The sequence below is a fragment of the Nomascus leucogenys genome, chromosome 13 (genome assembly GCF_006542625.1).
Source record: "Nomascus leucogenys isolate Asia chromosome 13, Asia_NLE_v1, whole genome shotgun sequence".
Taxonomy (NCBI): Eukaryota; Metazoa; Chordata; class Mammalia; order Primates; family Hylobatidae; genus Nomascus; species Nomascus leucogenys.
The window spans coordinates 55,130,544-55,202,632 of NC_044393.1; the positions used below are offsets into that span (position 1 = coordinate 55,130,544).

The window sequence follows — 72,089 nt, forward strand, 5'->3', positions numbered from 1 at the left end:
GGACTCAAATATAGGAGTCTTCTCAGGCCATATTTAGTTCACTAAAACAGCTGTATGATACAGATAAACCTCTATTTAAACCAAATTTTTCTGTTATTTGCAACCAAATGCATTCCTCACTGATTTATAAGTTTATAGAATCTTTTAAAAAAATCCCAACCAAATCCCAGCACTTTGGGAGGCTGAGGTGGGCAGATCATGAGGTCAGGAGATAAAGACTATCCTGGCTAACACGGTGAAACGTGGTCTCTACTAAAAATACAAAAAATTAGCCAGGCATGATGGCACGTGCCTATAGTCCCAGCTACACAGGAGGCTGAGGCAGGAGAATCGCTTGAACCCGGGAGGTAGAGGTTGCAGTGAGCTGAGATTGTGCCACTGCACTCAAGCTTGGACAACAAAGTGAGACTGTCTCAAAAAAAAAAAAAAAAAAAAACCCAACCAAAAAACATCTATTATAAGAAGCAACATGGTACAGTGAGGGGGGAAACTGAATTTAGAGTCCAGATGTACTTCTCCTTTGGGACTAGCGTGGATTTTACTCCCACTCTCAAATTTACTACACTTCAGATCCTACAGCTACTACACTTCAGATCCATTGTGCTAAGAAGGAAGAAAACAATGGCTGAGACTGAGGTGACAGTGCCATTTTCTCTACTAAGTCTTCCCTCCACTTGGCTGACTAAAAATGTAGTTTGGCAACTGAAAAAATAAAAGGGAGCTTCAACTTCAGCTTCCCAAAGTTTGGATTAGATGCACTTTCCTTATTTTTCCTATTAAGTGCAACTAAAAACTTAATAGAAAACAAACCTAAGATGTCTCTGAAAGGCGGAGATGAAGGGAGACTGGCTAGGGACCTTGGAACCCAAGAAACAACATGGTGGCGAATTGTCTGGATATTCCTTTTGCCTTATAAATCCCAGACTTGGAGCTGAAGAAACTGGCAACATGTGAACAGCAATAATGCAGACAGAAAAAACAAAAGTCCCAACAAAAGTTGGCTCTTCCTAGCTAAAGGACAAGGAAAAGGGCAACCTAGCAAGACAGAAAACTTTAAGGCAATAACTACTCTACCCTAGCCCAGCACCATGGGAAAAAACTATGGTTCCACCCACCCCACACCAGCAAAGGCCAAATGAACACCTCCACCCATGGAGGCTCTAATGAGGTGGCCCTCCCTCTTTCTCTCTGCTGGAGTGGTGTCAGAGAAAGCCTGCAAAACAGAAGGCATAAGAAAGACCCAGAGTCTCAAAACATAGTACCCAAAATGCTCAGGTTCCTATCGAAAATCACTCTTCATACCAAGAACCAGTTAGATCTCCAACAAAGGAAAAAAGACAGTGGATGACAACACTGAGATGACAGAGATGTTAGAATCATCTGATAAAGCTTCTGAAGCAGTCATATAAAAATGCTCCAACAATGGGCTCACGCCTGTAATCCCAGCAGTTTGGGAGGCCAAGGCAGGTGGATCACAAGGTCAAGAGATGGAGACCATCCTGGCCAACATGGTGAAACCCCGTCTCTACTAAAAATGCACAAATTAGCTGGGCATGGTGGCATGCGCCTGTAGTCCCAGCTACTTGGGAGGCTGAGGCAGAATTGCTTGAACCTGGGAGGTGGAGGTTGCAGTGAGCCAAGATTGCACCACTGCACTCCAGCGTGGAGACAGAGTGAGACTCCATCTCAAAACAAAACAAAACAAAAATGCTCCAACAAGCAATTATAAACAGGCTGGAAGCAAATGAAAAAATAGTCTCAGTGAATAAAAAGTCTCAGTAAATAAAAGGAGAACCAAATTTTAGAAATGAAAAATACAAAAACCCAAAATTCAAAGGATAGTCTCAACAGCAGAACAGAAGACACTGACGACAGCTCAGTAAATTGGAAGACAGAGAAGAAAAATTATTCAGTTTTGGCCAGGCACGCTGGCTCACACCTGTAATCCCAACACTTTGGGAGGCTGAGGTGGGCAGATCACTTGAAGCCAGGAGTTTGAAACCAGCCTGGCCAACCCAGTGAAACCCCCTTTCTACTAAAAATACAAAAATTAGCTGGGCATGCTGGTGCGTCCCTGTAGTCCCTAGAGCTACTTGGGATGCTGAGACATAAGAACTGTTTGAACCTGGGAGGCAGAGGTTGCAGTGAGCCGAGATTGCACCACTGCACTGCAGCACTCCAGCCTGGGCAACAGAGCGAGGCTCTGTTTCAAAAAAAAAGAAAAAAAAATCTTCCTAGCTTTGGCCTGTGGGGGAAAAAAATAAATTACCCAATTTCTAGAGATAAAATAGACTGTTAAAACTGTATTACTATAACAACAACAACAAAAATCTAACTTTCACATCATTTGAGTCTTAGAGAGGAGAAATAGGGTAGGGTGGGGCCAAAAAAGTACTGGAAGAAATAATGGCTGAAAACTCCTTAAATTTGGCAAAAGACATAAACCTACAGATTCAAGAACTGAGCAAATCCCAAACAGGTAAACCTGTTTTGCTTAATGTCTCTTTTTTTTTTCATTTTCAATATATTGTTTCCTTATTTTACATGTGCTTTGGTTAACATATAAATTTAAAGGATAGAATAAGCTGATATACAAGGCAAACATAGTATATCACACTCAACAGATACATATTTTTAGGCACATGGAAAAGTTAAAACTTTTGACCATCAACTAGGTCAGAAAGCAAGTCTCAGCAAATTTCAAGGGCCTGATTATTGCAGAAACCACAATGTGATTACCTCAGTAGTCAATAAAAGAAAAAGAAAATTCCTTATGTTTGGAAACATATTACTACATAACTAATACATCAAAGAAGAATTATGGGAAATTTGAATGTATTTAAACTATGATCAAAATACTGCGTATCAAAAACTTGTGGGATAAAGCTAAAGTAGTAGTTCGTAGAAAATTTAAAATCTCAAATGTGTATATTAGAGGAAAAGTAGGCTTGAAGCCAATGAAAAAATTAATGAGCTAAGTACCATCTTGAGTTAGCAAAAAAGGCAGCAAAACAGACCCAAAGAAAGTAGAAGAAAACAGCTAATGATGACAAGAGTAGAAATTAAGAGAAATAAAACAAACATAAAAGAGCAAGGATCAATAGTCAGACTTGATCATTTGAAAAGAGATCAAACTGACAAACTTCTGACAATATGGATGGAAAAAAGGAAGGCACAAAAATAATAGGAATGAAAGAAGGAACATAAATACAGATGGCATAGACATTAGAAATACAATCAACAGGCTATAATCAACTTCATATTAATAAATTTGGAAATTCAGATGAAATGGAAAAATTCCTGGTAAAATATAACTGAATGAAGGCGAATAAAAAACTTGAATAGTTCTATAATCAAAAGCAAGACTGAATCAGTAATTTTTTTTTTTTTGAGACAGCGCCTCACTTTGTCACCCAGGCTGGAGTGCAGTGCTGTGATCATAGCTCACTGCAGTTTCAACCTTTTGTGCTCACGTGATCCTCCCACTTCAGTCTCCTGAGTAGCTAGGACTAGAGTCGTGTGCCACCATGCCTGGCTAATTTATTTTATTTTTTTTTTGTAGAGATGGAGTCTTGCTTTGTTACTCAGACTGGTCTTGAACCCCTAACCTCAAGTGATCCTCTTGCCTCAACCTCCCAAAATGTTGGGATTACAGGTGTGAGTCGTGGTACCTGGCTGAATCAGTAATTTAAAAATAATCTTCCCACAGGGAATTCTAGGCCCCAATAGTATTACTGGTGAGTTCCATGAAATATTCAAGAAATGAAAAATTCCAATTATTTCAGAGTATGGAATAAGAGAAAACACTACTCCAACTTATTATATGGGCTTGGGAGAAGAATATATGTTACTTTGTATAAGAGCCGAAAAAGCTACAAAACAGATGTGCATCTTAAATCTTTATGTTGACAATTACAAAACTTTATTGAAGGGCATAAAAGATATAAATGGAGAGATATACCATGTTCATAAATACAAAATACAGAAGGCTTTGTATTTATTGGTATTATTGGTATTATAAATATGACCATTCTCCTCAAATTATCTTATAAATTCAATGCAGTTAATTTCAAATGAAATCCTATGGAGGTTTTTAGGAACTTCACAAGCTGATCCAAAAATTCATAGGAGAGTATAGGGCTTCAAGGTAGCCAAGACAATTGTGAATAACCTGAATAATGATGGTGCTCTGGTGCTCATCCTATCAGAGAGTCATTCTTACTGTAAAGCTATATTTAATAAAGAGTGGAGCTAGATATGGTAGTGGTGAAGAGCATACAGAAAGAACTACAAATAATATGGAAATCTGATATATGACAGAGGTGAATAAACTTATTTTTTTTTTTTTTTTTGAGCTCTGTCACCCAAGTTGGAGTGCCGTGGTGTGATCTTAGCTCACTGCAACCTTCACCTCCTAGGTTCAAGTGATTCTTCTGCCTTAGTCTCCTGAGTAGCCGGGATTACAGGTGCCTACCACCACACCTGGCTAATTTTTGTATTTTTAGTAGAGACGGGGTTTCCCATGTTGGTTAGGCTGGTATCAAACCCCTGGCCTCAAGTGATCCACCTGTCTCAGCCTCCCAAAGTGCTGGGATTACAGATGAGAGCCACTGTGCATGGCAAGATAAACTTTTAAATAAAGGTGGTACTATGAAAATTGGACAGGAGTACTGAAAATTATAAAAATTGAGGTAGACACCATGAACGTACAAAAATATAATCCCAAACTGCTTAATGACTAAAAAGTGAAAAACCATATTCAGAAGAAAAAAGGTTAATGTCTTTATGACATTGAGGATTTCTTAATACAGCAAAATGCACTGACGGTGAAGAAGATACATTAATATTAAAATAAAGTTTTTATTTTATTTTATTTTATTTTTGGAGACAGAGTCTCGCTCTGCCGCCAGGCTGGAGTGCAGTGGCACCATCTCGGCTCACTGCAACCTCTGCCTCCTGGGTTCAAGCGATTCTCCTGCCTCAGCCTCCCAAGTAGCTGGGACTACAGGCACGCACCACCACGCTCAGCTAATTTTTGTATTTTTGGTAGAGACGGGGTTTCACCATGTTGGCCAGGATGGTCTCCATCTCTTGACCTCGTGGTCCACCTGCCTCGGCCTCCCAAAGTGTTGGGATCACAGGCGTGAGCCACCACCCCTGGCCATAAAGAACTTTTATATGACAAAAATCACAAAGTGAAAATGCAAGCCAGGAACAGAGAGAAGACATTTGCAACCTCTATAAATGTCAAGAGGTTAATATCAAGAATACACAAAGGGCACATCAATTCAACAGGAAAAAGCGCCACAACAGAAAAATTTGCAAAGGATAAGAATAGGCAGTACAGGGTAGTGGAAACTAAATGGCCAATAAATACAGGAAAGGACCACCAACCTAAATAGCAATCAGAGTAACATAAATTTTAAAGCATCAAAGACACAATTTCAAACTTATCAGATTGGCAATAGTCCAAAAACATCAAGTTATTGGCAAAATGGAGCAAGAGGAAATCTTACTTATTGCTGGTGGGAGACTAACTTGTTATAGGCATTTTGCTGAACAATTTTGAAATACCTAGGTTACAGCCGGGCGCAGTGGCTCACGCCTGTAATCCCAGCACTTTGGGAGGCCGAGGTGGGTGGATCACGAGGTCAGGAGATTGAGACCACGGTGAAACCCCGTCTCTACTAAAAATACAAAAAATTAGCCGGGCGCGGTGGTGGGTGCCTGTAGTCCCAGCTACTCCGGAGGCTGAGGCAGGAGAATGGCGTGAATCTGGGAGGCGGAGCTTGCAGTGAGCCAAGATCGCGCCACTGCACACCAGCTTGGGTGACAGAGCGAGACTCTGTCTCAAAAAAAAAAAAAAAAAAAAAAAATACCTAGGTTACAATGGAAAACATGAACATCTCACATTCCAATAGTTCCCATTTCTAGTGATAGGTTTTAGAGAAGCCTTCACACACTGCAGAATATTTGTGTGCTATTTTTAATAGTGAAAGGTAGGAAAAATGTAACTGTACCTCAGTAAGGAAAAGGCTTTATCTGTAATGTTTTATTTCCTTTAAAAGAAATCTGATGCAAAGCTAGGTGCGATGGCTCATGCCTGTAATCCCAGCACTTCAGGAGGCCGAGGTGGGTGGATCGCCTGAGGTCAGGAGTTTGAGACCAGCCTGGCCAACATGGTGAAACCCCATCTCCACTAAAAATACAAAAATTAGCCGGGCATGGTGGCGAGCACCTGTAATCCTAGCTACTCAGGAGGCTGAGGCAGGAGAATCCCTTGAACCCGGGAGGTGGGGGTTGCAGTGAGCTGAGATCGCGCCATTGCACTCCAGCCAGGGCAACAAGAGTGAAACTCCATCTCAAAACAAAAACAAAAACAAAAACAAAAAAAAAAAAACACCTGATGCAAGGCTGGGTGAGGTGGCTCACACCTGTAATCCCAGCACTTTGGGAGGCTGAGGCAGGAGGACTGCTTGCACCCATGAGTTTGAGACCAGCCTGGGTAATATAGTGAGAACTCGTCTTTACAAAAAATGTTTTCAATTACCAAGCATGGTGACACGTGCCTGTAGTCCCAGATACTGAGAAGGCCAAGGTGGGAGGATCACTGGAGCCTGGCAGGTGGAGGTTAACAGGGAGCTGAGATGGCACCACTGCATTCTAGCTTGGGTGACAGAGTAAGACCCTGTCTCAACAAACATCTGATGCAAATAAAGCATTTGTTAAATATTATTTTGTATACTTACCTATTAATCTGAAATACTATATGAAAAAATTTTAAATGTGAAACATAAGCAATATTGCCTTTAACATTTACAGTAGGTTAAACATCTATTCAAGTGAACTCTGTTCACAAAAACATTAGTAATGCCCATCTTTTTATAAATAATTCTCTACAACCTAACACCTAGTAAGTAAAGCTTTTATTACTTCTCTCCTGGAAATTATCCTATAAATGGGTTAACCTTGTAATGTTGATTCAAAAGCAGAAAGTGAAAAGGCAATAGAACTCCTTTTAAAATCTACTCTAATCTCAATACTTTTAAGTTTTAAATGTTGATCTCATTAACCTTATGAATGTCAACCAACAGAAAAATAAAACACACCAAAAGATCCAGAACTCTTTAAGGATTGTAAAGGGAGAAGCTTGAAAGCCTGACGCCAATCCTTCCTTTGTCCAAAACCACCACCCTAACGGCTCCAGCCCCATGAATTCCTAGTTTAACAATCTCTGTATCAGATGCTATCAAAAGTTGGTAATCGTAGCTAACATTTATAGAGTGCCTACTAAATGCGGAACACTGTTCTAAGGGCTTTACATTTATTAACTCACTTTTAAATCATAAACACACTGAGATCAGGAAAGTGGTTTAACTATTCTTAGTTTCAGTTCCCCATAGTACAGTACAATAAGATATTTTGAGAGACCATATTCACATAACTTTTACTACAGTATGGTTTTAATTGTGCCACTTTATTATTAATCCTTGTTAATCTCTTACTGTGCCTAATTGATAAACTTTATTATAGATGTATGTATGGATAGGAAAAAAGACAGTTCATATAGGGCTTGGTACTACACTTGGTTTCAGGCATCCCAAGGGGTCTTGAAACATATCCCCAGTAAACAGGAGGGAACTACTTACTTTATTTCCAATTTCCACATAAGCAAACTGAGGCACACAGAGGGCAATTTGCCTACAGTTAAATAGCTAGTAAGTGGCGTAGACAAGATTCAAATCTAGGCAGTTTGGTTGCAGAGCACACACTCTTAATCAGGAATCTTTGCTAGTTAATTAGACAATTAATGAGAAAAGGTGTATCAGGAAAACTTAATCTGAGAGTTACAAATAAGTATTTTCTAAATGAGGTCGGAAGAAAAAAGGATAGAACCAGTCTCCAAAGCATTTCTGTTTTATACCTTGCCAAACATTAAAACTGTGATTCTATTTCCTGCTTCGAAAATCAGTTCTGTTTTGCATTGCTCAATACCTTTAAGATGAAGGTTTCTTTGTAATATTAACAATCAGTGCACTCTTTCAACTCCTTTATTAAATTGGTTGCAAAAAAGATATACATTCTTATATTGACAATTCTCATCATGAATAAAAGCATCAAAAATAAGGCAATAGCAAGATGTGCTTCACATATAAACAATCATGTTTTAAGAATAAGAAACCTGAATACCTGTACAACAAAAAGATTAGGAAGCAAAATGTGAATAAGCTTGTATTCAGAATATACCTATATGTGTGTGCAAAGACAATACACTCATCATATACCTCACTTAGGTTCCTTTATGGTGCATAATTCCTTAATCATTCATTTGTGAAACAAGAATGAATATTAAGAAACATGAAATCCAAATTGCATTTATTTTCACAATATCAATGTGAAACTCAAAATAGCAACTTCATTGACTCTCAATGGTAAATTTCAAACACGGAAAGCAATCTTAATTTTTTTAACGCTGTGACTAGGGTCTGCAAAAAACGGTGGATTATTTTACTCTACTTACAAAGAGGCTGGGTCTCAGCCTGCACTTAAACAGCATGAGCAACACAGGACAGGAAACAAATATCACTAAGAGTAATGCCCATACATATAAAGATATCTAGTTGAGCCATGTTCTACTTACATAGCAAGCCTATTAAGCCACTAGCATAACAGATCATATCTCATGAAACAGAATTACTAAATTAACTACACATCTATCAGAAATTTCCAAATCCCTGCTCCCACCACAATTTTAGTACACCTATTAAGTACCATGGGTCATTTAGAAAAACAGAAAAAAATATACACCTAGTCTTTGCAATTAAAATAAAATCATAACATAAACAATGTTAGATATAAATTTTGAACTCAGTATGTTTTTTCCTACATATTTATGTAATCAAGGCTCTTTAGGCAAAGACAGGTCGTAGGTATATGATCTGTACAAACTTACAGTAGTGTATATTCCAAATGATTTTTCTTCCTACTATGGTATGACAATATAACTGCTTTCTGAATGAAGATACATGTTAAGGCTTAAGGTGTAAACACTTTGGAAGGCAAACAGCTTAGTGAAAAAAATTACGGTTCATTTAAAAATGTGTATCATTTCATAATAGACCCCTGAACTTTCAAATTTACATGTGAGAATACATTTACATCTTAACTTTCTAGGAAAGGCACAGGCTTTACGTAAAAAAGCAGCAAAGTTCTAAACCCACCAATATATTGACAAAGCCATTACTTTTATTAGAAACAAATAATGCTTCTCAAGATGTTGGCAACATGTCATGGTATCAACATATACTTCATACAGTGTATTTCTCCCTTTAATTATATTCCAGTAGGAGGTGGAATACCTCCTTGGCTATGAGGGACAGACGTATTTGATGGACTGTGTAGGCTGGTCTCCTTGTACACAAACCAAGCATTTCCTCCCCAAAGTATCATATTCAGAAAGCCAACTATCTATGAAAGAGAAAAATAAATATGAAAATCAAATACCTACTTATAAAAATTCATGCCCTACTTAAAAATCTCACTTTTTCTTTAAATATTTAACATTTTTAGGCAGTACGCCATTATTTCACTTAAAGTTTAATACTACACACAATGAGAAATAAAGAAGGAAGACTACATTTCAATGTACAAAATGTGGTTATATAATGACTTATTCCCAATGAAATAAGGCTAAATCTCTAAATCTGTAACATAAAATCATGGCTAGAGATTTAGTTATTCTTCCAAATACTTTCACTTTTCTCCTATTTAGAATGATTATCAACTGCTCGTGTAACTTTTCCCATTTACTTCTTATCACCCCCTCCTACCATCTCTTCTACTCCAATCCAACAGTTGTAGCCACAAAAAAAGAGGAGTCACACAACTTTACTTCCCATCCCAATGAGTCAACCTCAAAGAAATTAATCTTCCTGGCTGGGTGTGGTGGCTCACGCCAGTAATCCCAGCACTTTGAGAGGCTGAAGCAGGCAGATCACTTGAGGTCAGGAGTTTGAGACCAGCCTGGCCAACATGGTGAAACTCTGTCTCTACTGAAGATACAAAAGAATTAGCCGGGAGTGGTGGCACATGCCTGTAATCCCAGCTACTTGGGAGGCTGAGGTAGGAGAATCACTTGAGCCCAGGAGGCGGAGGTTGCAGTGTGCTGAGATCATGCCACTGCACTTCAGCCTGAGCAACATAGCGAAACTCCATCTCAAAAAAAAAAAAAAAAAAAGAAATTAATCTTCCCAGATATAAATCTGACTAGATGAAAGAAAGTCTCAGAGATGAATAAAATCATGATCTTGGTTACAGATGATACTTTTTTTAAACAAACTTTTCTTCACTAAACACTATATTGTTACTAGAATTCAGGTAGCTGAGTAAAAATAAAAACCATCCAGAGATTTACTGAAAGCTATTGCTTTCCTGAATTACTAGTACTTTAAACAAATACATGAAATAAAAAAAAATTATAAATAATGCATACATACCACAGATACATTTAGGGATCCCATACTGGTCACAGAGCCAAAGTAACACATTACTGCTTTCTTCTTACAAGGCGAAAGTTCATTAACAATATTGTGACCGGTAGCTATTTTAATATCTGTCAGAGCTTTAGCCCAGGCTGAAGTGCTCACCAACCACAAAAAAGTGGCAACAAGTGTAACAACAAAGTCCTAAAGCAAAAATCAGTAAGAGTTAATAATGAACAATTAATTTTAATACTAAATTTCAAATCCATGAAGGAACTGAGATTATATTCAACCTTATGGTACTGAGAAATGGCCTTCATGATATACTTTATTAAAAAAGTCAGCATAGTAAACATTGCTGTTAGTGTTACAAGCACAGTGCCTGAGTTACAACAGTAAATATGACTCAGTCATCTCCTCAGAAGTCTAAGATTTTCACACTAGAAACCAAAGTTTTATACAGCCTTCAACATAACCTCACCTCAGTCACTTACTCCCAGGATCATACCTTAGACCTTGTCATCACCAATAACTGTATCCTTCCATACTGTTTTGATCATCCCATTTTCCCGTAACACCTCTTTCCGCTCACTCTCTCCGGCACCCCAATCCTAAAACTCCTTTGACCCCACCAAGACCTACAATCTGATCCTACTGCTTTCTTACTGTCTCACCATTTCACTAATGTCCTCACTTATTTTAATCAATTTCTATTGTAAGGGCCTTCGTTATCATCCCTTGCATATACTCTCAACTCCCTTATCCTTCTTCTGCAAAACTCTAACTTTAGTTAAACCGAATTCTCCATGAGACGGATAATAAAATGGTGAAAAGCACACAACAGAATGGTATCTCTTTTAAATTTCCTAATCACAAATCTTAAGAATGCTCATTAAGAAAAAGGCAACAACAAAAATCTCCCAAGACACCTTATCAGTATTAACTCTGTACTAAATCCTTTGCTATTTATTACAAAGAATGGGACGGTTTTAATATTTTAGAATAAATGGTTCTAATGGGTGGTTTTAATATTTTAGATCATAAGTCCAATCTTGTTTGATCTTCCTTCAAATTAATGACCAGGGTAGGAATAATATAAAATTTGTACCTTTTGGATGCTATATATGCTAAACATATGCGTACACTCAAGGATAGGAGCTCTTATACATCTGCAGCAAAAATCTTGCTAACCTCAGAATGGGTTTTGGAGCTTATCACAGAAGCATTTTGTTTTTAAAATAAACCCAATTAGTTTTTAATTATTTTGCCAGCCACCTTTTAGTCATTTATTAGGTTGATGCAAAAGTTATAGCAGTTTTTGCTATTTAATGATAAAAACCACAATTATTTTTGTACCAACCTAATATTTAGGATAAATACCAGTGACCTCTTATGAGATATAGAAGCTATGCTATATAGCTTGCCCACTTGGTCAAGACAACACTGAATGAATACTTAGGATTAGAGAACCAAAAATAATTACTAATTACACAAACACGAAGTACATGCATTTTGTATCTGAGCTCTCTGCTGCTACTTGTCCTTTTAAAAAACCTAGATCAAAGAGAAAAGGCTAGAAATATAGCTTATATTTTCTGCACTGTGGAAGTACTCCCCTTTTTACTGCTGTACATCTGCTATACATTCTGCTGCAGGTAGACATTTTCTAAACACTTGCTAGAAATACAGTGTTTTTTGGAAAACTGATGAGTAACATGAGGTTATATCGCATGTTAAATAATTTCTCTTTATGGAAAAGTTCACAACTTTGATCAATATATATCAAATCCTCCTAATTTTCAGGTATTTTCTTCCCTCCAAAGTCTTTTTTTTTTCTTTTTTCTGGTTATGCTCTTAAATCCACTTTGATGGCTTGAGGCATGACATTCTTATATTTCAAAAGCAGGAACTTTTCTGAAAATGATGTACAAAGTAACCTAGGTTGAAGGAACATGGGGGGAATTCTGGTCCCTTCAGATAGTATTTGCTCTACTCAGGACTCTAGTCACACTGCACTCTAAGCGAATGGTGCCACCTGGAGCTCTGCAATGCACAACCTGCAGCTGCCTAGGGAAGCTCTACTCCTCCCAACAATTCGCAATATGATTCATAGATTTTTAGAATTTGGGATACCCTAATTTTGTTTGGATTCATTTTCTGGTATTCTCAATTTTCCACACTGCCTTGAAACCTTAAACTCCTCCTACTTAACAAAAAAAAAGTGCTATATTTACTTCAAAAGATAATTGAAGTAGATTTAAATTTTCATAACTGAAATACTCCTAGAAACACCTTAGCACAGAATTGAGAATATTGCTAAAAGGGCTTGTCCTCATTAATACTACCTAAAAATTAATGTCATTTTTGGCTATATCTTAAATTTTGGGTATCTCAAAAAAAAAAAAAAACGCTTCTTCCCCCACAAGATGGAGTCTTGCTCTGTCACCTAGGCTGGAATACAGTGGTGTGATCTTGGCTTACTGTAACCTCCACCTTCTGGGTTCAAGCAATTCTCCTGCCTCAGCCTCCCAAGTAGCTGGGATTACAGGTGCCCACCACTATGTCCACCTAATTTTTGTATTTTTAGCAGAGATGGGGTTTCACCATATTGGCCAGGCTGGTCTCGAACTCCTGACCTCCTGGAGTGATCCAGCTACCTTGGCCTCCCAAAGTGCTGGGATTACAGGCATGACCCACTGCACTCAGTCTCTCAAAGAAAATCTTTTAATATTTTTATGGTTAAATTAAAAATAGAACTGAAAATTAAATTCAGAAGCTAGACTTTTATAGACAAGAAGCACCCATTATCTAACAATAAAAACCTACTGAAGGAACCAATTTTGGATTATCTCTTTATATGACCACTAATTGGTCATTCTGAGGTGGAAAATTACTTTTACTTTTCTGAATGATGCAACTAGGTCAGTTTTATAGTTTTATCAGACAAAAACCACCTACAAAAATAGATCTGAATGCTGCTTTAAAAAGTGTAGTATTTTTAAAAGTTTACTAGACAAAATATGAGAAATAAAGGGCACATTGATAGAGTTAGTAAAAAAATTTGTTGGGATGACAAAATGGCAAGAAATAGCTTCTAATTATAAAGAATTTTAACAAAATATAACTATCTATAAGATTATTCTAGTTCCCTTTTAAATAAGATTTGAAAAGTCTGCAGAAGACATAGATTCCTAACACATATGTTAGATAAGCACTGCAAATTAAAACAGTTGACGTCTTATCTTTTTAACAACCGAGAAGTATTTTATGAAAACCTCTAGTTTTCTTATGTCTCCTATGATATAAGAAACAGAATAAATCTGAATGATAAAAGACTGTTGTATTACTTACCATTTCCATTCTTATGATCCAGCAGCAAAATTAAAAATAAATAAGTAAATAAAACTTGTAATCTTATTTAATAATCCTTCATATTTAAATAGCCTTCCCTTTAAAGTAACTTCACAAATAATTAGCAGATGTGTTTTCTCATACATATGAATGACCAGTATCACACATAAAAAACACCCCTGTTTTCCCTTCAAATCACGAATAACTGACTTTGTAGTTACTCTTTTATAGTGGAGGTGTAGCTTAAAACCATGATTTATCTCTGGATGTGCCACCAATAATCCAGGGCAGATTCTACTAACTAAATCTCAGAGAGTATTTCTAGCTCAGTAGGCTCTGAAGCCAAAAGTATCAGGACTTCAAATCTAAGTCCTTTGTTGATACCTCAAAGATTCAAAATTAGTTCATGATTGCCATTAATGCTGAGTATAAGAATTATCTGGGTCTTATTTTAAATTAAGGAGTTTAAGGACCAAGAATCAACAAACTTCTTTTGAAAAGGGCCAAATGGCAAATATTTTTTATCTCTGTTACAACTACTCAACTTTACCACTGCAGTGTGAAAGCAGCCACAGGCAATGTGTAAATAAATGATTGTGTATGGCTGAGTTCCAAAAAAAAACTTTATTTAAAAAAACAAGGCCAGGCTCGTGGCCACACCTATAACCCCCAGCACTTTGGGAGGCCAAGGCAGGCAGATCACTTGAGCCCAGGAGTTTGAGACCAGCCTGGGCAACATGGTAAAACTTTGTCTTTACAAAAATACATAAAAAGTAACTGAGTATGGTGGCCTGTGCCTATAGTCCCAGCTACTCAGGAGGATCATTTGAGCCCAGGAGGTTGAGGCTGCAGCAAGCCAAGATGGTGCTACTGCACTCCTGCCTGGGCAACAGAGCCAGACCTTGTCTCAAAAAGTAAATACATAAATAAAGAAGTAAAAATAAAAAAATAAGACAGTGACCTCTGGGACACAGTTTGCGAACCCATGATATAATTAAGCTCAGTAAGTTTTGTAGAAGTATAAAGTGGGCCTTTAGAGGAAGAAAAAAAGAAGCAGAAAAAATTATGAGACTATGTTGTGATAAGTAATTCTTCAAATTAAAAGAATTTCGACTTAATTTTTTTGCTATTTGTACCCTGATGTGCTTTATTACATATCTGAGCTTTTTCCAAGTTAAAATAGATTTAAAAAAGAAACAAACTTTCCTTATAGTGCAAATAGGCTAAAAAAATTGAGTTAAACTTAATGGGAGAAAGCTCAACCCGTGGCAAACACAGGCTAAAATATGCTGAACTGGCTTACACCAAGAATTTTTATTTCCAGTATAAGAAAATCTATATTTAGCTTATACAAATTATTTTTGTATTAAAAAAATAAAGTGATTACTTACAATCATAGGAAGTTTACGACTATCCAGATACAGACTCGTGTAGCCAACATAAAGCAGAAGGGCAGCAATGCAGTACAGGAACACAAAGACTGCAAAGGTAACATAGAATTGTGCAGAAGAAGAGTAATCGCCTATGAGAACGTAATCTTTCCAATTTACATCACATATGTTTACACCTGGAGGTGGCTGAAATGATGCCTCATTCAACCTATTAAAATAAATGTATGAATTATTGGACTTTCCCAACAAAGACAGAAACATTTAAGCAAAACAATGAGTGACACTTCAAAAAATACTTCCCAAATATATTAAAAATATTCCTTTGGGGAAAAAGTAAAATTCAAATATTATATTTAAGTAAACAAATTTTCATAATAAATGTATGTAAGTTATACCTGGTATTAGTTTATGATACATTGAATATAGACTGAATTAAATACTTTCATACCCAGATACTATCTTCCTGCAGTAAACAATTAGTCAGGTAGGAAAGATTATACCAAATGGTTTATACTTTGAGACATCATATTTCATTCTGTGTGGCAGAGTATGTGTGACTAGCCCCAAGAGAGCCAATTACAAAAATGATTCACATTTTTAACCCTGGATCAATAGTTGCTAACAATAAATATTGCCTTTCATTTTTCCCAACCATAAATTGTAAAAAACTTGTCACTAAAGATGCTGTAACAGTTCCTTATGTGAGAAGTGTCTAGGAGAAAGGATACAAGATAGAGACGCTTTGATGATTACTAACCACTTATTATCTGACTTATCTTTAATATGGGGATTTTATTTAATCATCAAAACAGCCTTACAAGATAATACTTCCAATTACTGGACCAAAAAATTGAGTCTTGGGTCAAGTAAGTAAAGTTAGTAAGTGAAAGAAGATTCCCACCCTGGCTTAAACATAGGACATATTCAATAAACTTTTCAATGGATACTGATGTCAAACAAGACTTCACAGATGAAATATTCATTTTACTTTAAGAGTAAGAAGTGTGGCTTTATGCTAATGAATGAAACATGGAATCTCTTTTCTTTATATACATATGTCTTAAAACTACATAAAGGCATTAATATTCAGTAATTGCAAAAAACACTGAGAATCTGGATTTTTCTAAGTTATGTTTCCTTCTACATTAGGGCTTCTTATACTAAGGTGATAGAACAATCTCTAGTTTGCTTTATTTTTACATTTCCAGTCCTCTGTTAGAATAAAATTATCAAGGCAACATCATATTGTTATAAAAGTTTCTAAACGCTTACTCTCACTTTCTGTACTATTTTGTCACGGACCAGGAGATGTTTTTAGACAGGCATGGGTCTGTGTACCACAGTTTGGGAGGTAATGATCACTTACAAATGAGCATCCAATCTAAAATTTTCTACACCCCACAATCAATAAATTGCTGGAAATCTTAATGACTCACTGTGAAAGTAAAAAGAGTTGTGAAACCATTAAAATAAGTATAACTCACCTGAATGGATAACCAAAAGTAGCTGTAACAGTTTTATTCTCAGTAATTGTGGTAGGACAATTCACTTGAATTTCTGTTTGGCCCTTAAAACCTCCACAGGTGGCAAAAGCAAAGATAGAAGCAATCTGCACAAAGTAAGATGAAAAAAGACAAAAGAAAAAAAAGATAAGCATTACTACACCCCAAACAAGGGTCACTAAAACTGTAAGCATACTGATTATTAAAAATTGGCTCACTAACAGTTTAGAAATTCTTTTTTTGAGACAGGGTTTCTGTCATCCAGGCTGGGGTACACTGGCACGATCAGGGCTCACTGCAGCCTTGGCCTCCCAGGCTCAAGCGATCCTCCCACCTCAGTCCCCCAAGCAGCTGGATCCCAGGTGTGCATCAGCACACCTGGCTAATTTTGTTTTTAATTTTAGTAGAGAAAAGGCCTCGCTATGTTGCCCAGGTTGGGCTTGAACTCCTGAACTCAAGCAATCCTCCCATCTTGGCCTCCCAAAATGCTGGGATTACAGGTGTGAGTCACTGTGCCCAGCTCCCCACTACACTTTTTTAAAGAGATGAGTCTCACTCTGTTGTACAGACTCAAGTGTAGTGGCACAATCATAGCTTACTGCAGCCCTGAACTCTCAAGTGATCCTCCCAAGTAGCTGGGACTAAGGAGTGTGCCACCATGCCTGGCTACATTCTAGAAATTCTTAAACACAAACTAAGATGGTGAAAGACATTAAAACATTCATTTGCAAACCTTGACAAATGTGATTTTATTTTCCCTGGAGTATAATATAGAAATTAATGTACCAGCCCATATGACAATTCATTTGCTCATACTTGAGTGTATCCACTAAGTATTAGTATAAAATATAGAGAGAGACTCTTTTATTAGTATCAAAATCAAAAGGGGTGAATTGGAGGTATTTTTATTTGGAATGCAAGTTACCAGTAATTTGTAAAGCCAAGAGGTTGTAAGCAGAGAAGAGACACCATTTCATGAGCCTGTTAAGCCTCCCTTGTGGATATTTCCAGGTCTCAAAAAGTTGTTGGAAACTTATTTTCCTAATCATGTATATGCTTAAAAAAATGAATGATGTTCTCTCAAATACAATCTAAAACACCAAAAACCTGGAAGCAACTTAAATGTTGACAGGGAATCAAACTATAATTCATCCATTCATTCATTCATGCAATGAAACATTATATAGCTGTTGGAAATTCACAACATAGAATGTTGGAGATTAACAACATAGAAAGTGTTCATTACATATAAAGTAGATTTAAACAACAAAAACTAGAAAGGTTATGCATCAAAATTTTAACACTGGTCACCTCTCAAAGGAAGATAAAAAATAATTCCTTTTTATTTTTGTACTTGTGAATTTTCTACAAAACAACACAAGTAAGTAAAAAATTCCAGATGCGCTGTTTAAGTCCAAGAGCTCAATCTTTCAGCAAGTGGCGATGGCTCTATTGTCAAAACACATTTGCAATCTGACCACTTGTACTGCCTCCTGATCTGAACTACCATCACCTCTTGCCTGAATTTTGCACTAACAGCCTTCTAAATGATCTGCTTCTGCCCTTGCCCCAGCTTCAGTCTGTTATCAATACAACAGCCAAGACAATCTTTTAAAAAGGTAAGGCAGAAAAGCTGAAAACCCTCCAATGGCTTTTGAGCTCTCTATGAATAAAAACCAAAGTTCATATAAAGGCCTGCAAGATCCTTTCTTCTTTTGTATTTCTGACCTCATGCTGCTACTTTTTCCTTTACCTAATCTGTATACACAAACTGCTTTCCATGCAATACCTTTAATGACACTGGATAAACTCTTCCTTTAGGACCTTTGCACCGGCTATTTCCTCTGCCTGGAATACATGCTTCACTCCCTCACTTCCATAGCTTCCTGTTCCAGTATGACCTTCTCAGAGAGACCTTCCCCTCACCACACTGTATCAAATAACAGCACTCCTACCCCACACTACCTATTCCCTCTACTCTATTTCTCCTCCGTTCTAATTACCACTGCTTGACACAGTACTTAATTTGTCTGTCTTTCCCTAGAATAGAAACTTGAAGAGGTCAGGGGCTTGGTTTTGTTCAAGGTCACACATACTCAGCAACTGGTAGTAGATAAAATTCAATGCAGATTTGATATCAAACCTTCACTGTTGAACACTTGACATAATGCCTCCCATGGATTATTCCAGGGCCTTGAATCTTGTAGGCCATAATCCACGTTATAGTAATTGTCAAGGGTTTGTTTTTTCCCATCACCCCCACAAAGAAGAGATACATGAAAAGAATCTGGTTACAGATAGGAACAGTCTGTGGTAATGTCCAGCACATAGTTTGGGGTCTTAACTGTTAAGAGGTCTTTACAGGATTTCAAAATATGTAAAAGTAACTTTCCTTGGAAAATGTGTCATGAAGTCATTTTTCATTATTTGTACTAAATAGTTTTATGTTAAAAAAAAAAAAAGGTAAAGATAGAAGAACCAATACTCTCTCAGAATAAATATGCATGAATACACAGAGTGAAAAGGCCAGAAAGTGAGTCAGGAAAGTGAGTCCTGAGCATATACCCACGTTTAAATTAAAAAAAAAAAAAAAAAAAAGAAATGAGATACACAAATTGAACCAATGGAGCAGAATAAAAAGGCCAGGAATAGACTAGTGTGTATAAGACAAATTGTATCTAACAGAGTTGATTTGTAGATCATGGAGGAAAGGAATGTGGTGGTTTTAAAGATATGCCCACAAACTCTTTGATACAACTCCCATCAAGAGATGGAGCTTGATTTCCCTTCCCTTGAGTGTGAACTAAATATAGTGACTTGCTTCTACAGAATAGAATGTGGTACTGTAGAAGAAACGGGATGTCTTTTCTGAGACTCAGTTATAAAAAGACTGCAACTTTTTTTTTTTTTTTTTTTGAGACACAGTCTCGCTCTGTCACCCAGGCTGGAGTGCAATGGTGCAATCTCAGCTCACTGCAACCTCCATCTCCCAGGTTCAAGGAATTCTCCTTCCTCAGCCTCCTGAGTAGCAGGGGTAATTACAGGTGCCCGCCACCATGCCCAGCTAATTTTTGTATTTTCAGTAGAGACGGGGTTTCACCATGTTGGTGAGGCCAGTCTCAAACTCCTGACCTCCAGTGATTCACCCGCCTTGGCCTCCCAAAGTGCTGGGATTACAGGCTTAAGCCACCACACCGGGCCAAAGATTGCAACTTCTGTCTTCCTTTCTCACTCTCTTGAACTTTCTGATTCTCTGGGGGAAGCCAGCGGCCATGTTGGGAGGATACTCAGGCAACTTTTAGAAACTCACACGGTGTGGAATTGAGGACTGCCAGTAAGCACATGACTGAGCTTGGAAGGGGATCCTCTGAGGTTTGCCAGCAGTCATGAGAATGAGCTGGAGGCCTTGAGATAACAGCAACCCCAGCCAACAGCTTGACTGCAACATTATGGGAGACCCTATGCCCAAACCACATAGCTAAGCTGCTCCCAGATTCCTGACCCACAGAAGAATGGGTGAGATTTATTATCTCACTTAATAAAAGTCAACGGACCTTTGTTTTAAACTGCTAAGCTCGGCATAATTTGTTATACAGCAATAGATAATACAAGGAAGAGCTGTTCAGTAAATGGTCCAGATGAACTGCACACAAAAGTAAAAAGTCTTTAAAAAATGTAAAGACAATATAAAAGAAAACCTGTGACCACATGAAGAGTTTAAGATTTTTTTTTGTAAAAAAGAACCATAAAAGATTGTTAAATTCAACTACAGAAAAAAAATTTTAATCAAGTCAGCTGTTGAATGTAAAACAAGCTACCAATTAGGTGAACATATTTATAATAAACATAATGTCACAAAGGATTTACTAGTATATAGATCTAAGAGAAACCCTTGCTCACACGTACTAAGAGACATATAAGAATGTTCATAAAAAATGGGGAGGGGAAAAGCAACAGGGAAATGGATAAAGTACCACAGTATATTCTTAAAATGGGAAGTTATATGGCAAAAAAGATGTAAGAATTACAACTGCCTACATCAACACAGATGAATCACAGAAATCCAATGCTGAGTTAAAACAAAAACAAAACAAAAACCATGTTGCATATGACTACCTAGACTATAAAACCATTTTTTAAAAAGCTGTTTACCTGCCTACATTACACCTGCCACTATTTTTGTTCAGGCTCTCACCATTTTTCACTGGGACTAACCCAGCAGACTCTTCCTCTCATTTCCAATTTCATTCCAATTAACACTCATCTTCTATAATGTGGGCACTACAGCTGCAGTACCCAGTAATGCTACTTGTGAGTCTTGAACACTTTACATGTCACTCATCTAAATTGATATATACTCCAACTGCAAAATACACACCAGATTTTGAAGATTTACTATGAAAAAGATGTAAAATACTTCATTAATTTTTATATTGATGACTTGTTCAAGCAATAATCTGGATAGACTGGGTTAAGTAAAATATATTGTTAAAATTAATTTCACCTGTTTCCTCTTATTTTAGTGTGGTTAACAGAACACTGAAAATTACTATGTGGTTTGCATTTTTGATTCCCACTGTATTTTTTTGTACTGGACAAAGCTAGTTTAGAATGATGTCACACTGATCTGAAATAATCTGATCATGTCCTTCCCATTTAAAGGAATTTCCTCAATTGTTTTTCAACCTAAATTAAACAAAAAATGCTGAAACTTCTTAATTTGGTATAAAAAGCATGGTTGATTGATCCTCAACTTTATCTTTCTAGACAGATTTATCTGCAGTGTATTCACTGCCAGGTACTGTATGATTCTGTCACATTATACTGCTTACTGTTCCTGAAACATACCATGTATTTATGTCTTAAATGTATATGCTTCTTCTGGGAATGCCTGTCTCTAATTAGCTCATCTTTTAAGGCCCTACCCAATTCCTTGTGGTAGAACTCACGATTCTTCTCTTGAGCTATCATAGACATTAACTCTATTATATATGAACTCTACTATAGGCATCTTTCTTGTGTAACTTGCTTTACAAAAAATAAAATGGGGCCAGGTGCAGTGGCTTATGCCTGTAATTCCAGCACTTTGGGAGGCCATGGCAGGAGGATCGTTTAAGCCCATAAGTTCAATACCAGCTTGGGCAACACAGTAAGACCCTGTCTTAAAAATAAAATAAAATTAAACTAAAAAATTAAATGGAAAAATGAATTTCCTAATATAACAAGTAGCAAATAAATGGCATACTGCACTACAGTTTGTTGCTTTCAAGACTATCACTTCTACTGCTCGTTTGCCAGACTGTCACGTCTTTGCACCTGCTTTTGTTTAGGATTTTCAGTGACTAGCAGAAAACCTGGCACATAGCAGATGCTCACTAAATAACTACTTAACTAAGGAACAAATAATTTCCAATAACTTATAAATAAAACCATATTTTGAATCTTACATAATTATCATTTTAAAAGCTTTTTGTTATGAAGATAGATAAATATCATGACAGCAATTCTGGTCTTTATCTTAGAGAAAGAAGGGACAAAAGCACATATTTTATATTAAACAAAGTACAAAATTATGAGGGCAAAATATCCAACTATATCACTTCTCCCTATATTCTACTGCTATTTTGATCTAGACTGGAAGTTATATACTGGCAGCCTGTTGGTAAAACCTGACCTGCAAATATATTTGTGTGGCCTTTCCAGTATTACAAAAAAATGTGAATTTGTTGTCATTGTTTTAATATCAGGGTATTACACATAAAAATTTGGATTTCCTGCTTTTCCTGAGTGTGTATGGGAAAGCTGAAGAATGGCAAAATCAGACCCACATTCTCATAAAGCAATGAATCAGAGAGAACTGAGTGACAGATGTCACTTATGGCAGAGTATGTGCTTTCCAGGTTATCCGCTTCTCCATTGTCTTAACAGCCCTCAGGATGTGTGTTAGTTGCCAGTAAGTAATCAATGACATACTATTGTTTTTCTTCCAAACATCTTGCTTCACTCATTTGCTTTAGAGGGTGGTTCCTATTACCATTTCAGTTTCTAACCCTAGTCTAAAATGAAAGAGTACTAGTGTTCTGATTTATATTTTCTGGCCACTTTTGAAACTTATTTTCCCATATACTCCTACCCCATGAAGAATGACTGAAACTACTGACATGGAATTCTATCTGCAGAGTAACTAGTAAGAATCCAGGGGCAGGGTGACAGCAAGTTTCTGTTTGGTCAGAAAAGTTACATGTTCACATACAGCCCCAAGTATCCAGAGAAACAGTCCCACTTACCTCTCTGCCGACCAGACCCATACTAGATGACCACCATGGCAGATCTTATTCAGAGAATTGTAACCTCAGGGTGAATATTACAGCCTAGTTTTCTGGAGCACTAGTCTCCAAAGTAGACTGGAGTACCAGAAGAAAATATGTAAACTTCTATTTAGATCTACTTTCAGACTTAAATAAGGAATTGAAGCAATATTGCCAATTAATATACCACTGAAACCCATGCTGGGCATGCATATCAGAAGGTCACATGTCAGTACAGCATGCTGGGTATCCTGAAGGTAAGAGGAATCTCATACATGGAAGGACAGACAGTGATAACCTCATCTATTCTTTCACTTTTAGTGTTCATGCATTACAATGTGAGCGGGCTGGATTTATGGAATAAATTGTCTAGTTTTAACTAAATCAACCTTCACAAAATTGACCTGTGGCTTTAAAATGTCTTCAAAGAAACTATAGATTGGTAACACACACACTCATGTATAAAAGAGAAAATGGAAGCATTCATACTACTCTATGATTATAATCATCAGCCATATTACAGGGTAAAAACAGACTACTTAATCAGATCACAAGAAGGTGGCAAAACAATAAAAAAATTATCAGAACAGTATCTGAAACAAGGATTTAAAAATATAAACAAAATTTGCACTGAGTATATAATATACCTTAAGATACTAACTGACATAGTAAAACATACATCTTAAGTTGTAGATGCATATTGTGGCTCTGTCCATAAAATTTTGCACTAATATTTTGCACTAATAGGAGTTCATGATAAAAAAGACTCTGGAGGCTGGGCATGGTGGCTCACGCCTATAATCCCAGCACTTTGGGAGACTGAGCCGGGTGGATCACCTGAGGTTAGGTGTTTGAGACCAGCCTGGCCAACATGGTGAAACCCCATCTCTACTAAAATTACCAAAAAAAATTAGCTGGGTGTGGTGGTGGGCACCTGTAATTCCAGCTACTTGGGAGGCTGAAGCAGGAGAATTGCTTGAACCTGGGAGGCAGAAGTTGCAGTGAGCTGAGATCACACCACTGCACTCCAGCCTGGGCGACAGAGTAAGACTCCGTCTCAAAAAAAAAAAAAAATAAAAAAAAGACTCTGGAGGCTGGGTGCAGTGGTTCATCTCAGCATTTTGGGAGGCCAAGGCAGGTGGATCGTTTGAGCCCAGGAGTTCGAGACTGGCCTGGGTGACATGGTGGGACTCTGTCTCTATAAAAAATTATAAAAGTAGCTGGGTGTGGTGGTGTGTACCTGTAGTCCCAGCTACCTAGGAGGCTGAAGTGAGAGAAAAGCTTGAGCCTGGGGAAGTCAAGGCTGTAATTAATTGGGATCATGCCACTGCACTCCAGCCTGGGTGAGAGAGTGAGACCCTGTCTCAAAAAATAGATAAATAACATTTTAAAAAAGTTTGGAGACTTAACTTCTATTGCTAGACCATGCTCATTCTGAGGATTCTACTGGAGAATACTAGTATTCACCTGGTTTATGAGTGTTGTTTACACGTTTCTAGTTGCAGGATCCTCATTGCTATTTAATTTCATCATTAATCTGAAATCATCTACTTAAATTTCTTTCTGTCCAAGGCTTAGTTTATCAAAGTGATCACTGAAATCTTCAAAAATAGATACAAAAGTATATTATGTATGAGTGTTTACATGCAAAACAAATGTATGCTGGTTTTAAGTCAAATGATCATTCGGTACTTAAAATGAAATATTATAGCACGTTTGCCTTTACAATCAAAAGATTAGATGCCTAGAGCCAAGGTATGATTTTTATAAGCCAAAGTCTGAAATGTTTACTAAAGTTATTCATTTAAAAAAAGTATTGTTTTTGATGGTGATATTTCAGTTTATTCCCACTGGGCAATAAAGTCAGTTACAAAGTGCTTCAGTTTCACTCTATCTCCCTTTGCTTCTAATGTACAATAGTAGAAAATTCTAAATAGCCTGCCAAGATAATTCCAGAATCCTTAAAAATTTGGATTATGGCCAGGTGCGGTGGCTCACGCCTGTAATCCCAGCACTTTGGGAGGCCAGGGCGGACGGACTACCTGAGGTCAGGAGTTTGAGACCAGCCTGGTGAAACCAGGTGAAACCCTGTCTCTACTAAAAATACAAAAATTAGCCGGGCAAGGTGGTGCATGCCTGTAGTACCAGCTACTTGGGAGGCTGAGGCAGGAGAATCACTTGAACCTGGGAGATGGAGGCTGCAGTGAGCTGAGATCATGCCACTGCACTCCAGCCTGGGTGACAGAGCAAGACTCCGTCTCCAAAAAAAAAAAAAAAAAAAATTGGATTATGAGAAGTAAACTCTAGAGTTCCTGCTGAAATAAACAGCTAGAAGTTTTTTGCTAACTCCTAATCATTGTATGTTGGAAACACCTTTATGTCACCTTAAATCTCCGAGGAACCTAAGTACATTTATTTAAAAGTCATTTATCAGCCAGGCGCGGTGGCTCACACCTATAATCTCAGCACTTGGGGAGGCCGAGGCGGGTGGATCCCTTGAGGTCAGGAGTTAGAGTCCAGGCTGGCCAGTACGGTGAAACTCCGTCTCTACTAAAAATACAAAACTTAGCCGGGTGTAGTGGCGAGCGCCTGTAATTCCAGCTACTCGGGAGACTAAGGCAGAAGAATCTCTGGAACCTGGAAGGCGAGGTTGCATTGAGCCGAGACCACAGCACTGCACTCCAGCCTGGACAAGACAGAGACTATATTTTTAAAAATTTAAAATATAATTTATATTTTTAAAAATAAAAATCATTTTCTAATTGCTCTACTATTTTCATGTCTTCTGGAGTGTATCAATATCCTGACTGTTGATCTGGCTGGCTGTCTTGAAGTAAGCCTGTCACTTTGTGGAAAACTGACAGCATTTGTAGCCACTAACATAATTTGAGTTTTTAAGTAAAAATTAGTTTTCTTCATGTGTTTTAGCATATTTGATATAGGCTCAACTTGATTGTCCCCTCCTGCTTCTATCCCTGTCTAGCGGCTTTATGGTCATGGTCATTTCCGCTTGGCCTTCTGAGTCCCCTAGTCCACAAACACCACACCTTATGATGGGACCCCCAAACCACCAACACAAGTGAACATACACGTTATCACAAATCCAGACCTTAAGCCTGCAAGTAGATTGGTCCAGGTCTTGAGTGGCTATATATATCTCTTTATTTCTACACTTTTAAGTACTCAGCTCTTTTAAGTCATAAATCCAGACAGTTGGTTGAGCTTTCTCCAGATTTATTAATAATTACCAAATTTGGGAATAGTCTTTCTCCCTGCCATATTTTCTGTTCTGTTTCTGGTCCCCAGTGATGTTTACCTCATCAATTCTCAGTGTGTGGTCTGTGGACCCCTGAAAGCTCCCAAGGCTCTTTCAGGAGTTCATGAAGGTAAAACATTTTCCTAACAATACTAACACATTATTTGCCTTTTACACTGTGTTGACATTTGTCTGATGAAGTAGATAAACTGGTGGGGAAAACTGTCGGGTTTAGTAAGAATCAGGAAGAATACCAAACTCTATTTCACTGCCACATACTTGCAGTTAAAAAACAAAAAAACAAAAATGAACAAAAAAACCCCACCAGTTTTACTTAAGAATGTCTGATGAAGCAGTAAAAACTTTATTAAACCTTGACCCTTGAGTTCTCTTGTCAGTATGATAAAATGGGAAATGCAAATAAAGACTTTTGTTGCATACCAGATACAATGGTTGTCTCCAGAGAATGCATTTAAGCAACTGAGTTGTAAGCTGAACTAGTGGCTTTTTTTTTGTAACCACCAAATTTCTCCCATCTTCACAGTCAAACAGCAGTTTATGCTGTCTTCACTTTCTTACCACACATTCATTCAGCCTACTAAAATCTGGCTTTTTGATTTTACTGAAACTGCTCTTGCTAAAGCCATCAACTAGTCCTTATTTTACTTAACCATTCTATTGCACCTAATGTTTTGGGGTACTCTTTTCTTGAAATTCTAATAGTGATGCCAAGACATTATTTCCCTCAATTTTCCTAACCATTCCTTCTCTCCTTTGCAGGCAGATATCTGCTACATCTGCAGCCCAAACTCATATTTTAAATTCTAGATCCATATATACAATTGTATCCTATAGGATATCTCCAAAAGATCTAAAGAGACCACAAACGCAGTAAATCCGAAACCTTTGGCCTTCCACAAAAATCTGCTCCTCCTCCTCTTAATGACATACCTTGAATATGCTAATTGCAACCAAGTCAGAAAGACAGCAGTCATCTTAGGGTCCTCCCTCTTTGTTACCTTCCATATATATTCTAATTTGTAACCCCCTTTTGTAAACCCCTTCAAGTCCTACTGAAACTAATTTAGGCCCTCATAATTCCTCAATCAACAGATTTCCCTTCCTCCAATTCTGACCTTTCCAATCCATCCTTTTAGAAATTTTCATTTTGTCGGCAGTTAGAGGGATGGATTGGAAAGGTCAGAATTGGAGGAAGAGAAATCGGTTGATTGAAGAATTATGAGTGCCTAAAATTAGTCGTATTATTGACTTGTTTAAAGCCTTTAAGTAAGTTCCCATCCCCTATGGCAGGCATTCTGGGCTTGAGTGGAATAAACACTCCAATATTCTGTACCCTGCACATACGCATTTTCCTAAGGAAAGGGCTCAGATTCCCAAAGATTAACCCTAGAAGCAGCCAACCTGTTTGAAATCTTTTCAGAACAATCTCAAACCGTACCCTCCAACCCAGCATATATTCCACCTAACCCCCAATTACTTTTAAGTTCTCATACAGGGTTATGCTGCTTCAATATTTCCTTCCACTGAACATAAGATTTCTTCTGCCTAGAAAGCCACTCCCCAAGTGAACCAGTACCCATCCTTCAAGTGTTCTTTCCGCTATGAAGTCCTCCCTAGTTCCTCCAAGCAAATGCTCCCTCCCTCATTTCTTCTACTATTCTTTGCATACACCTTTATTACAGTTTATTATATGGCATTTTCGTATTTTTTATGTCCTCCATCCTTAATAGATCATGAGAAAAAGACCCTGTTTTATTCATGTTGGTATGCTAGTGTTTAGTACAGATCTGGTATAAAATAGTCAAATATTTACCACACCATTAACAATGTGTAGTCTTTTCAAAAAAGGCTCTCCTGTGTAATAACAAGCTGTTCAAACTGAAAGTAGTATTTCTGTAAGATGCTTAAAAAGGGGTATTTTTCAAAATACATCAAAACACGAATGAACTTATCACTAGTGCTTGAAATATTAGGGAAAAAGCTAAGCCTACAGTTGTTTAAAAACTTGACAAATAATATAAGCACAGATATAAACAGGTGCCTCTTCATTTAAGTGGAAATCTAAATTATTAGTTATACATTTAATTATAATCCTCAATGAGACTAAATCTAGATACAAGACTTTCTTAACGTTTATATTTGATTAGCCTCATTAATGAGATTTTCCTCTTGCAATTTTTAAATGCTTTAATCATGGTTTTCTTTATACTTAAATCTGGACTTAGGTTTAAAAAAATCAAGTATATTTATTTATGCGTCTTTAAAGTAGTCATTTGTGTGAAGTCAGCACTACTTCAGTTTTCAGAAAACACACAAAATGTTCAGTGAATGGTGAAACCGCCTAACCCCTTGGGCGGTTACAATGGTCCAAGTAGGAAATCACATTAGGTACCCATCAGAGAAACTGAGTTTCTATGCTGCTTTTAAAAACATCCTCGGTAGGTTATTTAGAACAGGAAATTGAAAGTTCTTATTCTTCTTCACCACTCTATCACTAAGGAAAAGGGCGAAAAAGCTACGGATGTAAATGCTGCTGTCTATAAACACAACTTGCCTGCAGAAATACGTAGTGGGCCACGAAGTTTGAAGGAAGCCCGCAGTGCCTGGTATATTCACCAACTCCTCCAAGTGACTGATCATTGCCAAGGTCGAATTAATAAGTGTTCTTTGATGTTAATGATTGTGAGTGTTCTCAGGAAAGGACTAAAAGCTGACTTTCTAAACAGGATGTTGCTTGGAAATACCCAAAACAAACTCGATGTCCATTCCTAACGTGTTATTAAGTGAACCGATCTGACTCGACGCGTTTTGTTAAAAGGCCTTTCTTTCGTTTCCCTGGCCCACAGTTTATTTTTTTACTATTTTTAACTCGGAGCCCATCTTAAAAACAAATTAAGAACGAAATGCTCGCCAAATCACGTCTACAAGACAAAATTGGCTTCCCAGGGAGCTGGACCTCGAGTGGGCACCAGCAGGGACGTATCCGCTGAGCCTCTCCGCAGAGCGCGACGCCGGCCGCCGGGTTTCGGTTAGACCGCAGCAGGAAGTTTTCCCTTCCTCTGCGGGAGGCAGTGGAGCCAAGGGGAAATTTGAACTCCCACTCCACGGGGGCACCCAGAGGGGAGCTCCGGTATGGGAGGGTGGCTCCCCTGGGAGCCAGGAGGCCGAGGAGCTCGTGATTCGATGCCCGCTGCGGCGTCTCCGCCCCGCGCGGCCCAGGCCGCGGCCTCCCTGCCCTCCCAGCCGTCCACTCCCAGTCCCGGGGCGGCGGCCTCAAAGCCCGCGCGGCAGGGCTGCGTCCCGGCTCGCAGGTCCCCGTCTCCCTGCCTAGGGCGCCGCGCCGAGCGGCAGCGGGCTGGCCGGCGCGGGCTGCACTCACCCACTCGAGGACCTTGATGAAGCCGAGTGGCTCCTTGAGCGGGTTGAGGTTGATCTGGAAGCCGGACATCCTCTGAGGGAAGGAGGGAGAGAGAGTCAGGACGACGGGGCGGAGGAGGGGACCGACGAAACCACAGCAGCCCGGTGGCGAGGAAGCGCAGGCGGGGCTGGCGCGCTGGCCGGGCTAGGAGGCGGGCCCGGGCGGCCGTGGGGCGGGGCGGGGCGGAGCGGCGGCGGTTGAGCCGCCGGCTGAGAGGCTGGGGCGGAAACGGAGTGGGGCGGCTGGGGAGCTAGGGGTGGGCCGGGGCGGGGACCGGGAGGCTTCTCCTCAGGCCGCACCTGGCCGAGTCGACTGATCCGCTGGCGAACCATGTAGATGTTGGGCGCCATACTGCGTGCGCCGCGCCCCCTTCCCTGCGGTTCAGCCCCTGGCACTCGGTCTTCCCCTGCGCACGCGTGCGCTCCTCGGGCCCCCGCCGCGCTTCCGGACCCGCGCGACTGCGGAGAGCCCTGACCCGGGGGCGCCCGCGCCTGCGCAGCTGGGGGGCGCTGGCCTCGGAGAAACCCTTATTTGACCCCGAGCTCACCACAGCTGAGCTCACTACACCGAAGCCGTCCTCTCCTTCCCTTTACAGACCTCGACTTTTATATGAATTTATAATGTATTGGCACAGATGAAGTCGCGTTTCAAGGCATGTGTTAGGGGACTTTGATTAAAATTGCAAAAACCAGACTTCTGGCGACCGTGCTGTGGGGTGCCTCGGAAGTGTCAATCACCAAAAATTCCTACGGAAATTAGGCTTATTTTCAAAGTTACCGTCGCAAATGGTTGAAAAAATGAAGAAAGGTTATACCTAAAAGAAAAGGCGTGGCCGGACAGTTCCTCGGTGACCTACACTTTCACCTCCTCTCCCCTGTCGGTCGAGAGTCCTCTTTTTGAGGCATCGTTGGTATCTTTCTTCAAGAAGCTGACTCCTTTACGATTCGGCTTAGGTGATACTTTCCTCTTGGCACCCACTTACAGGAGCCTCAAGGTCGTGTGATCTCCTTGCTGGCTTCCTTAGTACCTGGAAAGTTCCTGGACAGGTGGAATGTGGTCATATTCGTGTATATGAAAAATCAGCTTCCAAGTACTTACCTGAATTTCAAGCACTAATATGATTTAGCAGGCTACTTGCCACTGAGGTTATTCCGTCAGGGTTGACAACTATTATTGAACGTCCTTGTAGTAAGCGAACCCTTTCTCTTTCGAGACCTATTTATCTCCTTGTTTGCTGTCCAGAGAGTGCAAAAAATACATTTCATTTCCTATGCAGACAGAGACAATCTTTATTTTTATCTTGGCTCCCGTTCCTCAGTCCCCAGCACAGTCAGTCCTCAGTGAGCACCTAATGGCATATCTCATTTTGAAATAACATTAAGAGCTGGGCGCGGTGGCTCACGCCTGTAATCCCAGCACTTCGGGAGGCCGAGGCCGGCGGATCATGAGGTCAGGAGTTCAAGACCAACCTGGCCAACATGGTGAAACCCCGTCTCAAATAAAGATACAAAAAAATTAGCCTGACGTGGTGGCACGCGCCTGTAATCCCAGCTACTCCGGAGGCTGAGGCAGGAGAATCGCTTGAACTCGAGGGGTTGCAGCGGGTTCCTAATGGATGGTTGCAGATTTCTCCCACTAAGCAACAAAGCATCATAGATACCCCTTAGGGCTAGGTGAGTGGAAGGTGACCATACACTGCTACCTGGTGCATCTGAGACCACGATAAGCGGTGTTCCAGGTCTTCCAGCTTCCTCTCTCTCCTTTTTTTTTCCACTTTGTTTCTGTATCTTCCTCTCAGTACTTCTCTTTTTGTTCTCTTCAGCCCGTTTTTCTAAGCTTTTACCCTCATTTTGTTGAGGTCTTCTGTGTAGGCACCTGGGGACGGAGTAGTGAATAGTAGGACTATTTAGCTTGTGCTTCATATTCACGAAGATTCAAATTAGACTCCTAATGTTATTTCTTTTTTTTTTTTTGAAACAGAGTCTCACCCTGTCACCCAGGCTGGAGTGCAATGGTGTGATCTCAGCTCAGTGCAACCTCCCCACCCCCGGGTTCAAGCGATTCTCCTGCCTCAGCCTCCCGAGTAGCTGGGATTACAGGCACGCCACCACGTCCGGCTAATTTTTATGTATCTTTATTAGAGACGGGGTTTCACCATGTTGGCCAGGTTGATCTTGAACTCCTGACCTCATGATCCGCCGCCTCGGCCTGCCAAAGTGCTGGGATTACAGGCGTGAGCCACCGCGCCCAGCTCTTAATGTTATTTCAAAATGAGATATGCCTTGACAGATTAGAGATATGTTCACATGCAGCTTTATTAATTAACTTTAAATATCTAAAACATACCATAACTTAGTAAACCAATATTGGCATCTCTTCTTCTGTTTATTGAAGGCCTTAGAAATTGGAATTGGCCAGGCCCTTTCTCAACTTCTGCGCTAAACTTTCTGTTGCTTCTGTCTGCCTGTCCTCACTTTCTCTCCTGCTTCTTGTTCAAGCCCACCAGTGGAAGGCATGGTGGTTACTTTTCCTCAGGAAACCTTCAGTGCTAGAGTAACTCCTTGAACTTTAAGAAGGTTCCTTCCTTGGCCCTGTGGCACTCGGTTTTAAAGATGGAGACCACTGAGGGTGAGCAGAACCACATCTGGTCACTTATCAGAACTCATTCACAGAATCTCTCTGAGCAGAAAAAAACAGAAGTGAGCTGCCACTGCTCACCTTCAGTCACAGCCCAGCACTGCTTCTGCCAGTCAGCCGAGCTCAGGGGCCTACCTTCCTGAGAAGGAACTGGCCGTGACTGGCAGAGCCAGTGAGATCTGATTGGGCAACAAGATAATTGTGATTTTTTTTTTAAATCCTCCCCAAACAAGAGTGTTTAAACAATAGCATCTCATTGAAGGCACAACTGTTCAAAATCTGGGAAGAATGTTCAGATGACTGTATCACATTGACTACAACACTGGTCATTTTCTGCTTTGTTCCTCAAATCTGAGGAGAGAGCCAGATGCTCTGGGAACAACATGTTTCAGGTCTACTCTACCAGGGCTATTTGGAAAATAATCCCTGTAATATAAAATGGTTCTGTCTATCTGAGGTAGTATTATTGAGCGCTATCTGTGGTGGTAAAATTATGGCTAAGTTACCTACATAATTTGTCATTGTTTTACTTTCTCTCTGTGGCTTTGAACACATGTGCCAGACTGTGACACTTGGGATTTAGGAATGCTCAGAAGGCCAGAAAGGAAACTATATTTAGGCAACCATATATTAGCTATATTAGGCAACTATATATAGCTATGTTAGGCAACTCATTGGCTAACTATAATTTTTTTTGTTTTTCTCAATGGGAATACAAAATTTTGGTCATCTTACTGGCAAGATGAGACTTTGTAACTCATTCCCAACCAGTATTTATCTCCTTTTCTGAAAAGATATTGTTTAATACCAAATTCAAAACCTGACTTTTGCTTATAAACACAAATAGGTGTTTTGTTTTCACTAATGAATTCAATAATAATTTTAGAAAAATTTTAAAATAACTAAATTTATTTAAATTGTACAATGGATTGATTCAATAGGCTCAGTAAATTAATCTCAAAATAATTAATCTGAGGCCTCTTAAACTTTTCATTTTAAAACGTATTTTGATTTACAAATGGCAAAGTACAAAGAGTTATGTATACACTTCACCCAGTTTCACCTAATGTTAACATCTTCTATAACCATCACACATTTGTCAAAACAAAAAAATTAGTATTGATGTATTACTACTGACTAAACTAAAGAATTTTTCAAACTTCATCAGTTGTCCACTAATGTCTTTTTTACTCCCCCAGGATCCAATCCAGGAAACCACATTTAATGTAATGAGCGTCACAGGTGATCAGAAACTATCTGGGGCCAGTAGTGCAGGCAGTAAGAAGAATTTACCAAGACAGTTGCGGGTAAAGAAAGGCAGATTTATTTGAGAAAGTAGGAAAATGTATTGCAAGGGTGCAACAGGCAGGTCAGCGAAAGAGGAGCTGACTGCAAAGAGACAAGAGCTTGCTAGGGATTTTATAGGATGGCGCTTGTGCTCTGTGCTTGAAGAAGACTTTGTGCAGTACTGGTAACGCTGAGGTTGCAGTGAGCTAACTTGTGTTTTTCTGTCAGCCAAGAGTCTGGTGATAGCTGGGCACAGGAAGATTGTGAGTGATTTATGCATGAGGGCTATGTGTCCTGGACCATGAAGAAAGGCAGACTTATAGCTTATCTATCTGCTTTCTCGTTTTGCTTTCCCCTGGTCCTGCCAGCCTGACTCCTTTTCCCGAATTAGGACTCTACCTTTCTTCACACCCTGACACAGCAACGACTAATCTTTGGCATGTGGTTGAAGGTCTCATCTTCCAACTGCTTCTTGCTGACCAGGGGTGTATAGTTGGCCCTACCTAGGATTGTTAGTCGGTCAGGAGGTTATGTGGGCCTAAATCCCTGAGTTGGGACTTAAATTGGGCAGGGTTGCTATGAGACTGTGGGGGAACAGCATTTGTAGCCTAAAATTTTGTTCTGCTGCATTCAAAGGAAAGTTATGGAGTCCTCTTAGTAGCTGTTACCTTTGCTGTAGTACTATTTTGGTTTGAAATTGTTGTATCCTAGAAAACACAAAATCAGATGTAGTATTAACAATACAGACGCAAATAAACAAACTAATATGAGCTTTATTATAGGCAGAAGAAGTTGAGCAACCCATGGCCAAATTTAACTGGAGAAGCTTTGAAATAGTTGTGCTAAAAAGGAATCTTGAGGAACTCTGTTTTGAAGGCCTTTTAATATTTTTATGTTCTCTGTTATCTTTTCTAAACTTTCTTCTACCTGACATGAGTTACTGATGTAAAAGCAACAAGTTTTATTTAACAGCATGCAGGTGCCTCCTGCTTCAGCAGGAAGCACGTCCAAAGTGAGTTGGTTCTGCAAAACATACCCTGCCAACGAGTTTAGGGCCTGCCGTTGGGCTTCAATGGCCGTGATTGTAGCTTCCCAAGATTGCTGGACTAGGATGGTGAGATTATGAATACTGCACTTAAGCATGGGTATATCTGCAAACCAAAAGATTGCACTGGCTACAGAATGTCCTAGGTCATTTTTCTCTATGACAGGATTATTACTGGCGAGGATGCCAAATGATGGGAGACTAAGTACTGCTTCTGATGTCCTTTGGAGGGACCAACATAAGAAGGATTTTAAATTTGGAGCTTGGCCAGAGGTTACAAAGTCTGAGGAGTTATATATATGCACTCCAGATATTGCTGCAACTATAGTGTAAGTGCCTCTTCACTTAATAGATAAGGCTAGAAATATGTTAGATCTGTATAAAAAGAAGAACCCAGTTTGTTTTAATGAAACTCCTGAAGAGGAACCTCATAACCAGGCATAGATTCCAGTATGGTTTGCATAAATAGAGGGATCCCATGGTCCCCTGGGATTAAATGTGGCTGGGCAGTGACCGAAAAAGTAGTTATCCATGCATAAGGGGGTAAAAGTTTGACTTGTGGTGTTATGTGAATGTGGGGCCTGACAGGTATGATTTTTGAATATTAATGGGATAAAAGAAAATTGAGGAAAAGACGTAGATGTATTAGTGAAGTTGAGAAGTCGTCCAGTTTTGACTGCTGTTTCTATGTATTCCATCCTGGCTGCTGAACTATTTGTAGGCATAAAGGAATTGTTATAAATCTTTCTGGCATGAACTTTGTTGTTTCCTCACCATAGAGAAAAACTGTGGAGGTACACAGTGAACTTGTTAAGAGTCATTGTATGGCTTCCTTTCTGGTTTGTTTGATTATAGCTGACAGTGTAATTGCAGTGGACTTGTGTGTTAAAGCCCCTGGGAAAGGGCCAGACTCCTTGGAATTTCTAGCCTTATAGGCCATCTCTGGTGCCCTCCGTATTTGCTCGGTCACCATGGATGATTGGCATGAGGGATCGAATGGCCTAGGTTTACCTCATAAACCTGTATTTTTGGTGTGTATCTGGTGTAGTTGAATCCAGAGTATTGGGCTTGTGTGTTAGCAATTTCTTCTATAGATAGTGGAACTGCTAGGAGTGTAATGTCGTTCTCGAGTGACTGCCCACGTGAGCATATCCAGCGGTTAGTGCTGTGTGTTGTGTTAGCAACCTGAGATATTACTGGTTAGAGTGGGTGCTTGGTGCAGCTATGGAAGCAATAGTTAGCCATGATAGACAGAATAAACACAGAAGAATATTTAAGGAAAATGACAATATACAGTAAACTCAGGGAGACAGGAAAGAAGAAAGGCTGTAAAGAGTAAGAAAAAAATCAAACACTTAGTACCTCAGCATATCAATGTTGTGGTATTGGGGCAAATAACATTACTAGGACAAAGATAAAGAAATTTCCCCTGGGCAGTAGTTTTGGAGGTCCCCCTGCAAATAGTAACTATCTCCCTTATAAAAGCATTAATATCAAGAGGGTGAAGCTGCTCAAGAGAGGCAGTTGGATAGTTACTGAGAACTTGCAGTAGAATAAAAGAGTCAGCTTTAAGAATAACATTTAAGAGCCAGGCACAGTGATTCACACCTGTAATCCCAGCACTTTGGGAGCCCGAGGTGGGCAGATCACCCGAGGTCAGGAGTTCGAAACCAGCCTGGTCAAAATGGTGAAACCCCTTCTCTCTTTTTTTTTATTATTATACTTTAAGTTCTAGGGTACATGTGCACAATGTGCAGGTTTGTTGCATATATATACATGTGCCACGATGGTGTGCTGCGCCCATTAACTCGTCATTTACATTAGATATATCTCCTAATGCTATCCCTCCCCCTTCCCCCCACCCCACGACAGGCCCCGGTGTGTGATGTTCCCCTTTCTGTGTCCAAGTGTTCTCATTGTTCAATTCCCACCTATGAGTGAGAACATGTGGTGTTTGGTTTTCTATCCTTGTGATAGTTTGCTGAGAATGATGAGGTGAAACCCCTTCTCTACTAAAAAAACTACAAAAATTAGCTGGGCGTGGTGACACACACCTGTATTCCCAGCTTCTTGGGAGGCTGAGGCAGGAAAATCACCTGAACCCGGGAGGCGGAGGTTGCAGTGAGCCAAGATCAGGCCACTGCACTCCAGCCTGGGTGACAGAGTGAGTCTCTGTCTCAAAAAAAAAAAAAAAAAAAAAAAGAAAAAGAAAAGAAAAAAAAGAGTAAGGTTTAAAGGAGGTGCTGGATTTATTTCCATCAACTTTAAGGGAGATTTAAAAATTCTAGGTTGTTTGGTTTAACAAAACCTCTTTTACCTTTTTTAAAAGTTTAAATGAGTTTCCAATGTGTACCTTCTAGTTAGACTGTAAATAATGAGTATCATCTCAGCACTAGCAGCTGAGTAACAGCAGATTTAAAGCAGGCAGAAAAAAAGAGAGGAAGATAGACAGCTTTAGAAGACTCTACTTCTCTTTAGTGCAGGTTAACCATTTGAGCTATGAATTTTTTTGTTGTAGTTTTTGCATCCGTTCAAAATATGCACAAAATTATAATAGTGAAAGAGATCTGATCTAGCCCACCTGCCCCTCTTGCCTTTAGCTTGTAAGCTGCCTTAATCATTCCAGGGCTTTTGGGCTGAGTTAATTTTAGAAGACATCTGGGTTATAGTTTAATGATAATAGCCCTTCCCCCAAACTCAAACACGTTTTTAAAGCTAATGAGTGGCCATCAGGCTAGGGGGTGGAGAGGAGCCTTATTTCTGCTAAGGAGTAGACATAGATTGCCAGCCATTCCTGTAGATAATACCACTATTGTAGGTTGGCTTTTTGAGGTATCTTTTCAGGTTTTTTGAATGTCTGACACCCATGACTCTACCTGGACCCACAATCCCACTCCTGTGACCTCACCCAAAAGCGATTCAGTGTGCAGGAGGACAGCTTCCACTCCCTATGATTTCATCTCTACCCCAACCAATCAGCAGCAACCCCAGCCACCCCCACCCCTCCCCTAAACTGCCTTTGAAAAACCCCTAAACTACGATCTTTGGAAGAGGCACATGGCATGACTGGCCTCATGTCTATTAAACTTTTTCTGTACTGTAATGCTGTACTCTTTCTTTGTACAGCAGGCAGGAAAAACCCCTCGGGTGGTTACATATCCAACCCAAAACTCAGGACTCAAACCCCTGTATGGCTCTCATTCTACTGGATGGGCCTGGAGCTCAGATGTTTCTCTTATACAAGGAATGAATCTCTGGGTTGGCCACTCCTATATTCCCTCACTGGGAACACACATTCAGGTGCGTCTGTCATACAGGGCCATTCTAAGGGTATGCTCAAGTTATTCCTCTCAGGGGCATTTACCCTACACTTTGACAAGTGGTTTAACCTTTCTAAGTTTCCATTTTCTCATCCCCATTTTGCAGACAGGAAATGAGAGTTGTAGTGGGATTTAAATTTTATAATCATAAGAGATCATTTAGAAGAGTGCCTGGTACAGACTAAGAACTGAGGAAATGTTACCCGTTCTTGCCACTGTGTTCCAGAAACAGTGGAGTGGGTGCATCAATCTTCTGATTGGGTCAGTAAGAAGCAGCTAAGACTTAGTGCTACAACAAAAGTCATTTAAGGAAATCAGACTTTGGCTAGAGCGAATTAGAGTTGTAAGGAAGAATGTTCCATTGATAAAATGAAAGAAATATGAAATGAGAATATAATTCTTGAAAGCAAATAAAATGCAGTTTTTCATTACTGAAAACTATGTGGGGCAGAGGTCATGCTAATCCTCCCTGTGTGGGTCTACTTTTAGTCTATTTGTGTCATCACCATTTCAAGCTTAGCTCACATTTAAGCAATGAATATACAGGGAAAGTCCTCTAATTTGTAGAGGTTAATTTTTTTTTTATTTTTATATTTTTGAGACCGAGTCTCACTCTATCACCCAGGCTGGAGTGCAGTGGCCCAATCTTGGCTCACTGCAACCTCCGCCTCCCGGATTCAAGCGATTCTTGTGCCTCAGCCTCAAAAGTAGCTGGGATTACAGGTGCCCGCCACCATGCCCAGCTAATTTTTATATTTTTAGTAGAGATGGGGTTTCACCATGTTGGCCAGGCTAGTCTCAAACTCCTGGCCTCAAGTGATCCACCCGCCTCGTCCTCCCAAAGTGCTGGGATTACCAGCATGAGCCACCGTGCTGGCCGAGGTTATTTTTATAATAATCATTACAAGTACTGTAATTAAGTTTCTAAAAAAAGGCTTATTGTGTAATAACTATTTTATAATAACATAGCTTGGCCTTTGAATAGTGCTTTGCCTTTTTCAGAGAACTTTCAGTGTCATTTTTTTATGTGACCTTTGAGTTACAGGATGGTGTAGGAATTATAATCCACATTTTACTAATGCAGAAGCTGAAGTTCAGAGGGAAGAAAGTGTATCAGAAAAGGCTTCCTAGGGGAAGTGACACAGCACTGTAGCTTGAGAGATGTGTAGGTGATTCCTCAGGTAGATGGGGGCTGGGGAGTTTTCAGCAGAGGTGCTGCAGAGGGTAGGGCATAGTGATAGAGGAGGGGGAGTTCTATAGTGGGACCAAATACTTTGATATATCTGATGCTTTGGGTTAGGGGAGCAGTGTAGAGTCAGGGCTTTGTATATCAGACTAGGAGTTTGGACTTTATTCTCTGCCAGGGAGGTGCTTTCAGGCAAAGGAGAGTAATATGATCAGATTTCAGTTTAGGAAGATCACTATGTCAGTAGTGTAGAAGCTGAACTGGCAAGATGTTTAGGTGATAGGTTCAAGCTAGCTGATATTTTTTAAACCTATTGGCCATGAGGTCTCAGTTCCCAGGTATGGTGACAATGAGCAAGTGTAGACAGCCAGATAGGCACTAGCAGCATAAACTGCTTGTGAAAAAAGCGCAGCATTTAGACACGGAAACCACTGGCTCCTGTCCTGGATTTGTCAGATCTACAAATTTTCCTGGAGCATTTGCCATTTAATTTCCTTTGGCTTACCTCATCTGTGTAATGAGGGTATTTGTATGGCACCAGCTTTGCATATGTTAACATTGATGAAATACTTCAAATAAAACAAATCAGAACTTGGGAATGAAGACAGATATGAAGATGCCACAGGCTGGTCCCAAAATCATAGCCAAGGATGGATGGAGGGCTTAGCAGGTTGCCTGTGCTATATAAGCAGGGTTGATAAGAGGTTTTAAGATCCAGTTTTGAGCAGCCTCTATCATAAATAATTATTCAAAGGACTTCCATGTTTTATTGTCTCCCTGAAAAGCCGAGTACCCACAAAGATTTATGCAGAGTTTTCAAGTTTAGCATTGTATTATAGCCACCACTCTCTCTTGAAATCAGGTGGGAAGCAAAACAAAATGTCCACTAGTTCTGAATGAATAGTGTATTTATCCTATTTGCAATTGCACAGAGAACTGACTTCCTACGAAGGAGAAAACAGTTGATAGATCTTCTGAGACAATAAACTGGGTGAACGAGGGGCTTTGTTTTAAGCGTGCTAGACAGAATTTTTCCAGGATCTGAACTTCCTGTACCTAGGGTGGGAAGCCCAGAGAAATATACAGTAGCCCTTCCCTCCTAATTCTAACCCTGCAGAATTTGTGTCAGAACCACCGAGATCAGATTCTGAGTGACATCATAGCATTTTATTAGGAGAGAACAGATCACTGAAGGTGACCACTTTCAATGTTAGCTAGTCATATACCCAAGATGTCTATAATCTTATCAACAACAGAAATCAATCTTCTAACATGTTGCAAAGAGGGGAAAGAAAGAAATGCCTGAGTGGAGGCTGGCCAGGAAAATTCTAATGCTGATGAATTGACGGCAATGGAAGTTTGTATATCATTTCTCTAGCAGGCATAGGAAGGTACTTTACACAGTAGGTGGGTTTCTAGAAAGTTAACTATTTTTATTTATTTATTTATTTTTGAATCTCACTCTGTCGCCCAGGTTGGAGTGCAGTGGCACGATCTCAGCTCACTGCAACCTCTGCCTCCCAGGTTCAAGCGATTCTCCTGCCTCAGCCTCCCAAGTAGCTGGGACTACCGGCATGCGCCACTGCACCCAACTAATTTTTGTATTTTTGGTAGAGATGGGGTTTCGCCATTTTGGCCAGGCCAGTCTCGAACTCCTGATCTCAGGTGATCCATCCACCTCAGCCTCCCAAAGTGCTGGTAGAAACTTAACTATAACTGTAATTTTTTCAAATGGAATTTTCTTTTAAATACACTTTAGGAGTTGGTCATTTGAAGTAATTTTTTGGAGAATCTGCTTGTGAACATTCTTTTTTTTTTTTTTCTTTTTGAGAGAGTCTCATTCTGTTGCCCAAACTGGAGTGCAATGGCGTGATCTTGGCTCACTGCAACCTCCACCTGCCAGGTTCAAGTGATTTTCCTGCCTCAGCCTCCTGAGTAGCTGGGATTACAGGTGCATGCCACCACGCCTGGCTAATTTTTGTATTTTTAGTAGAGATGGGGTTTCACTATGTTAGTCAGGCTGGTCTCAAATTCATGACCTCAGGTGATCCATCCACCTCAGCCTCCCAAAGTGTTGGGATTACAGGCGTGAGCCACCACACTCAGCCTGCTTGTGAACATTGTTTATGTTTCATGGGCTTGTATTTTTTATACCTTCCACCCATTCGAATTTTTTAAAGTGATAAACATTTGTCATTAATTGTCTTACAAGCTCAATAAATTGATCTTTGCTTTCTGAAGCAATTTGTTGTTGTTGCTATTTTCCTTGAGGGAAAAGCAAGGTTTCTGTGTTTGTATTTAAACCCCTCTGCTTTCTTATTTTTCTTTGTTGATTTTTTCCTCTCCTAGTATGACCAATGGTGAGAAGCCTGAGTTTATTGACTTTGACTAGGAATTTACTGACTTTGACTTTGTAATCAAGGCAGGTGACCACCTTTTTGATGAGGCCTGAGAGAATAAGAAAAGTCCCAATCACTCCACCACCCACCTACGGAAATATATATACACCGCATGCCACTGTCACACTGACCCTGAAGTGCCATCATAATACATTCTCTATCTTAGGCTAACGGCTTCATGTTCTAAAATACAAATACCCTGGAGAATTATTGGATTAAATGGTCTATTACAGCATAATGCTTTAATGAGAAATTATCTGAATATGTTTCTCCGGGCAGTAAAAAATAAAATAATGTGAGTTTTAATGGGAGTATAGCAAGAAAGAGATAGTCTTGGAATCTGGGCACCATCCCAGGAAGACAGACCTAACTAAAGGGAAAAGTTCTAGGCTGCCAAGGAGCTGTAAAAGGGATACTGAATGCCTGGGAAGTATGATGGAGAAGCTGCTCAGTATTGAAAAAAAGGAAAATGCAAAGCAGAGCTAAGGCAAACTTGGATTTATGATACAAGTTAGCTTAGGGAAGACTGAACTCTTAGTATCTTTAATTTCATTGTTTGCCAATCATTTGAGAAGAAAAACCTGAACATTTCATACATTCCTTATAGTATTTACTGATCACTCATATGTACTGGACACTTTGTTAAGTGCTGATCATACAAAGTAGAACAAGATATTCTTGTCCTCAAAGAGTTTATATTTTAAAGGGAGAGATAGGGCTGGATGCAGTGGCTCATGCCTGTAATCCCGACACTTTGGAAGGCCAAGGCAGGTGGATTGCTTGAGCTCTGTAGTTTGAGACCAGCCTGGGCAACATGGTGAAACCCCATCTCTACAAAAAATACAAAAATTAGTTCGGCGTGGTGGCCTGAGCTTGTAGTCCTAGCTACTTGGGAGGCTGAGGTGGGAGGATGGCTTGAGCCCAGGAGGCGGAGGTTGCAGTGAGCCAAAATCACACCACTGCACTCCAGCCTGCATGACAGACCCAGGCCCTGTCTCAATAAAATAAAATAAAGCGAAAGATAGGACAAAAACTATATATATTTTCAAGTTGTGATAAGTGCAGTGAAGAACACAAAACATGTGCTTTTTATATATTTTTTTTGTTTTCTGCTTTACAATTAGATTGCCCTGCAAAATCTATGGTAAAACAGAGATAAATTGGTAAGGGCTGCAGTCTTCATAATCTACATAAAAACTATGATTGCCTCAGGTCCTATAGGAGGAAATTTCTGGGGATAATCCTGTGACACTCTCAGTACTCTTTGAAATTCTGTAGAGCGAAGGAAGAGCTTGTGGAGTCTGGCAGGAAGAGCAACCAAGGTGAAGGTGAAGATGTTGAGCTGGAATCCGGACAAATATGTCCGCAAAACCAAGTTGGACTTACAGATTGTTCCAAGAAACTATGATCCTACCTTACATCCTTTTGAAGTCCTGCAAGAACGTGTAAGAGTTTTAAGTGCTACCAAACTGGAAGGAGTATTTGCAAAACCATGCCTGGCTTGGCTGGATGGTCACGAGATGGAGTCAGTTGCTTGGCAAAGCATCCAAAGAGCCTGGCTACTGTCCTTTCTGGGGGATGTGATGGAGCAGTTAGAATTTGGAACCTGACTCAACTGAAATGTATCCATATAATACACGCACATGAAGGTTTTGTACGAGGAATACATACTCACTTTTGTGGGACTTCTTTTTTCACTGTTGGTGATGACAAAACTGTGAAGCAATGGAAAATGGATGGTCCAGGCTATGGAGAGGAGGAAGAGCCATTACATACAATATTAGGAAAGACAGTGTATACTGGGATTGATCATCACTGGAAAGAAGCTGTGGACAGCAAGTAGACATTTGGGATGAACAAATAACTAATCCTATATGTTCAATGACCTGGAGATTTGACAGTATAAGTAGTGGTAAATTTAATGCAATTGAGACATTTATCTTGGGAAGTTGCGCTTCTGACGGGACTATAGTACTGTATGATATGAGGCAAGCTACTCCTCTGAAAAAGGTTATGTTAGATATGAGAACAAATACAATCTATTGAAACCCTATGGAAGCTTTCATTTTTATGGCAGCAAATGATGATTATAACTTATTTACTTTTGATATGCGTGCACTCATGTAATGGTCCATATGGATCATGTATCTGCAGTGCTTGATGTGGATTACTCTCCCACTGGGAAAGAGTTTGTGTCTGCTAGTTTCGATAAATCTATTTGAATCTTTCCTGTAGACAAAAGTCAAAGCAGGGAGGTATATCACACAAAGTGAAAGCAACATGTTATCTGTGTAAAATGGACTTCTGACAGCAAGTATATTATGTATGGATCTGATGAAATGAACAGTTACCTGTGGAAAGCTAATGCTTCTGAAAAATCGGGTATGCTTACATCACAAGAAAAAGCCAAGTATTATAACCAGAAACTGAAGGAGAGATTTCAGTGTCATCCTCATATACAACCGATAGCTTGTCATTGACATCTACCAAATTCTGTCTGCAGCCCAATTCAGGAACAGTGCCTCATGAAAGAAGCTTGTTGACGAAAGGAAGTGAATCACATTAAACACAGCAAGCCTGGATCTGTGCCAATTGTGTCAGAGAAGAGGAAACACATAGTGGCAGTTGTAAATATTTGGTATTCCTAACAATCTTGATGTATAATTACTTGTTACTTTTGATTTGAGAACTCTACAAATAGAAGTGCTGGGACTAGATTAATTGTAAACATTTCAGTTATATATGTAGAGCTTTATTGTTGCTCCTTTTAGCTACCCTGATAAATGATTCTTAAAGGTGGCCTAGTTGATAAGACTGTGTTTTATCCTTAATCCTTGTTCTTCTTTCATTGAAGGATACAGTACTTGCAACTAACTCATTTTTTCCTGTTTTTTTTTTTTTGTTTGTTGTTTTTGTTTTTTTTTTGAAACAGAGTCTTGCTCTGTCGCCTGAGCTGGAGTGCAGTGGCACAATCTCGGCTCACTGCAACCTCCGCCTCCCAGGTTCAAGCAATTCTCCTGCCTCAGCCTCCCTAGTAGCTGGGATTGCAAGTGCTAATTTTTGTGTTTTTAGTAGAGACAGGGTTTCACCATGTTGGTCAGGCTGGTCTTGAACTCCTGACCTCGTTATCCTCCCACCTCGTCCTCCCAAACTGCTGGGATTACAGATATGAGCTACTGCACCCAGCCATTTTTTCCTGCCTTTTTTTTTTTGGAGATGGTGTCTCGCTCTTGTTGCCCAGGCTGGAGTGCAATGGTGCAATCTTGGCTCACTGCAACATCCACCTCTTGGGTTCAAGCAATTCTCCTGCCTTAGCCTCCTGAGTAGCAGGCACTTGACACCATGACAAGCTAATTTTTTTTTCTTTTTTGTATTTTTAGTAAAGACAGGGTTTCATTATGTTGGCCAGGCTAGTCTCGAACTCCTGACCTCGTGATCTGCCCGCCTTGGCCTCCCAAAGTGCTGGGATTATAGGCATGAGCCACCATGCCCGGCCTTTTTTCCTTTACAGATATACTTACTTTCTCTCTGATCATTATTGTAGACTCTGTACATTCAAATTGACATTTAAGACCAAACAGTTCTTCTGATACCTTTAATATTACTTTGAAAATGATTGCAATGATGTTTCTTCCTATGATTCCACATAACATTTAGAAGAATGATGTCAACTGCTTATAACTGAATTTATTTCTAGTGCTTTATTTTTATTTGGCTTTTTGACTCTTTCAAAACAATCAGCCTGCATTTATATAACTTTTATAAATAATATAATTTGGGTCAAGTTAAGATAATAAAACTTTCTTTTAGCATTGAAAAAAAAAAAGAAATTCTGTAGACTCAACATTCTAAACACTGAGGGGCTCCTCAGAGCCAATTCTAATAATTAAACAGGTGAGATTAACTGCTGCCTGTGTGGTTTGATGTTAAAACCTATCTTCTGTTTGCTATGCCCACCCACTATACAATGCCTACCCTCCTGTTACATATCCCAAAATTCCAGGCTTGAGAATTCTAATAGACTGGCCTAAGAAGAAGAAAACAGGGAAATGTGATTAGTCATGAAGCAGCTGGTGACAAGGAGAGAGGAATGAGGAATATGCCCAGAACCGCGGAAAAAAACTAACAAGAAAACTGACTGAAGATGCTCCACGTAGGAGAGTGAATTCGCACCGTTTCAACCTCAGTAACTTAGGTAATGAGAAGAGGGAGAGTGGTGAACAGAATTCCTTTTAAGTTTAATAGTGTAGGGGCTGCATGCAGTGGCTCATGCCTGTAATCCCAGCACTTTGGGAGGATTGCTTGAGCCCAGGAATTCGAGACCATCTTGGGGAACATGGCAAGACCTTATCTCTACCAAAAATAGAGACACTCACACACACACAAATTAGCTGGGCACAGTGGCGCATGACTGTAGTCCTAGCTACTTGGGAGGCTGAGGTGGGAGGATTGCTTGAGCCTGGGAGGTCAAGACTGCAGTGAGCTGTGATTGCATCACTGCACTCCAGCCTGGGTGACAAAGCAAGACCCTGTCTCAAAAAAAAAAAAAAGAACATAGCATGGGGATCCCATGCACGAAACTCCAAAGTAAGCCCTTGAGGACTTGTTGCTCAGCGTTAAGGCGCTGCTATAAATATGTACTATGCATGCATAGTCCTAAACACTTTCTTAGCAAAGCATGTGATTACTAAAGCCATTAGAAGTAAGAAGACAGGGAGATAATGTTATTTTTATATTAAAAGGTTAATTGTACTATCATTAATAGAATACTAAGGAACTATGTAAAATATGTCTATGCCTTGTTCTCATGTACCTACTAGTGAAAGAGGCAGGAGAATTAATTAGAGCAATCAAATAAAACTATCTCCTCAGGTCTTTTAGTGGCACACATTTTTGTCTGCCCAGCATTCCTTGTGGGAAACATGCTCCTCCTCCAACACTCCAAAGTATTCCTGGTCATGTGGTTTGGGCCAGGGATGAGTATGTGATGTAGGCTCAGCCAATCAGTATATTTTATTCCTCTCATCACAGTGACTGGCTCATGAAGGAGTATGTAATATATGATGGACCATTTGAAAGTCTCTGGGTGTTTTACCAGAGACTTTCCAGAAAAATGTCCCTCTTTTGGATCATAGGCTCTAAAATCTCTAGAGGTCTGGAGCAGCCAGGATCCATCCATCTTGCTGCTACATAGAGGGGGCTAACTTGAAGATGAAGCAAAGTAGACACAAAGAATGCTAGGAAGTATAGCGACTGGGGGAAGAAAGAGTCCAAACAGACATTTTGTCCATGCTAAGAGATCCTTGTGTGAATGAAGCTCAGTAGAAGGATAGATTCCTATTAGCCTATTAGCAAGGGGACAGTTGGTGGGGCGGAGGGGGTATGACTCACTGTAGAACCACTTGTTCTTGTCAGGAGGGGCCAAGCTCCCCCAGGAAATTTACAGTGGTAGGGGAATGATGATAATAAGTAACGAGTCTGGGACTTATTTCAAGTTATTTGTCTTTCGGTAACTTCAAGACTGATGAATATGCACCCACTTTCCTGGAAGCCTTCTTGTGCCCTCTGCTGCCTTAATGTCAACTTGAGTTACCTGATTCACCTGAGATACTGTCAAAGTCCAACATAATGGTTTTGTTGTCTTACTCAAGCGTCTGACTTTAAGATGTTTGGAGGCAGGGCCTGTATCTCCCACTTCTGCATCTTCATGCTTTGCACAGCCCCAGAACCCAGTAAGCATTTCAGTGATGCTTGGATGAGTGAATCTGATAAGGCGTATAGAAATAGAAGCCCTGAAATATTAGCCTGAAAAATTCATGGCTTTGCATTGAAGTACTGCCTCTCCAAGCATCCTCTTAAAAAATACAAATACCCAGAGGAGACATAACACGTTTAACTAGCGACCGGCAATTCTCATTTTTGGCAGTTATCAGAATGAAGGTGTCAGAGGTGTTAAAGAGAACAACTCCATCTTGAATAGGAGCTGGGTAAAATAAGGCTGAAACCTACTGGGCTGCATTCCCGGATGGTTAAGGCATTCTAAGTCACAGGACAAGATAGAAGATCAGCGCAAAATGCAGGTCATAAAGACCTTGCTGATAAAACAGGTTACAGGAAAGAAGCCAGCAAAAACCCACCAAAACCAAGATGGAGACAAGAGTGACCTCTGGTTGTCCTCACTACTACACTCTCACCAGCGCCATGACAGTTTACAAACGCCATGGCAATGTCAGGAAGTTACCCTATAAGGTCTAAAAAGGGGGAGGCATGAATAATCCACCCCTTGTTTAGCATATTATCAAGAAATAACCATAAAAATAGGCAACCAGAAGCCCTCGGGGCTGCTCTGTCTATGGAGTAGCCATTCTTTTATTCCTTTACTTTCTTAATAAACTTTCTTTCACTTTACTGTATGGATTCACCCTGAATTATTTCTTGCGTGAGATCCAAGAACCCTTTCTTGTGGTCTGGATTGGGACCCCTTTCCTGTAACAAAGAGAACTATAATAATTGGATTTTAGGCGGTGTGCAGTGGCTCACACCTGTATTCCCAGCATTTTGGGAGGCTGAGACAGGGGGATCACCTGAGGTCAGGAGTTTGAGACCAACCTGCCCAACATGGTGAAATCCCTTCTCTACTAAAACAATTACAAAAATTAGCCAGATGTGGTGGTGCATGCCTGTAATACCAGCTACTTGGGAGGTTAGGCAGGAGAATCGCTTGAACCCGGGAAGTGGAGGTTGCAGTGAGCAAAGATTGCACCACTGCACTCCAGCCTGGGTGACAGAGTGAGACTCCATCTCAAAAACAAAAACAAAACAAAAACAAAATTGGATTTTAAGGAACACTCTTTGTATGATAGAAAGGTCATAAATTTGTGTAACTAATTTGAAAAACAGTTTGGCATTATTTCCTAAAGCTGAACATTCATCTATGTATGACCCAAAAATTTCACTCCTAGGGATGGGACCAAAGGAAACTGCTGTGGTTCGAATGTGTTCCCCAGATGTCATGTGCTGGAAACTGAATCTCCAATGCAACAGTGTTGGTAGGTGGGACCTTTAAGAGGTGAGGGATTAATGCTGTCATTGGGGGACTGGGTTAGTTATCTCAGGGGTGGGTTCCCGAGGGATGAGTTTGGCCCCCTTCTCATGTGTGAGCACTCTCTCTTGCCATGTGATGCCTTCCACCATGTTATGATGTGGAGATTCATTCCCTTGATCTGGGACTTTCTAACCTCCAGAACTGTGAGCCAAATAAATCTCTGTTCCTTGTAAACTACCCAGTGTGTGATATTGTGTTATAGCTGCAGAAAAAGGACCAAGATAGAAACTTTTACAGATGTAAAACAGGAGATGTGTACAAGAATGTTTGTAGCTGCCCTGTTTTTGATGCAAAAAACTTGGAAACAATTGAAATGCCTGTCAACAGGAGAGTGGATGGATAAATTGTGGTGTATTTACACAACTATTGTAGGACCATAAAAACAAATGAACCACACTGATTCACAACAATGTGGACAACTCCTAGCAATAATAAAACATTAAGTGAAGAAAATAAATGCCCCAAATGTATATGATATGATATATAGTCTTATGCCACATAATGGCATTGCAGTCAATGATGGACTCCATATATGACAGTGGTCCCATAAGATTATAATGGAGCTGAAGAATTCCTATCACCTAGCGATGTTGTCCTGAGGAACTGACTAACAAGAAGTTTTTGGAAATGGAACAGGAATGCATGGCTGAAGAAGAGGCAAGAGAAAAGGAAATTGCAGGAGAAGAAAAAGAAGAATCCCCAAGAAAATTCATGAAGGGTTTAGCAGAAGGTTTGCAAACCTCAACAAGCTCCTTAAAACGTTTAAAAACATAGACTCCAATGCCAGAGTTTTCATTAACAGAGAGGAATTTTCATAGTGCAGTATCTGCTTATAAGCAAATCTTTGACAAAAAAAAAAAAGAAAGAAAGAAAAACAAACCAAGAAGACCACCATGCATGTATTTCTGAAGAGTGACCCTCCTCAAGAAGAACCACAGGCAAGACCTTCAGGAGGAATTCCAGAAGAAGGCATTGTTATCATAGGAGATGACAGCTCCATGCACGTTACTGCCCCTGAAGACCTTCCACTGGGACAAGTTGAGGAGGTGGAAGACAGTGACATTGATGATCAGGAAGCTGTGTAGGCCTAGGCGAAAGTGCATGTTTTTATGTTAGTTTTTAACAAGAAAGTTTAAGAAATAGAAAATAAAAATTTAAAAGTGGAAAATTTGAAAAAAGCTGATAGAATAAGGATGTAAAGAAAGAAAATACAATGTGTTCCTGTTTTAAGCTAAGTGTTATTTCAAAGTTTAAAAAAGTTTGCAAGAGGTACATGATGTGTTCAAAGGAACTGAAAGAGACTTTAGAGTACAGAAAACAGGAGGACAGAGGAAGGGAAAGTGAGCTAGGAACCACTAGAAGACATTATGTTTGTCCACAGTCAATTGCCTCTGTGGACAAATTGACTTTGAGAACTTCTGAGATATCTAACATATCATTGTACTCAGGCTACAAAATGGAATAAAATGAGTTCAGACATGGGAAAACAAAAAAGTTTATAAAGTTAAAAAGTTACAGTAAGCTAATTTATTATTGAAGAAGGAAAATATTTTTAAAATAAATTTCCCATCGCCTAAGTGTCCAGGGTTTATAATCTCTACAGTACTCTACAGTAATGTCCTAGGTCTTCACATTCGCTCAACACTCACTCACCGACTCACCCAGAGCAACTTCCAGTCCTGCAAGCTCTACCTATGGTAACTGCCCTATATAGGTATGTAATTTATAAATCTTTAATACTGTCTATTACTTTACCTTTTATATGTTTAGATACCCAAATACTTAGCATTGGGTTATAGTTGCCTACAATATTCAGTGCAGTGACATGCTGTACAAGTTTGTAGCTTAGGAGCAATGGGTTATGCCATACAGCCTAGGTGCGTAGCGGTCTACACCATCTAGGTTTGTGTAAGTGCCCTCTATGATGTTCACACAATGACGAAATCAGCTAATTATGCATTTTTTAGAATGTATTCCTGTCGTTAAATGATGTATGATGTATTTTTCTAGAGTTACAATTAATATAAAAATAAGCTTTATAGAAATACATATAGGTGCAATAAAACTATATATTTCAAAAAGCCAAGGAATTCTCTGGATGATGGTGACCTTGTGTGTGGGGTGGGGAGGTTGGGGGTGGGGGGTGAGGGGTGTGGGATGTGGGCAGTGTATGGTTAGATGAAGTTTATGTCAAGGTTCCAGATTTTGTTTTGGATGGTAGGTTTCCAGGTACTTATATCATTAAGAATAATGAAATAAGAAACTAAGCACAAACATGACTAGAAATCCTGGGTTCCCTAGGAAACTGTCTAAGGCTGATGCTTTATTTGGAAAGTGCAATCTCAGAGCATTGATAGTAGGGGAAAGTGAGGCAAGGAGGAAGGATAGGGAGCAATGCCAGGGGTGCTTTGGCCTTACTTCATGAAGAGCTCTGCTGGTGAGTTGGCAGGTGAGCCTGTCCAGCCACATACGAGTCTTCAGGTGGGACAGGTCTGCCTTGGAGCAGTCCTTGGGTGGAAGAAGGGAGAGGAAATGAGCAGGTTGGGTCTCTAACTGGAAGGTAACCTCTTTGGGGCACTGCCTCTGGGTTGCTTATCTGGCCTCTTTTGGTGGCAGCCGGGAAACTAGATCTCACATCTTGTGTTTTAGTTAAGTCTGGAAGTGGTGAGAAATGCCAGAAGCTCAAACCTGTGGCTTTTCTGCCTAGCTGCCCAGCAGCAGCAAGGGTATGGTCCCAGCCCTCCCTGGCAAGATGCTGGCTGGCCCCAGGCAGAGTAAGTTGGTGCTTTGGAGGCAACTGAGTCAGAGCTGGCAACCGAGGGTCCATGGGATGCCATGTGAGCAGGATATTGGGAGTCAGACCCACGTTTGAATCTCCGTGTGAACTTGGATCGATTTCTTAACTTCCCTGGAGCCTCATCTAGAATGTGGGAGTAGTGATAACCACCTCCAAGTGTTGTTTCTCATATTAGAAAGGGATAATGTACATAATGCAACCAGCAGAATCTTTGGCATCTCATAAGTGCTCAAAACATGTAACTCCCCTTTGTCCTACCCCTGCCATGAAGCACAACTGAGACAGTATTGGGGGTTGAGGGTGGGCAGACCTGGCTAATTCCCCTTCTCTCCTTGTCCCACCTGGCCCATTTCCTGGCCTTGGGCAGCCCAAGGGCACTGGGCCCTGTGTTACAGGATGAAGGGGAGAAAGACGCTTTGCACCCCCTTCCTAAGGTCGTCAGTCCTGAGGCTGCACCTTCCCTCTGTGTCCTTGGTTTGAAAAGATATTGGGTTTAAAGAGGGATCTCAAACACAGATGGGTGCTCCAAGCAGGCATATAAGCTGCTGTCCCCTTAAAACAATATTCGTCAAATATTTGTCTAATATTTACTTTGGCTAGGGGCAAAGCTGGCCCAGCAGAACAAAGGCATCTTTCCCCAATATGTCAGGGGTTGGGCCTGGAGACCCAAGGCCATTGATGGCAGATTTCCAATTTATTTAAGGGATGTGTCTGCCATCTTCTGGCATGCTACCATGCCACCTGTTCACCTCGTTGTTTCTTATATGTCTAGAGCCCCACAAAGGGTGACTAGGTCAGCCAGAGCTCTTGCTAGGCTTCACTTTAATTCAGGATTACTTTTACTCTTTGGTCACGTAAGAACATTCATTTCCTGATTTGCCTGTCTTATACATTTAAGTGCTTGTGTATTTCATAACACCACTATAGGATCTTGCGTTTGAATACTTACCAGGGACTAAAATAAATTCACACTGCTATTTTGCTGGTGAAGTGTCCTATTGTGTAAGTGAAGTTTTTAATTTTGTAGATTTAGATGAGTAAGTTAAAATTTTCCTTTCTGGTTCTTAATTTGTTTTCTAATTTGGGGTAAAATGAAGTTAGGTGGGGGCAGGGGAGAACTTTTCAAAAGGAGCTCTTCATATCAGTAATGCATATTTTATACATGCCCCAACTCCAAGACGCTTCTCCTCAGAGCCATTTCAAGGGCAGAGAAGGTTCCTGATTGCTAGGTTGCCCCTGTTCTCTTTGAGTTAATCCTGTGGCCTCCACAAGCATGTAGAAAATTCTGGAGGAGTGGTACTCCTTATGCTCTCACGAATTTTATTTGGCCTTCCCATTCTGGCTCACTTCTTGTGAATGCAGATTCAGTTGGCCCCAATTTCTTTCTAATGGGCAGGAGTCAAAGGCGTAGAATGTTGTTGAAAGGTTTTGTACTATTGTGCAAAGTAGTACTGTACAAATTATCTTTTGCCTCTTTCTCATAAGACCTTTTGAGCAAAGCCCAATTCTAGAATTCTGGAATTCTACTGCTAGAACTTTCCTTTGGCTAAATTTTGATTGTTATTAAAAAATCAGTATGCTGGAGGACCACATTTTATTCATTTTTTTGAGACAGGTTCTCATTCCTGTTGCCCAGACTGGAGTGCAGTGGCACGATCACGGCTTACTATAGCCTCAACCTCCTGGGCTCAGGTGATTCTCCCACCTCAGCCTCCTGAGTAGCTGGGTCTACAGGTGTGCACCACCACGCCCTGCTAATTTTTTGTATTTTTAGTAGAGACAGGGTTTTGCCATGTTGCCCAGGCTGGTCTTGAACTCCTGGACTCAAGCAATCTGCCTGCCTCTGCCTCCCAAAGTGCTGGGATTACAGGCATGAGCCACCGCACCTGGCCAGGACTGCATTTTAATTGTCCTAAGTCATCTGTGTCTTAACGTGAATGGCAGACAGCTTGTGTCAGTGGCCGCTGTGAGGACAGCCCTGGAATGGAGGGGAGGAGAGCCTGGAGTTAGGTAGCTCAGGACTCAAGGAGAACTTCAACTTTGGTAGGAGCCATCCCGGACCTGCCTACAGCTGGTAACATTTTGACCCTGAAAGCCTCCTCCTCCTTGCAGGTGTAAGCTGTTCCTTGGCCTTTAACTTTCAAATTAGAAATGTTTATTTAGGGTAGCAATGGAAAATAGAAGATAAGTTGGCAAAGCCAGCAGAAGTTGGAGAACTCATAAACAATAAAATACCAGAAAAGTGTTACCCAAAATGCAACATTGAAAAAAGGTAAACATTAAAAAAAATCTTGAGAGCCAAGAATAAAGGTGCCTCAAGGGAAGTAACACATACCGTGATTTTTTTGCACTTTTTTTTTGCCCTGTGATACTGGCCTATCTTTTATGAAGGTCATCTTTTATGAAATTCAATAATGGTAACTAATGTTAGGGTGTCTCCTAAAGCAACATGAGATTATATGGTAGGTAAACAGTAGGCCGTTGCTGACTCAAAGGAAAGGATCACTTAGGAACACAATTAGCCCAGTGCCAGTGGACTCTTTTAGTCAGAATCCTCAATCTCTGTGGGGATCACCCTTTGGCCTGGACTTTATTGAGCTGCCAGATTAAAGGCATGAGAATTGAGCCTCATTTTTTCCCATTTCTATTCTTAGATAATCCATTCATTCTTTTTCAATTTACTAGGACCAGTCCCAGAAAATGTTGAGAACTGGGTGTGAGCAATCATCACTGATATTATATAGTTCCTTGTAGTTTGCAAAGCAGCTTTACGTACATTATTGCATTTAGTCCTCCCAATAACCCTGCAAAGCAGGCGTTATATTATTATTATCATCACAGTTTCACCACTGTGGAAACTAAGCTTAAAGAGATGACAGGACTTGCCTAAGTTCACGGAGAGAGGGAATGGCTCTCAGCTCAGGTGTTTTGATCCTAAATCCTGTTGCTCCTCAGTTCACATTGAATCTGAGGAGCTGCCATTTGTCCACCATGCTCCTCTCACTCTTATTAACAACAACAATGCTAATAGTGGCCAATGTTTGAGGGGTATTCACATGATGCCAATTACATCCCATTTAATCCTCACACCAATTGTATGCTACAGGCTTAATAACTGATCTTATTTTACAGTTGAGTAAACTGAGGCTCAGAGAGGGTAGGTAAGTCTCAGAGAGGTGGGGTATGTCGACCAAGGGTCATAGCTAGGAGGTGGCGAGATAACATTTAAATCTAGACTTGTTTGGTGTCCACGCTCTTTAACACATGACTCTATGACCTTGCTGTCTCTTTGATTTCTCTTCCAAGGTTTCTGGCTTAGTCCAAATGTTTGATTCAACACAGCAAAAGCACACAGGCTGCTTTCAAGGGCAAAGAATCAAACTACAGGCTGTGGGGAGGACATAGAGAATGAACAATGGGTTCTCCAGGACTTGTAAGAGTGGGAAGCACCACTGACCAGCAGATGAGGATTGACGGAACAAAACAAAGAGTAATGATGGGGTGCAAACATGCTACCCCAAAATATGGTACCTCGGCATATTGAACAGTGTAAGCTGAAGGAATTGGAAAAAAACACATAAGCAGGAAGGTCTCTGTGACCTCGTCCAGGCTTCTTTCCTGAGTCAGGTCCTAAAACCTGGAAGGCCTCTCTGACTTTCCCCTGCAGCAGGTCTTCAGGTGCTCATGTGAGAGGTGCCCTCCCCACATCTGGAGGAAAAGAGCATCCTTACCTCTGAGGACATAGGACACAGAGAAAAATCTGAACAAACAGGCCTTCCTAAGTTCCCCCAGCTTATTACCATTACATCATACTCTTTTCCCTCTCATATTTCTCTATGACTGTCCACTCTTCATGAAACCTACTATAAAAAACAAGTTTCACTGTTTCTTCAGGTCTTCATTTCCTTATGAAGGCTCCCGTACCCATAAAACTTACATTTAAATAAATTTACATATTTTTTTCTCTTGTTTATCTATCTTTTATTAGAGGGGCCTCAGCCGTGAGCCTAGGATGGGTGAGGAAAATATCTTTTTAGTCACTACAATAACAGATGCATTAGTCAGAAGGGACATGGAGCCTACTGGGGGACTGGGAAAAAAGCTGGATGGATTAACCCACATCCAGGCATCGGGGACTTCATACGGATCCTCTGGCCTGAATCATTTGCATTTCATTGCAGGATGGCAACACTTAACACCAAGGCATCCCTTACTAACAATGACCTATCATAAGGCACGTGGAGGGCTCAGGGTTGCCAGCTGGGTACAGGAAGCTCCTGGAAACACCCTATGAAGGCAGCAGCCTGCTCCAGACAAGGAACACAGACTGATAGTGTTAAGACTCTCTCATTGGCTACAAATGCTTCTGCAGTAAGTAATCCTAAAAGATAAAACTTCTTTGATGGAAAGGCCATAATACACTCAAATGTTACTTAACCCAGCAATCCCATTATTGGGTATATACCCAAAAGATTATAAATCATGCTGCTATAAAGACACATGCACACGTATGTTTATTGCAGCACTATTCACAATAGCAAAGACATGGAATCAACCCAAATGCTCATCAATGATAGACTGGATAAAGAAAATGTGGCACATATACACCATGGAATACTATGCAGCCATAAAAGGAATGAGATCATGTCCTTTGCAGGGACATGGATGGAGCTAGAAGTTGTTATCGTCAGCAAACTAACACAGGAACAGAAAACCAAACACTGCATGTTCTCACGTATAAGTGGGAGCTTAGCAATGAGAACACATAGACACAGGGAGGGGAACAACACACACTGGGGCCTGTGGCGGGGGAGATGAGAGGGGGAAGGAGAGCATCAGGAAGAATAGCTAATGCATGCTGGGCTTAATACCTAGGTGACGGGTTGACCTGTGCAGCAAACTACCATGGCACACGTTTACCTATGTAACAGACGTGCACATATGCACATCTTGCATATGTACCCCGAAACTTAAAATAAATACTAAAATTAATTTTAAAAAGCAACAAATGGTTCCTCACCACCTTTAAGAGATATTTAGCTAGTTTCCCTGCTGATTGAACCTGGCAGAGGTGAGAGGGGAAGTTGATGAGAAAAGGTCTGGGAATGAGACGATTTGTCCAGCCCCATAAAAGGAAATCCCTGGAAGAATTGGAGCAGGTGGGAGAATCTGCATCTCTTTCATCTTCCATTGCTCCCTGGGGATGCAGTGGGGCGGTGCTTCTCCCAGTCCTGGCTCCTGGTTCGCAGGCCTGGAGGCACAATAGAATCACCTGAGGGGGCTTTTAAATCCACCCGTGCCTGGACCCACCCAGAAATCTCCAGGAGTGCAGCTGAGGTAGGGAAGTTTTTAAAAACTCTTCAGGTGACTGTGAAGCACAGAGCATATTACTGCTCGAGAGTTTCAGAACCAGAAACAAATAAGTGACACAAGTGTCCAGCGAAACTACAGGATTTCGGTGAGTTTGGAAGGGAGCAGGCATTGTAGATAGATTTTTAAAGAGGGGAAGTGGGACCCCGAGAGGAGGAGCAATTTGCCTGGGTCAGTGGCAGAGTTGGGGAAGGAGGTAGCCTCGTTTTCTTTTTGGTCCCCTGTACCCTTTTTTGTTTTTTTTCTGGTGGCATATTATAGCATTAATTGTTCTGACGGCTTAGCTTTATATGTACCCAGCCATGAAATTTCCACTCCGTCATTGGGCAACCTCTCCAGTTAGACCTACACGCTGTTGTAAAGTGTTTCCTGGCAGGGAAACCCAAATATTTCATTTCTAATTCTTAGCTCTTTGCAAGTCTGAGCACTGGGTCATGAGACTCCCACAACTGTTTAGAAGGAGCCAGGGCCCACGTTTCATGCATTCTGTTCAAAGCATAATCCATTCCATGTGCGTGCAGTGAAAATGCAAACGTGAGGGTGGCATTCAGACCTAACGCAGTCTCAGCTTTCAATCCCGCTGTGAATCCAGCGTGGCTGTCATGGGATCTACTGCAGTTAATTTTTTCAGAACTCAGAGCTAAATCCCAGAGGAGGCCTGGGCTGGAGAGGCCACCTGAATGGTGGCCTGCTTAAAGGTGCGGTCATGTTTCCTGATTTAACTGGGTCAGTTTGGTTGTTTATTTTTGCCATTTGATTTCAGGGCAGGGTTGTCTTCAGTGTGCTGGCAATTCCCAGAAAGTTTATGCTCTGAGGGACTGGGACAGGTGTTCAAGAACCCCCAGTGACTATTATTTAATTTTGTTCCTCCCCCAGCCTCATGGTTTATATATGAGTTGTTATGTGACAGAGTTCTATTCTTAACCACAAACATGCTCTGTTCAACTGGAATCATGTTCTTTAGACACTGCATTATGCAAGCTGGCTCCAAAGTTTGCCAGAAGTGCTAAACTAAACTGTGACAATTCCCAGCCGTAGTCACTGACACCCCCACAGTGAACCAAACAGCATGCTTACTTGCTTCAAGATAGGGTTTCAGTTGTGTTAAATAACTGTCTGGTGCTACCTGATGAGAAAGCCATGTCTGGCTGTTTGGATCAGCTTCTCTGATCTTGTCTCCTGTCTAATCCCAGAATAAATCCTTTGGGTCTTGGGGGAGGACGTTAAAAAGGCTCTAATGAAGAAGATTAAACCTGAAACAAGTCATAATGAGGCATAAACAAGGTAATACTTGTTGTAAGGTATCTTCCCAGGTTCTAAACAGGAGAGGAGAAAAGATGGTTTCGATGGAGGGCATCTGTTGAGAAACCCCTCTGATGTAGATGTTCCTGTGGAGTCATTTTTATCCAAACGTTAGGACATTAGACAAGTGCACTGGTGGGTTCTCAGGGTTTTTTTCATGGGGTGATCATAAAGAAGTGGCTCTCAAGAATTGCATCAAGCCAGGGATCTTCTAACTTCTGAAGATTGACATCTGGCTTATCTAAGATGACCCAGGGAAGGGGCGGAGCTAGAAGTCTCTGCAGGGAGGTTGTTAGTATTTGCTGGGATTCTTTGGTGGCAAGCAACAGAAATAAACTCTCAAGAAGAGTTAATCTACTTAGGCAGAAGAGGACTTTTTAGAAAATAAGTTCCATGAGAGCAAGGGCTAGCTTGTTCACTTGTATTTCCTCAATAGAACAGTACCTTGAATACAGTAGGTACTCGTTGTCTTAGTCCGCTCAGACTGTTAACAAAATTCTTTAGACTGGGTAATTTATAAACAACACAGATTTATTGCTGACAGTTCTGGAGTCTGGGATGTTCAAGATCAAGTTGCCAGCAGATTTGGTATCTGATGAGAGTCCGTTCCTCAGAGTTAGTGCCTTCTGTGTGTCCTCTGGCAGAAAGGGCCAGCAGGCTCCCTCACACCTTTTCTGTAGGGCACTAATCCCATTCAAGAGGCCTCCTAAAGTTCCCACCTCTTAATACAATCACATTGGGGATTAAGTTCTATAAATTTTAGAGGGACACCAACATTCAGATCATAGCGCTCAGTAAATATTCGTGGACTAAAAGAAGATATAGGGTGGATCAAAGCATTGTTAGGAAGATTGAGAACCAGTTTTGGAAAAGGATAAGAATGAGAGCATCTCTGGAGAGGCTTAGGTAGCAGGAACTAGGTCCCTAACAGTCTCATCAGGACACCACTGCTGGAATAACTGCTTTCCAAACATTTTAATATTTTTAAGTATCTATACTCACGCTTCAAAATCCAGACAGAGAGAAAGAGTGTATATTAATCAGGGTTCTCCAGAGAAACAGAAACCTCTATCTCCACCTCTCCCCCTCTCCCCCCTCCCCCTCTCCGCATGTGTGTAAAAGAAGGAATTGGCTCGTGTGATTGCAGAGGCTGGCAAGTCCAGTCTGGCAGGTTGGAGACCCAAGCAGAACCCATGTTCCTATTTGAAAGCCATCAGACGGGAAGAATTGATATTGCATATGAAGGCAGTCTGCTAGAGAATTCTCCTTACTTAGAGGAAAGGTTGGTCTTTTAATTCTATTTAGGCTTCAAGTAGTTGGATGAGGACCATTCACTATGGAGGGCAATCTTCTTGACTGATTAAGGTGTTAATCTCTTTCAAAAACACCCTTGCAGAAACGCTCAGAATGTTTGACCAAATATGTGGGCACTGTGTGGCCCAGTCAAGTTGACACACGAAATTAACCATCACAGAGAAGGAGAGAGAGAGTGCAACTGACCTAGCTTAAGTCGTGTGCCCACCCCTTTGGCTGGTAGAAGGCAGGGTATTTTGTGAGTTCTAGAGATTTTGAACCATGGGGCAGAACTGATTTCCTAAAGGGAAAGTGGAGAGCTGTTACCAGGAGAACGAGAATAAATAGTGGGAAGCTACAAAACAACTGGCTCTTCTTGAAGGATGGTTTTATTTTTCTTATTTTGTTACTTGCTTCCATGTGAGTAAACATCAAAACACATCTGTGCTGCTTTGCTTGACTTCTTCCAGCTCCTCTATACAAGAGGGAGAACAGCTGGGATGGGAAAAAATATTTTTTTTCCTTTCTCTCTTCACCTCCAGTCCTCAGTAGAGATGACTGTTTGAGGGGTGATGGTTACCTCCAAGTCCTTGCTCGTGGGGGTCTGTGCTAATGATTGAGCACTCGAATGCTGCCTCACTCTGAAGAGGTCCTTCAATACTGTAAAAGGCATTCACAAGACATCCCTGCCCCGGAAGAGTTTGAATCTGTTGGACTTTGTGCATTTTTCTTCTTTTCTATCCTTCACCTACTAGTTGTGGCTACTACGAACCCATATAGTTCTTCGGGAATTAAAGAGACACGCTTTCCTCAAAGTGCTTTGCATCTATGGGTCAGAAGTGGTCATAATGTACTGTTTGTTAGAAGGACACGTTGCTAGGTACCAGGAAGTTATCATAGGGCATGTAAGTCTACCATGTCTACAATGTGAAGGATGCCTCGTTAGATGCAGCACTCTTGTGCAATGTACAATCTGTCTACTTTATATGGCAGGCCTGAACTACGGAGGGAGAGAGAGACCACCAGAAATCAGGAAAGCACAACTTATTTAACGCTCTTATGAATGGTGTGTGCTGGGGGGTGGTTGGAGTTCCCTTTGTGTTCTCACCAATAGCTGAACCGCTGATCAGATTCAAGACAGAACCTTGAATCCAAAACTCCTTTAGTGTGGCAAGTCCACCATAGTTCCTGAGGAAGCTGCCTTCGAGGAATTGGGGACCACTGCTCTCTTTTTAGGGGAATTCCTGAGATACCTGCATATCTCAGACCCGACAAGCAGGGAGTGGCAATGGGCATATTGCTATTCCAGGATACAACTGCTGTGAGATCCTCTTCAGAGGTTTATAAGCCTGACTTCTCATTAGCACGTTAGATACAAGGCATGACTCATGGCAAATCTACAGACCCATGATAGGGTAGACAAGATCAATAGTCTAAAATGAAAACAGATTTTAAAATGAACAGAAATTTAATGCTTTTTCCTGTATGCCAATGGATCACATGGTACACACCCTGGGGTAGGCATAGCCCACTTTGTAGACCACTGATCTGGAGCCTGGTACTCCCCTTACAACACCTGTACAGGCAGGACTAATTGAGTACAACACCGTGGGCCTGGAGACATCCTCACCCTCCATTACAACAAGTGGGCACGTGGTTTCTAGGCCAAGAGTTGGCAAATTATAGCCCATTGGCCATACCTGGCCAGCCCTCTCTTTCTACAAAGTGTTTTTGGGACACAGCCACACTCACTTGGTTATGTATCGTCCATACCTTTTTTCACACTATAAAGGCAGAGCTGAGTAATTGCCACGGAGAGCAGATGGTCCACAAAACCTCAAATACTACCTGACCCTTTACAGAAAAAGGTTGCCAACCCCTGCTCCAGGCAGGTAGTATAGATCCCTGTGTGTTGGTAATAAAAGGTAAGACTTGTCTGCTGCCTTTGCTCTGGAGTTAGGCCAGAGTTTGCGGCATAGCTCGTTGTGTTAATGAGGCTCAGCTTGGCCCTTCCTTCGGGGGATTAGCACCTAATCCCGGATAGCTTTCTTAGAAAGCTCATTCACTGGTCACAAGGACGCAGAGAAGTGAGTGTGGATGAAACTGGTCCTGGTCACCTGAAGTCCATGCCTTACACGGCGTGGGTCAGCTGTGTCCTCTCTGCTAGCTGGCCCCGCTGCTACCTACCTCCAGGTGATGTGCCTGCTGCTCAGCACAAGTGACAGAGACAGGTAAGGCCTTCCCCACTGCAGTGCTGCACAGCTGCTGCACATCCCCAAGGGGGCGGGGCAAATGCATGCTGAAATGTTTGTGTGCACATGTGAATACACTGGTTAGGACTATCCCCAACTCCAGCTAATGCAAGCCTGGTAGACACATGCGTTTTTGCATATCCATGCACCCTTCTTTTGGGAACTGCCGCTAAATGAAAATCCAAATATTTAATTCCTAGCAATTAGTTTGGGCTTGAGTGGTATTCATTTTTATTCAGAACTCAGGTCCTAGGCCTTATATTATTCAGCTTTCAGTCCCACGTGACAAACTTCCACAGTTCCTCTGAGATGTCCTGATTCTCGCTGGTGAGAATGGCAGAGACTGCTGGTTCCTTACCTAACAGCCATCTACCCTATAAGCCCTGATTTTGAGACAGTCTCTGCCACTTAGGCTGGAGTGCAACCTCCACCTCCTGGGTTCAAGTGATTCTCCTGCCTCAGCTTCCCAAGTAGCTGGGACTACAAGTGCACGCCACCATGCCCGGCTAATTTTTTGTATTTTTGGTAGAGACAGGGTTTTGCTATGTTGGTCAGGCTGGTCTAGAACTCTTGGCCTCAGGTGATCTGCCCATCTTGGCCTCCCAAAGTGCTGGGATTACAGGCATGAGCCACCGCACCTGGCCCCTATAAGCTCTGATTTTATTGGAAACGTGTCCTTTAGTGAATTGTGCCTCTGGAACAGGGACGGACATGTTGTGCTTCATTTGTACTTTATCCTTTTTGTCCTTGGTGCAGAGGTATTACATGCCCTAATGCTGGCTCTTTGGGGCCATGAAAATTGCAGAAGTCACGGCTCTTCCCACTTCAGTCACTGAGCCAACACCAGTACTCACTTACTTCAAAATTTATCTTTCCATGAGAGGAAAGAAAAACCCCACCTTGTTTTTAGTTTGAACACAACTGCATCAAATTCCTTACTGATGACTGAAAACATTAAGGAAAAGCTCAGAGTGAACAAGAAATAGGAGATCAGCTTTCCTTATAGATGCACAAAATGACACAGCAGGCCTGGGTTTTTTGTTTTTAATTTTGGAGCAGGGTCTTCTGTCCCCCCAGCTGGAGTGCAGTGGTGTGATCATAGCTTAGTGCAGCCTTGACCTCGTGTGCTTAAGCAGTCCTCCACCTCAGCCTCTCGAGTAGCTGGGACTACAGGCATGGGCCATCGTGTCTGGCCTAAGCCTGAGTTTGAGGTCTAGATCTGTCATTCTCTCATCCTGTGCCCCAGAGCCAGTCACTTCCTCTTAAAAGGCTCGGTGTCAAGGCAAGACCACTGCACTCTGAGGCCCCCTTGATCTCTAGGCCCCGGCATTAAAATATATGGGAGATTTCCACCCTTCCTCAGGGGGCTTGCAGGCTGAGGGAGTGAGAATTTCCTCTCCAGCAGCATGGGCAAATTCGTAAAAAGAAATAAATAAATTGCTTGCTTTTAATGGCCACAAAACCTCAAAGTCTAGTTACCACCAACCAGTCCCTCCTCAGTAAGGCTGGTTGAATCCAGAAAGGCTTTCTCTGGAAGAGCCCAGAAACCTGCTGTCTCATTTCAAAAGCCATCTTCCTTCCCCGAGACAAACATGGTGGAAAGGAGGCCTGCCTGATAACACTGAGGGTTTGGGGGCCAGATTTTTTTCTGCAGGCAGTTTTGGACATTTATTTTAATCTTCTTTATGTGAGCTTTAAAACACATTTAGAAAAGTATACTAACTGGTTGTAGTGGCTCATACCTGTAATCTCAGAACTTTGGGAGGCTGAGGCAGGAGGATCATTTGAGCTCAGGAGTTCACGTAGTGAGACCCCATCTCAACAAAACATCAAAACATTAGCCAGGTCTGGTGGCATGCACCTGTAGTCCCAGCTACTCAGGAGGCTGAGATGGGAGGATCACCTTAGCCTTGGGAGGTTGAGGCTGCAGTGAGCTGAGACTGTGTCCCTGCACTCCAGCCTGGATGACAGAGTGAGACCCTGTCTCAAAAGAAAAGAAAAAATACATTAAACATAATGAACAGTTACTGTTTTTTAAAATAAAGTAAACCCCTTATTAGGTCAAGAAACAGAACTTTGCGAGACCCCTGGAGCCCTCCTGCCAATCCCTTCTCAATTGCATTCCCCCTATTTAATGGTAACCACTGCCTCTATTTTTTTTTTTTTTTTTTTTTGAGATGGAGTTTCGCTCTTGTCACCCAGGCTGGAGTGCAATGGTGCGATCTCGGCTCACTGCAACCTCCACCTCCCAGGTTCAAGTGATTCTCCTGCCTCAGCCTCCTGAGTAGCTGAGATTACACGCGCCCGCCACCACGCCTGGCTAATTTTTTGTATTTTTAGTAGAGACAGGGTTTCAACATGTTGGTCAGGCTGGTCTTGAACTCCTGAACTCTTGTGACCCACCCGCCTCAGCCTCCCAAAGTGCTGGGATTACAGGTGTGAGCCACCGTACCTGGCCCCCCACTGCCTCTGCTTTTATGTTCATTCATGTCTTTGATTTTCTTTAAAATTTTACTACAGACATATATGTCCATGGCCACTATTATTTGATGATACCTGCTATTGAAATTTATAGAAATGGGTCCATACAGGATGTGTTCTTCATATCTGGCTTCATTCACCAACATGATGTTTATGAGATTCATTCTTGTTGTTGCAAATAGCTGTAGCTTATTCACTGTCATTGTCATGTAGCATTTTATTGCATCAATAGGTTTTCACAAATTCATATCATTGCAGATACTTGTTACCAATTTGGGGATTTCAGAATAGATTTGTTCTGAGTGTTCTTGTCCCTGCCTCCCTGTGCATATTTCAGTAGGATGTCCACCCTGCAGTAGAATTGCTGGGTCATGGGGTATGTTCCGTTGGCTTTGCTAGGTGATGCCAAAGTGATTCTGTGGATTTATACTCCCAGCAACTGTACATGAGAGGTCTTCGTGCCCCACATCTTTGTCAACACTGGAGAATGCTATTCTGTAAGGTTAGCTACTCTGGGTGGTATGCACGGCTATATCTCTGTGTGTGTGTGTGTGTGTGTTTGTGTGTGACAGAGATTTTCTTTTTTCTTTTTTTTAAGTTTTAGGGTACATGTGCACAATGTGCAGGTTAGTTCCATATGTATACATGTGCCACGTTGGTGTGCTGCACCCATTAACTCATCATTTAACATTAGGTATATCTCCTAATGCTATCCCTCCCCCCTCCCCCCACCCCACAACAGGCCCCGGTGTGTGATGTTCCCCTTCCTATGTCCATGTGTTCTCATTGTTCAATTCTCACCTATGAGTGAGAACATGTAGTGTTTGGTTTTTTGTCCTTGTGATAGTTTGCTGAGAATGATGGTTTCCGGCTTCATCCATGTCCCTACAAAGGACATGAACTCATCATTTTTTATGGCTGCATAGTATTCCATGGTGTATATGTGCCACATTTTCTTAATCCAGTCTATCACTGATGGACATTTGGGTTGGTTCCAAGTCTTTGCTATTGTGAATAGTGCCACAGTAAACATACATGTGCATGTGTCTTTGTAGCAGCATGATTTATAATCCTTTGGGTATATACCCAGTAATGGGATGACTGGGTCAGATGGTATTTCTAGTTCTAGATCCCTGAGGAATCACCACACTGACTTCCACAATGGTTGAACTAGTTTACAGTCCCACCAACAGTGTAAAAGTGTTCCTATTTCTCCACATCCTCTCCAGCACCTGTTGTTTCCTGACTTTTTAATGATGGCCATTCTAACTGGTGTGAGATGGTATCTCATTGTGGTTTTGATTTGCATTTCTCTGATGGCCAGTGATGATGAACATTTTTTCATGCATCTTTTGGCTGCATAAATGTCTTCTTTTGAGAAGTGTCTGTTCATATCCTTTGCCCACTTTTTGATGGGGTTGTTTGTTTTTTTCTTGTAAATTTGTTTGAGTTCATTGTAGATTCTGGATATTAGCCCTTTGTCAGATGAGTAGACTGCAAAAATTTTCTCCCATTCTGTAGGTTGCCTGTTCACTCTGCTGGTAGTTTCTTTTGCTGTGCAGAAGCTCTTTAGTTTAATTAGATCCCATTTGTCAATTTTGGCTTTTGTTGCCATTGCTTTTGGTGTTTTAGACATGAAGTCCTTGCCCATGCCTATGTCCTGAATGGTATTGCCTAGGTTTGCTTCTAGGGCTTTTATGGTTTTAGGTCTAACATTTAAGTCTTTAATCCATCTTGAATTAATTTTTATATAAGGTGTAAGGAAGGGATCCAGTTTCAGCTTTTTACATATGGCTAGCCAGTTTTCCCAGCACCATTTATTACATAGGGAATCCTTACCCCATTTCTTGTTTTTGTCAGGTTTGTCAAAGATCAGATAGTTGTAGATATGCGGCATCATTTCTGAGGGCTCTGTTCTGTTCCATTGGTCTATATCTCTGTTTTGGTACCAGTATCATGCTGTTTTGGTTACTGTAGCCTTGTAGTATAGTTTGAAGTCAGGTAGTGTGATGCCTCCAGCTTTGTTCTTTTGGCTTAGGATTGACTTGGCAATGTGGGCTCTTTTTTGGTTCCATATGAACTTTAAAGTAGTTTTTTCCAATTCTGTGAAGAAAGTCATTGGTAGCTTGATGGGGATGGCATTGAATCTATAAATTACCTTGGACAGTTTGGCCATTTTCACGATATTGATTCTTCCTACCCATGAGCATGGAATGTTCTTCCATTTGTTTGTATCCTCTTTTATTTCATTGAGCAGTGGTTTGTATTTCTCCTTGAAGAGGTCCTTGACGTCCCTTGTAAGTTGGATTCCTAGATATTTTATTCTCTTTGAAGCAATTGTGAATGGGAGTTCACTCATGATTTGGCTCTCTGTTTGTCTGTTATTGCTGTATAAGAATGCTTGTGATTTTTGCACATTGATTTTGTATCCCGAGACTTTGCTGAAGTTGCCTATCAGCTTAAGGAGATTTTGGGCTAAGATGATGGGGTTTTCTAGATATACAATCATGTCATCTGCAAACAAGGACAATTTGACTTCCTCTTTTCTTAATTGAATACCCTTTATTTCCTTCTCCTGCCTGATTGCCCTGGCCAGAACTTCCAATACTATGTTGAATAGGAGTGGTGAGAGAGGGCATCCCTGTCTTGTGCCAGTTTTCAAAGGGAATGCTTCCAGTTTTTGCCCATTCAGTATGATATTGGCTGTAGGTTTGTCATAGATAGCTCTTATTATTTTGAGATACATCCCATCAATACCTAATTTACTGAGAATTTTTAGCATGAAGGGCTGTTGAATTTTGTCAAAGGCCTTTTCTGCATCTATTGGGATAATCGTGGTTTTTGTCGTTGGTTCTGTTTATATGCTGGATTATGTTTATTGATTTGCGTATGTTGAACCAGCCTTGCATCCCAGGAATGAAGCCCACTTGATCATGGTGGATAAGCTTTTTGATATGCTGCTGGATTTGGTTTGCCAGTATTTTATTGAGGATTTTTGCTTTGATGTTCATCAGGGATATTGGCCTAAAATTCTCTTTTTTTGTTGTGTCTCTGCCCGGCTTTGGTATCAGGATGATGCTGGCCTCATAAAATGAGTTAGGGAGGATTCCCTCTTTTTCTATTGATTGGAATAGTTTCAGAAGGAATGGTACCAGCTCCTCCTTGTACCTCTGGTAGAATTTGGCTATGAATCTGTCTGGTCCTGGACTTTTTTTGGTTGGTAAGCTATTAATTATTGCCTGAATTTCAGAGCCTGTTATTGGTCTATTCAGAGATTCAACTTCTTCTTGGTTTAGTCTTGGGAGGGTGTATGTGTCCAGGAATTTATCCATTTCTTCTAGATTTTCTAGTTTATTTGCGTAGAGGTGTTTATAGTATTCTCTGATGGTAGTCTGTATTTCTGTGGGATTGGTGGTGACATCCCCTTTATCATTTTTGTTGCACCTATTTGATTCTTCTCTCTTTTCTTTATTAGTCTTGCTAGTGGTCTATCAATTTTGTTGATCTTTTCAAAAAAACACCTCCTGGATTCATTGATTTTTTGAAGGTTTTTTTGTGTCTCTATTTCCTTCAGTTCTGCTCTGATCTTAGTTATTTCTCGCCTTCTGCTAGCTTTTGAATGTGTTTGCTCTTGCTTCTCTAGTTCTTTTAATTGTGATGTTAGGGTGTCAATTTTAGATCTTTCCTGCTTTCTCTTGTGGGCATTTAGTGCTATAAATTTCCCTCTACACACTGCTTTAAATGTGTTGCAGAGATTGTGGTATGTTATATCTTTGTTCTCATTGGTTTCAAAGAACATCTTCATTTCTGCCTTCATTTCGTTATGTACCTGGTAGTCATTCAGGAGCAGGTTGTTCAGTTGCCATGTAGTTGAGCAGTTTTGAGTGAGTTTCTTAATCCTGAGTTCTAGTTTGATTGCACTGTGGTCTGAGAGACAGTTTGTTATAATTTCTGTTCTTTTACATTTGCTGAGGAGTGCTTTACTTCCAACTATGTGGTCAATTTTGGAATAGGTGTGGTGTGGTGCTGAGAAGAATGTATATTCTGTTGATTTGGGGTGGAGAGTTCTGTAGATGTCTATTGGGTCTGCTTGGTGCAGAGCTGATTTCAATTCCTGGATATCCTTGTTAACTTTCTGTCTCATTGATCTGTCTAATGTTGACAGTGGGTTGTTGAAGTCTCCCATTATTATTCTGTGGGAGTCTAAGTCTCTTTGTAGGTCTCTAAGGACTTGCTTTATGAATCTGGGTGCTCCTATATTGGATGCATATATATTTAGGATAGTTAGCTCTTCTTGTTGAATTGATCCCTTTACCATTATGTAATGGCCTTCTTTGTCTCTTTTGATCTTTGTTGGTTTAAAGTCTGTTTTATCAGAGATTAGGATTGCAACCTCTGCCTTTTTTTGTTTTCCAGTTGCTTGGTAGATCTTCCTCCATCCCTTTATTTTGAGCCTATGTGTGTCTCTGCCTGTGAGATGGGTTTCCTGAATACAGCACACTGATGGGTCTTGACTCTTTATCCAATTTGCCAGTCTGTGTCTTTTAATTGGAGCATTTGGCCCATTTACATTTAAGGTTAATATTGTTATCTGTGAATTTGATCCTGTCATTATGATGTTAGTTGGTTATTTTGCTTGTTAGTTGATGCAGTTTCTTCCTAGCCTCGATGGTCTTTACAATTTGGCATGTTTTTGCAGTGGCTGGTACCGGTTGTTCCTTTCCATGTTTAGTGCTTCCTTCAGGAGCTCTTTTAGGGCAGGCCTGGTGGTGACAAAATCTCTCAGCATTTGCTTGTCTGTAAAGGATTTTATTTCTCCTTCACTTATGAAGCTTAGTTTGGCTGGATATGAGATTCTGGGTTGAAAATTCTTTTCTTTAAGAATGTTGAATATTGGCCCCCAGTCTCTTCTGGCTTGTAGAGTTTCTGCCGAGAGATCCGCTGTTAGTCTGATGGGGTTCCCTTTGTGGGTAACCCGACATTTCTCTCTGGCTGCCCTTAACATTTTTTCCTTCATTTCAACTTTGGTGAATCTGACAATTAGGTGTCTTGGAGTTGCTCTTCTTGAGGAGTATCTTTGTGGCGTTCTCGTGACAGAGATTTTCTAACCTAATTTTCATTATTGCATTAGCCTAATTTTTTTAAAAAATTTCTTTTTTTTTTTTTTGAGATAGGGTCTCTATTACCCAGGCTGGAGTGCAGTGGCAGAATACCAGCTTAACTGGGCTCAAGCAGTCCTCCAACCTCAGCCTCCTGAATAGCTGATACTAAACGCCCATGCCATGGTGCCCAACTAATTTTTTTTTTTTTTTTTTTGAGACAGATTCTTGCACTGTCACCCAGGCTAGAGTGCAGTGGTGTGATCTTGGCTCACTGCAACCTCCGCCTCCTTGTTTCAAGAGATGTTCTGCATTCGTCTGATGTTTTCTCATGGTGTCTCACTCGTTCTTCTCTATAAGCTGGGAGTTGGGTCTAAAGGCTTCATTAGAGAAATCTCAGTGTGGCTTTAATGTGCATCTGTTGGATTTTGTTTGTTTGTTTTTTGTTTTTTTGTTTGAGATAGAGTTTTGCTCTTGTCACCCAGGCTGGAGTGGAATGGTGCGATATCAGCTCACTGCAGTCTCTGCCTCCTGGGTTGAAGTGATTCTCCTGCCTCAGCCTCCTGAGCAGCTGGGATTACAGGTGGCCACCACCACGCCCAGCTAATTTTTGTATTTTTAGTAGAGATGGGGTTTCACCGTGTTGGCCAGCCTGGTCTTGTACTCCTGAAGTCGTGATCCACCTGCCTTGGCCTCCCAAAGTGCTGGAATTACAGGTGTGAACCACGGCGCCCAGCCACATCTGTTGGATTTGTAATGAGATTGAGCACCTTTTCATGTATTTACTGGCCATTTGGAATTCTTCTCTCTTGAGGTGCCTGCTCAAGTCTCTTGCCTGTTGTTCTGTTCGCTATGTGTCTTTTTCCTGTTGATTTGCAGGAGTTCTTTATCTTACACGTGTTGAAAATGGCTTGTCCCACTCTGTGGTTTGCCTTTTTACTTTTTTTTAATTTCACTCCTGTCACCCAGGCTGGAGTGCAGTGGCATGTTTTCAGCTTATTACAACCTCCATCTCCTGGGCTCAAGTGATCCTCCTGCCTCAGCCTCTGGAGTAGCTGGGACTACAGGTGCGTGCCACCACACCTGGCTCATTTTTGTATTTGTAGTAGAGATGGAGTTTTGCTACATTGGCCAGGCTGGTCTTGAACTCCTGGCCTCAGGTGATCCACCTGCCTTGGCCTCTCAAACTGCTGGGATTACAGGTGTGAGCCACTATGCCTGGTCTGTCTTTTTCTTTTTGTAAGGGTATCTTTCGGTGAGCGGAAGTTTTAAATTTTAATGTCCAATTTATCAATATTTCTGTAATATGTTCAAGAAATCTTCCCTAACCTGGGGTCACAAAGATGATTATAGATGATCTCCCTGGTCGCCTTCCATAACTGGGTCTAAGGTCCTCCTGGAAGTGTTGTTTGTGCATGGTGTGAGGTGGAGGCCCGGTTTCATTTCCTCCCGTAATGACATTAAGAAAATGGTCCTTTCCTTAGCCCTCTGCAGTGCTCCCTTCCTTGTAACCTGAGGGTCCCTGTGTGCATGGGTCTGTTTTGGAGATATCCATTCTATCCATTGGTCTATTTTTCTAAATTTTTATACCAATGTATACTTTCTTAGCTGCCATAGGTTTATAATAAGTCTTGAGGCCTACCTATGCAAGCTCTCCCTCTGAGTTACTTTGATGGTGCTGTGGCTAGGATTTTGACATTTCACAGGAGACTTGGCTCAAACCTTATGCCCCTTTTTTGAGGTAGGATTATGGGGTTACTATTCTTTCCTGGGCTGTGATCTCGGAAGTAACTTAGTTTTCCAGTTGGTCCTTTCCAGGGACTCTTCTCACTTGTGTCTTATTAAATAAAGATTTGACTTGAGACCACGGAAGTCCAGTGTTCAGAATGCCTGTATCTGTTATGTTCTACTTTTTGGGACAGGTGGACATACAGGAACTGAATCTGAAATAGGTGGTAAGGAAAATCCCCTGAAATTTGAAAATGGGTGCCTGATTGGCGGCTGCACGCTGTAGAGAGAATGAACTCTAGAGTCAGGTTTTTGGGCTCAATTCCTGGATACACCAGTTACTAGCCCTATGACCTTGGGGACATTGATTAATACCCTGGCCTCAGTTTCCTCATCAGTAAAATGGGGATAGAAATAGCATCTACCTCATGGGTGTTTGTGAGGATTAAATGCGATTATATAAAAAAAGGGCCTGGCACAGAATAAGTGCTTGGTAAATCTTAGCCATGATTATTTTTGTTGAAAAGAATTCATCTTTCTTCCAAGGGCTTTGAGACTAACCTAGGAGGTAGCAAAACCCATTCCTTTTGTGTTTCTGAGGTACAGAGGCTTTACTTGTTGGAGACTCAGCACAGGCCGTGATGATGGTCCTAACATTACCACCTGCCCCTCAGCACTCAGAAAAGCAGTTCATTTGTGGCTGTTGACCTGAGGCAAAATTGATACAAATAAAGTTTATTTGGGCCACATTTGAGAATTGCAGCCAGGAGCAGATTCAAGTTGCCTTGAATATGCATTCCAATTAACAGCAGTTACAGGCAGATTTTGTTTTTTTCCTGAGATTACAAGTGGTTTTTTTTTTTTTTGAGACAGGGTCTCACTGTGTTGCCTAGGCTGGCCTTCAGTGGGATGATCACAGCTCACTGCAGCCTCCACATCCAGGGGTCAAGTAATCCTCCTTCCCCAGCCTCCTGGGTAGCTCAGACTACAGGTGTGTGCTACCAGGCCTGGCTTATTTTTTGTAGGGATAAAATTTTGCTATGTTGTCCAGGCTGGTCTC

The 72,089-nt window shown here is 40.8% G+C and overlaps 1 protein-coding gene and 1 pseudogene across 1 annotated transcript; one reads left to right on the forward strand and one right to left on the reverse strand.

Annotated features, from left to right (window-relative positions):
- Positions 1 to 8,038: 8,038 nt before the first annotated feature.
- On the reverse strand, positions 8,039 to 30,182 carry SYPL1 (synaptophysin like 1). The gene is made up of 6 exons (XM_003268148.4): positions 30,028 to 30,182; positions 29,690 to 29,761; positions 16,708 to 16,832; positions 15,224 to 15,431; positions 10,497 to 10,685; positions 8,039 to 9,468 (listed from the first exon to the last, which is right to left on the reverse strand). The coding sequence occupies exons 1-6, from the start codon at positions 30,076 to 30,078 to the stop codon at positions 9,334 to 9,336; spliced, it is 780 nt and encodes a 259-aa protein (XP_003268196.1). The 5' UTR covers positions 30,079 to 30,182; the 3' UTR covers positions 8,039 to 9,333.
- An 11,371-nt stretch (positions 30,183 to 41,553) lies between these two features.
- Positions 41,554 to 44,250, forward strand: LOC100597999 (annotated as a pseudogene).
- The last annotated feature ends 27,839 nt before the right edge of the window (positions 44,251 to 72,089 follow it).

Coding starts and splice junctions, on each gene's coding strand:
- SYPL1 (XM_003268148.4), bottom strand. CDS start 30,078: ATGGCGCCCAACATCTACATGGTTCGCCAGCGGATCAGTCGACTCGGC. Junction 29,762..30,027: donor GGATCAGTCGACTCGGCCAG/GTGCGGCCTGAG, acceptor TCCTTCCCTCAG/AGGATGTCCGGCTTCCAGAT. Junction 9,469..10,496: donor GATCCCTAAATGTATCTGTG/GTATGTATGCAT, acceptor TCTCTTTCATAG/ATAGTTGGCTTTCTGAATAT.